Below are 72089 nucleotides of genomic sequence, written 5' to 3' on the forward strand. Positions count from 1 at the left end.
CTGCAAGAGAAGTACTATTATTGTTCGAGAACTTGATGAGCCATGCATTGGGCTTCTTACTGGGGGCATCAATGGAGTTATCTTCAGGTCATATACACAACACATTCCTTGGCATCGAGTCTACCATTACCACCCTCATGGATCAGCAAAGTTTGCTTGGGTCTGTGATATATTACATGGAGCAGGTGCAATCGTCAGTTTGATGCCCCAATCAACATGGGCATTCAGTGTCAAACTTGTGGAGTTTCTAGTGCGAGACTATTACTGCATTTTAATTCTTAGCACTGATAGTACCAAATTTTCACTAGCGGGGCTGATGTGGTGATGGTTATATTTTGTGTATGCCGCCTGATGTAGAGTGTTTGTTATGGTAAACTTAACCATGTCAACTGATCGAGTTAGATCATGTTACTTTGTGTGTTCGTGCTGCCATACATGTTTAGCAATCTTCACCTTTCCTATATACTACAAATATGCTTCGGTGGATGGTTTTCACCCAGTGGTGAGAATCTGAGGAACTTTGTGTCATGAATTTGGATCTAACGGATGCATCCAATCAGAAGCCCGATCCGGTGAGCAGATCGCTGCCTGAAGCTCGCTTCCAAGATGGAGGTGGAGGACGTTTGATGTCGTGTCCTTCCGTAAGGGCATCAACAACAGCGCAGGCGCATGGCCAAAAATTCGTAGGAGTTGCAATAAAACCACCATCGTAGCGCCGTGCCGTTATTAGAACCAACCAAACGGTGGACAACGCCAGATGCACACTGAACATGAGCGTGATGCCAAATAACACGTTCTTCTGCGGATAAGAGCATCTCCACCCGTCTCCCCAGGAAGGCCTTCAAGAACACTTTTCCAGCGCCGGCGGTCAAAAAAGTTTCCACTCGCGCCCCTAGGAGCACAAATATCGCCGGATTTGGCCAAAACTACGGTCGGCGCTCTCATCCCATTCCCAGGATCCCGGGGGGCAGCTGGGGGAGGAGAGAGACTACTTTAGTTGCTTTGGGCCCATTGTCAGCCTCCCACTCCCTCTCTCTCCTCGCTTTTCCTTCGGGCCCACCCACGTGATCTCTTTTCTCTTTCTCTCCCCCACCAACTCCCGCCCGCACAGAACGCCTCGCCGACGACGTCCAGCTGCGCTGGACCCGCCGAGCTTGCCACCCCGCATCCTCCCCGCGCTTGGCCCTCGCTGCCGCCGCCGCTGTCCCCGCGCGGGCGCGGGGGGCCGCCGCCGCCGTGGAAAAATTTCCATTCCTTCATGGTGTCCCAGCACCTCGAGGCTCACGCGCACGCCGTCCAGGCACCGGAGCCCCCGCGCCCGCCGCACGCCGATCCCGAAGTGCTCCGCCAGGGCTGCCGCCGCCGCCTCCTCGTCCTCCTCCTGGCCGTCGTCCCCGGCGGCGGCCGGCCCGAAGCACCCCTGCGCGCCCTGCGCGAGGAGCACGTCGAGCGAGTCGACGACGCCCACGGGCTCCGACGCGCCCAGGCCGAAGGCGGCGAAGGCCTCGCGCATGCGCGGGCAGCCGGTGCGCCGGATGCCGTGGCCCGCCCACACGCGGCCGTCCAGCAGCTCGAAGATGTCCGGGAAGACGTCCTCGAACGAGGGTGCGCCGGAGGAGGCGGAGAGGACGCCACCATCGGCGCCGGCGTCGTCCGGGCGGATGAGGGTGGAGTAGCTGGAGACCTCGACGAGGCGGCACGGGCAGACGAGGATGGCGGCGAACTCCAGCAGGCTGCACTCGCCGGGCAGCGACAGGGACTGCGCAGCCTCCACGTCGAAGAACACCATCTCCCTCTTCTTGGTGGTCGCCATTGGTTCCGGCAAGCAACTCGGTGGTGGTTTCTTGGCGATGGAGCTTTGTTTGTTTGTTTCTTACTTGAAGGAATGGAGGAGAGGAGGGATGGGAGAATGGATGATCCCTATCTTGTCGGAGGAGCCTGTCGATGGAGTTCTGGGGGCGCAACGAGTGGAAAAAATTCCACCCCCAGGCCGAAGTTTTCGCCGGCAGCCCCCCAGGAGGCGAAAAAAATGCCTCCTGGGGAGGCCAGCGGCTGGAGATGCTCTAAGCTGATCGCACTGATGAAGGAGCCATGCAAGCACAACTCATCAAATGGGCTCAAGTGGTGCATCACGGCTGCTCCGCGAAACCATCAAGGGTAGTATAAGGCACAGCCGAGATACGGTGTACCACCCGTCTTGCCAACTGTTGACATTTTCCTCCCCCTCCAAAACGAGCACTTGTCGACGGGATTGTATCCTCACACCGAAATTAACCACGCGCCCGCTGCCCTCCCCTGCGCCCTCGGATCAACAAAAAAAAACAAGAGCCCGCTCCCCTCCCCTGCGCCGGCGGCTACTCCGGCCCCGGCGCCCACCAAACCCCGCTGGTGCTCCCCTCCGGACCCGGCGTCCACCATGGCCTCCAGGGTGTCCCTGTCCGCGGCCTCGTCTGGCTCCCCTTTCCCCTCCCCTCCCTCGCCGACAGGACCGGCGCTCCGCTCCATTGTCCTCGTGCCAGATGTGGTCGGCACGGTGAGGGGGCCCATCGTCCGTGGTGGCAACTCCGGTCCCCAAAGGCCGGTGGCTGAAACCTAGCAGACCCAGGGCGGGCGGCGTGGCGCCCATGTCCTTCCCACCTCCAGGCTGATACGTCTCCAACGTATCTATAATTTTTTATTGTTCCATGCTATTATATTATCTGTTTTGGATGTTTAATGGGCTTTATTATACACTTTTATATTTTTTGGGGGACTAACCTACTAACCCAAGGCCCAGTGCAAATTGCTGTTTTTTTGCCTATTTCAGTGTTTCACAGAAAAGGAATATCAAACGGAGTCCAAACGGAATGAAACCTTCGGGAGAGTGATTTTTGGAACAAACGTGATCCAGAGGACTTGAAGTGGACGTCAAGAAACAATCGAGGAGGCCACGAGGCAAGGAGGCGCGCCTGCCCCCCTGGGCGCGCCCCCCACCCTCGTGGGCCCCTCGCAGCTCCACCGACCTACTTCTTACTCCTATATATACCCATATACCCCGAAACCAACCAGGAGCACCACGAAACCCTATTTCCACCGCCGCAACCTTTTGTACCCGTGAGATCCCATCTTGGGGCCTTTTTCGGCGCTCCGCCGGAGGGGGGATCGATCACGGAGGGCTTCTACATCAACACCATAGCCTCTCCGATGATGTGTGAGTAGTTTACCACAGACCTTCGGGTCCATAGTTATTAGCTAGATGGCTTCTTCTCTCTCTTGGATCTCAATACAAAGTTCTCCTCGATCTTCTTGGAGATCTATTCGATGTAACTCTTTTTTGCGGTGTGTTTGTCGAGATCCGATGAATTTTGGGTTTATGATCAAGATTATCTATGAACAATATTTGAATCTCCTCTGAATTCTTTTATGTATGATTTGTTATCTTTGCAAGTCTCTTTGAATTATCAGTTTGGTTTGGCCTACTAGATTGATCTTTCTTGCAATGGGAGAAGTGCTTAGCTTTGGGTTCAATCTTGTGTTGCTCGATCCCAGTGACAGAAGGGGAAATGACACGTATTGTATTGTTGCCATCGAGGATAAAAAGATGGGGTTTATATCATATTGCTTGAGTTTATCCCTCTACATCATGTCATCTTGCCTAATGCGTTACTCTGTTCTTATGAACTTAATACTCTAGATGCATGCTGGATAGCGGTCGATGTGTGGAGTAATAGTAGTAGATGCAGAATCGTTTCGGTCTACTTTATCGCGGACGTGATGCCTATATACATGACCATGCCTAGATATTCTCATAATTATGCACTTTTCTATCAATTGCTCGACAGTAATTTGTTCACCTACCGTAATACTTATGCTATCTTGAGAGAAGCCACTAGTGAAATCTATGGCCCGTGGGTCTATTATCCATCATATTAATCTTCCGTCAACTAGTTATTTCTTTCGTTGTTTATTTTGCAATCTTTACTTTTAATCTTTATCATAAAAATACCAAAAATATTATCTTATCATCTCTACCAGATCTCACTTTTGCAAGTGGCCGTGAAGGGATTGACAACCCCTTTATCACGTTGGTTGCAAGGTTCTTATTTGTTTGTGTAGGTACGAGGGACTTGCGTGTGGCCTCCTACTGGATTGATACCTTGGTTCTCAAAAACTGAGGGAAATATACGCTACTTTGCTGCATCACCCTTTCCTCTTCAAGGGAAAACTAACGCATGCTCAAGAGGTAGCAAGAAGGATTTCTGGCGCCGTTGCCGGGGAGTCTACGCACAAGTCAAGACATACCAAGTACCCATCACAAACTCTTATCCCTCGCATTACATTATTTGCTATTTGCCTCTCGTTTTCCTCTCCCACACTTCACCTTTGCCTTTTCTTCGCCCTGCTTCCCGTATGTCTTTTTGTTTGTGTTTCCACGTGCCTTCTATTTGGTTGCATCTTTGCTTGCTAAAAATCTATTGATATGGATCCACTTAAAGTGTTCTACTTGGATCATCTTCGATCCTTATGCACTCGTGCTGAAACCCCAACTAGCCTAGTTGATGGGAAATATTTAGATGAGCATGCTCATTTTGTGCGTCACCGTTTGTCTGAAAAAGGGAGACTCTTATGGGATCAAACAAACAGATTGCTGTGTTATGCTTGGAATCTTTGTGAAATTTATGATTTTACTTGTTGCACTAAGAACCCTAAAAAACACCTTCCCTACCTATGTGAGTTTAATGAAAATGAAATCTTATCTTCTTATGCAAAAGGTGTTTATAGTTACTATGATATTGAACAAATTGAAGAATTTGTTGCTTTTAAGGGTGCTTATTAAGTTGCTTCTTTGATTGAAAAGTATGATATTACTCTCTACGAATCTGAAAATTTTGACATACTTAAATATTGCTATGAAAACTATGCTCATAATGTCCATGTCAAAGAATTTACTAAGAGAATGATTGTTGCTTTGGAAGAAAATAATGATATGCATGAATCTATATATAATGATGATTCCGATGATTTGATTGAAATTTCCCTTGATGAACATGATGCTTGCTATTCTTGTGGCCATGATGCCAATATTTATGAAGATGAATTTGCTATAGTTCCTTATGTTAAACATGAGATCGTTGCTATTTCACCCATACTTGATAATTCCTTCGATGAAAAGCATGATTGCAATGATTTTACTATAAATTCTCTTGATGTCAATTGTGCTAATAATATGCAAAACCCTAAGCTTGGCGATGCTAGTTTTGCTATGTCTACTACTTGTTGCAATGATCAAGATTGGGGTGATTCTTCTTATGATCTTGAGAATTTATTTAAGCCCCATGATGAATATGAGATTGATAATAGTGTTTGCAATAATATTGAAAGTGGGATTGGAAGAGTGTCAACTTTAGATCCCACATATTTGGAGAATATTCAATCTTATGGTATTTTTGATAAAAGTGGGTTTGGAGAGGTCATGACTTTAGTTAATGATATTCCCACTATTTTGGAAGAGTGTCAACTTTGCATGCATGTGGATCATGTAGAGAAAATTTTATGTAATAGTTATATTCACTAGTAGAAAAAGGGTCAAACGTGAAGCACATTAGTGCCGGTTTGAATTTGAGCCGGCTCTAATTGTACCATTAGTGCCGGTTCGAACGGCTATGCATTAATGCCGGTTCGTGTTGAACCTTTAGTGCCGGTTCGTGCCACGAACCAGTACTAAAGGGGTGATGGCAGGCTGGCGTCAGGCCGGGGCCCCATGATCACCTTTAGTACCGGTTCGTGTCACAAACCGGTACTAAAGGGCTAACCTTTAGTACCGGTTTGTGCCACGAACCGGTACTAAAGGGGTCTGACCTATAGTACCGGTTTGTGACACAAACCGGCACTATAGGGCAATTTTCAAACTCTACCCCCCCCCCCCCCCCCTGTGTCGCCATTTCAGTTCTGAAAAAATCAAAAGAAAATGATAAAAACTTCAAAAAATAAAATCCTTCGAGAGGTAGTTATATTACTACATCTACTAGTTAGGAAAATTTGAAAACTTAAATTTGGACATGTTTTGCAAAAAGTGCAGGGAAAATGTAAAACGGCTATAACTTTTGCATACGATGTCGGAAAAAACGTATAATATATCAAAAAATTCAGCACAAAAATCCGCATTCGATGGAGACGGCCTATGGCCTGTTTGGAATTTTTTAGAATCCTCAAATTCCAAAAGGAAAAAAATATATGGTCAAATTTCAGTTTTTTTAAAAAAATTTGGTTAAATCTGGTCAAACTACTTATTCAAGAAGTATTAATGTTACTACATAATTATTCAAGAATATTAGTGTTACTAAATAATTATTTCAATTTTTTGAATTTTGGTCAAATCTGGTCAAACTATGGTCAAACTGTGGTCAAACTATGGTCAAACTTATTCAAGAAATATTAGCGTTACTAAATAATTACTGTTTTTTAGAATAATAGTTTCAAACTCAAACGGTGAAATATGTGACTTCATGCTCAAGCTAAACTCCTGAGGGTTAATAGGATTAACATCTTACTATTGTCAGGAAAACAACAAGTGCAGACTTGGAAACGAAGGAGAATAGAACCCGAAAGTTAAGCATGCTCGGGCTGGAGTAGTGAGAGGGATGGGTGACCGGTCGGGAAGTTAGATGATTTGGAATGAGTGATCCACACTTGAGCAGTTAAGAGAGGTGATTAGAGACTAAATCATCAAATAATTCAGAAAAATTAAAAATAAAAAAAATCAATTTTTTTCCAAAATTTTCAAAAAAAACCTTTAGTACGGGTTGGTAACACCAACCGGTACTAAAGGTCCCCCATACCAGGGCGTGAGCTCACGCCACGTGGTGGCACTTTAGCGCTGGTTCGTGCCGAACCGGTACTAAAGGGGGGGCCTTTCGATGCGACTATATCTCCCACGTGTCGAAGCACGACTTAGAGGCATAACCGCATTGAAAGCAATGTCGCAAGTGAGGTAATCTTCACACAACCCATGTAATATACATAAGGGAAAAGAATTACATAGTTGGCTTACAATCGCCACTTCACACAAATACATGAATAAAACATTACATCAACCAGATACAATTAAGGTCCGACTATGAAACCCAAAATAAAAGAAGACTACCCCAAATGCTACACAGATCCCCGATCGACCCCAACTGGGCTCCACTACTGACCAACTGGATATGGAACAACACAAGGAACAAGATCTTCATCGAGCTCCTCCTTGAGCTTGGTTGCGTCATCTGCACGATTCAACGGCACCTGCAAGCTGGTTTTGGAAGTATCTGTGAGTCACGGGGACTCGGCAATCTCACACCCTCGTGATCAAGACTATTTAAGCTTATGGGTAAGGTAAAAGGTATGAGGTGGAGCTGCAGCAAGCGACTAGCATATATGGTGGCTAACATACGCAAATGAGAGCGAGAAGAGAAGGCAAAAGCACGGTCGAGAATCTATGATCAAGAAGTGATCCTAGAACAACCTACGTCAAGCATTACTCCAACACCGTGTTCACTTCCCGGACTCCGCCGAGAAGAGACCATCACGGTTACACACGCGGTTGATGCATTTTAATAACGTCAACTTCAGGTTTTCTACAACCGGACATTAACAAATTCCCATCTGCCCATAACTGCGGGCACGGCTTTCGAAAGTTCAAATCCCTGCAGGGGTGTCCCAACTTATCCCATCACAAGCTCTCACGGTCAATGAAGGATATTCCTTCTCCCAAGACATTCCGATCAGACTCGGCATCCAGGTTACAAGACATTTCGACAATGGTAAAACAAGTCCAGCAACACCGCCCGAATGTGCCGACAAATCCCGATAGGAGCTGCACATATCTCGTTCTCAGGGCGCACCGAATGAGCCAGACGTCGGGTGGGCCAGCCCAGAGTTGCCCCTGGTAGCTCCGGACATCGCTCAGTTGGACCAACACTTAGAGAAGCACTGGCCCGGGGGGTTAAAATAAAGATGACCCTTGAGTCTGCAGAACCCAAGGGAAAGAAAAGGCTAGGTGGCGAATGGTAAAACCAATGTTGGGCATTGCTGGAGGAGTTTTATTCAAGGCGAACTGTCAAGGGGTTCCCATTATAACCCAACCGCGTAAGGAACGCAAAATCCGGGAACATAACACCGATATGACGGAAACTAGGGCAGCAAGAGTGCAACAAAACACCAGGCATAAGGCCGAGCCTTCCACCCTTTACCAAGTATATAGATGCATTAATTAAATAAGCGATATTGTGATATCCCAACAAGTAAACATGTTCCAACAAGGAACAACATCTACATGTTCCAACAAGGAACAAACTTCAATCTTCACCTGCAACTAACAACACTATAAGAGGGGCTGAGCAAAGCGGTAACATAGCCAAACAACGGTTTGCTAGGACAAGGTGGGTTAGAGGCTTGGTTCAACAATATGGGAGGCATGATAAGCAAGTGGTAGGTATGGCAGCATAGGCATAGCAAAAGAGCGAGCATCTAGCAAGCAAAGATAGAAGTGATTTCGAGGGTATGGTCATCTTGCCTGAGATCCCACAAGGAAGAAGAACGAGTCCATGAAGAAGATAAACGGACGTTGTCGAACGAAACCTCACAACACGACATTACCGGATTACCGAGACGAAGTACACCGGAAAGAAAGCAAACAACATAGTAAACAACCACCACATAAGCATGGCACGATGCGCAAACAAGTATGATGCATGTCCGGTTTAATGAGGCATGGCAAGGCAAAAGAGCACAAGCAAACTTACAAATTAAGTGGAGCTCAATATGCAACGAGTTGCATATTGACGAAACACCACGTGACTTATTTAGTTCTCTCTTGTTTAGGTATTCAACAAAATTAAATGTTGTTTAACATGGCAAGGGGTGAAGCAAAGTTAAACTAACTATCTAGTCAAGTTTAAATGAGGCCGGAAACAACGAACAACAATTCCGGTAAATCCCCATATGCATATTTAGGTTTGGTACTGTTCTGCCCTAAACCATATTTTAGAGTTTTTAAACATGCAAAGTAAGGTCACCATGTTAAACTAGGCATTTTTCCACCCCATTTACATATAAAGTTTATTAAAATCCGAGCTACGGTTGATTAGTTATGAATTAAAGCATTTTAGCATGTTAATAGAGCAAAATAAAGCAACCATCATTTTAAACATGTCAAACATGATTGAAAGTTGGATATTGTTAAACTAGATGAAAATCTAGTCGTGATACATATATGACATGTTTTATTTGGATGCATGGTTCAAAAGTTATTAGCAGTTTAACATAGGGGCAGTTCTGTAAATATGCAGTGCACTTGTTAAATAGAAAAAAAACGTACAGCGAAAAAAACGTGTCTCGGGCCGAATCTGTCTAGCCCAAACAGCAATAAAAAAAAAGGAGGCGCTGGGGAGGCCTCACCCATGGGCTTTGGCCCGGTTCAGTGGAAGAAGGCTAGCTGGGTGAGGAGGGGTGCACTGGGCCGGCAAAGAAGCAGGCTGGGCCTGGCGCTTGCCTCGCTTGGTCAACGCGAGCCGACCTGCTCGTTGCTGCTACTCGATGCAGCCGGCGGTGACGGGGATGGAAGCAGAGGCGTGTTACAGGGGCTGGGACCAGTGGGCGCGGCGGATTCGGGCAGTACGAGGGTCGGGGCGCTGGTTCCCGGCGACGAGAAACTCCGGCGATGGCACTGCTTGAAGAAGAAGGCAATGCCATGTGCGGTAGCGGTTCCCTGTGGAAGAAAAACAGGGAGGAGACATTCAGAGAAGAAGATAGCAGAGAAGGAGAAACAATCCGGGCACGGCCTTGGCGCTGGCATTGGTCGCCGGCGACGGGGTCCTTGCAGGTGCGGGCGGTGGACGGAGAAGCTCCAGCGGTGGCGCTCGCCGGCGTGGTGCCGGAGACGGCAGGGGAGTGAGGTAGCAGGCCGGCGTGGAGGAACTCCGACGGCCATGGCGTCCGGACTTGGCGGGGCGACGAAGAGGAGCAGCAGTGGACAGGCGCGGCTCCTGCAAAGGGACTTGGCGCGGCGATGGAGCAGCTTCCGACGGAGCCGCGAGGGAATTGGAGCTTCGAGTGGTTCGGGCGCCATGGGTCTCCTGTTGACGACAGAGACAAAGGGAGCGATGAAGAGAGAGGGGAAAGAACGGGGAAGGAGGAAGGGGCGCAGGTGAGGACACAGAGGAGCTCCACTCCTCTGGATCGAAGAGGGAGGAGGAGGCTCTCGATCGAGGCGGCGGGGTTCTCTGGTGGCTTCGAATCGAAGAGCTCGGGCTCGAACTCTGGTTGGTGGGAGGAGGAATGGGAGGATCCCGATGGGGGATTTGGTCAGGTGGCGGCGGCAATGGGACAAACTCCTAGGTTTTAGGGTTGGTATGTATATATAGCAGACGGGGGAAGTTTTAGGTGCGTCCGATCATCATCGGACGGCTCTGGGTCAATTGGATAGTCAAAAGAAGAAACGAAAGAAGTATTGTGGTATTTCAGGGTTGATCCGGACTCAACTGTTACGACTGAGGGGGTCGGGTTAGGGGGTATCCCGTCCCTCCGATCAAAATCGGGCGGTCAGGAAAAAAATAGGCTAGGGAGTCCAAATAAGAAAACGGTGATGTTCTGTAGATGTTTGGGGATGATCCGGACACAACGGTGACGACTGCCCGGGTTGGGGCCGAGACAGCTTTCGGACGCGCGCGCGAGGAGGTCCGCGGGCTGACGAGAGAGGTTAGGTTAGGCCTGGCGGTAGGTGGAGGGCTGTGCGGAAGTCCTCAGGCTGAGAGAAGAGAAGAGAGAGGCCCGGCGACCGTTTCAGGAGACCGAAAACGTCCGACGTTTGACCGACTATATTGTCGCTATAGTTAAACGTTTGGGCTATCAAACAAACTCCGAATGCGATGAAACTTGGCAGGCGGTCTATCTACACTATAATAAGACCACACGCTAACTTTCAACCCATTCCGAGAACATTTTCCGGCCACTTATAAAATACTATTTCGGACATGCCGCGGGCGCGTGCGAGTGTGTCTGGGCTCAGAACGGACAACTGAGAGAACGAGGAGACCGGGACGGATGCAAGTTTTGAAAAAAATATGCAGATGCAATGCGGATGATGACATGGCAAGATGCAACACACAAGCGAAAGGCAAGGCAACAACAGCGAATAACTGGAAGACACCTGACGCATCGGTCTCGGGGCGTTACAACACTCCACCACTACGAGAGGATCTCGTCCCGATATCTAGAATGGCACCGGAGGGACAACGGAAGAGGAAGAGGTAAAACAAAGTTGCTTCTTAACAAACGAGTGAAACCAAAGAACCTTGAAAAGTTGAACAAATTGGAAGGAAGAATGCAACGAAGAAGAACAAAGTTGAAAGCACTCCGGTAGGGAAGAGGAACAGGGAAGAACAACTTTGGGCAGCACTCTGGTTGACAAGAAAAGGAATTGAATAAGAACTTGGTAGGATGAGAAGATACTTGATGAAATCACAACATACTGCCTCCGGAACTATTGAATGAATGGAACAAGGGGTAAGAAAGATTTCAGGCGGCACTCCGGTTGAGAAGGGAGGCAAAACTTGATAAGATGAGAGAACTTGATAAGATGGCACGACACTCCGGTTAAATGGATAAGCACGAAAAGAACATGATTTTGGCAAAACAAGATGATAGGACGAAGAGAGCAACATCACCATGCCTCCGGAACAAATGAATGAAAAGCTAGATGGTTGGAAAGAAAAGAAAAACGGAGAAGAAGAATGACAACTCTCACAAATAAAATTGAAAGAGCATGCTTACGAAGAAAAGGTTGAACGGAGTTGTTGGATTATCATCAACGAAAGCATAAGCTTGATATGGTCTTATGGAATACATCTCAAATTATAAGGTGTCAACCTGCCACTCACGGAAAACGATTGGATTGATATTAGCAAGGAGACGAGAAACTTTTTCACCGGGAGGATAAATGAAGAACTTGGGTCATTTATGAGCACCATAAATAGCAGCAACCCTTAGGGAAGGCTTTAGGTGAACCATGACACAAGATAACTCCAACGAAGAGGTTGATGGATTTAAAATACCTCATTCTTAACAACATGTGGATCATGAAACATGAACTCAAATTATCAAGAATGACATAATACCACCTCTGATGATACGGTAGAAAGAATTGCACTCCGGATTGCAAGATGATGAATACTTGAGCTCCTCTGAAAAGAATATTGATGAACACTTCGAGAAGGAATTAAATCCTTTATGAACCAACATGTATAGCCTCCATGAAGAAACTCCGGTAACAAAAGAATAATCACACGAAGGAAAGAGAAGTTGAAAACACAAGGTGAATCCTTGTAACGATTTAGATGAATCTCCGTGCGATATAGTTGAGAGAGCTTGGAACTCCGGTAAAAGAAAAGATGAATAATTGAGATCAAGAATTTTAATGAACCTCCGGAATAAGGAATTAAATTTACTCGATGAAAACAAGAATAAGAATTACGTTATGTGTATCCTTCACCAATTTAGATTGATGACAAGCAATGGATTTGGCATACTACGATTTCCGGATAACACAATTATAGCGTGAACAATAGACAATTATCATGAACGAGGAAATATAATAATAATCATTTTATTATTGCCTCTAGGGCATATTTCCAACAGATTGAACCCAAAGCTAAGCACTTCTCCTATTGCAAGAAAGATCAATCTAGTAGGCCAAACCAAACTGATAATTCGAGGAGACTTGCAAAGATAACCAATCATACATAAAAGAATTCAGAGGAGATTCAAATATTGTTCATAGATAATCTTGATCATAAACCCACAATTCATCGTATCTCGACAAACACACCGCAAAAGAAGATTACATCGAATAGATCTCCAAGAGAAACAAGGAGAACCTTGTATTGAGATCCAAAGAGAGAGAACAAGCCATCTAGCTAATAACTATGGACCCGAAGGTCTGAAGTAAACTACTCACACATCATCGAAGAGGCTATGATGTTGATGTAGAAGCCCTCCGTGATCAATGCCCCCTCCGGCGGAGCACCGGAAAAGGCCCCAAGATGGGATCTCACGGGTACAGAAGGTTGCGGCGGTGGAAATAGGGTTTCGGCTCCGTATCTGATGTTTTCAGGGTATACGGGTATATATAGAAGGAAGAAGTACGTCGGTGGAGCAACATGGGCCCCATGAGGGTGGAGGGCGTGCCCAGGGGGTAGGCATGCCCCCTACCTCGTGCCTTCCTCATTGATTGCTTTACGTAGACTCCAAGTCATCTGGATCATGTTTGTTCCGAAAATCACGTTCCCGAAGGTTTCATTCCGTTTGGACTCCGTTTGATATTCTTTTTCTGCGAAACACTGAAATAGGCAAAAAAAACAACAATTTGGGCTGGGCCTCCGGTTAATAGGTTAGTCCCAAAAATAATATAAAAGTGAATAATAAAGCCCAATAAACATCCAAAACAGAATATAATATAGCATGGAACAATAAAAAATTATAGATACATTGGAGACGTATCACTGGACAACTACAATGGGAGGTAGCTGGACGAGTCAAACGTCTCGTGTCCCCATAACACCTCAGAATGCGCGCACACCATCTACAACCAGCATTCATTCCATTTCACAGAATAAAAAATAAAACAAGAAGCACTCATTGCTACTCTTGCTCTCTCCCGTCTCCTTTATATTTCAATAAGCTCCGACTCCCTCAGCCACATCACAACTCATTTGCCTTCTCCGTCGCCTGCTTCTAGGGTTCGTGCTTCTTCCCCGCACATAATCTGATTTCAAACAAGTTATTGTAGAGTTTTTATTTGGTCTCTCGATTAATTTCTAAGCCGTGCTTCTCTCATAGATTGCTGACCGTGGGTGCTTGCCCTAAGCTTCCCATCACAACCCATTTGCCTTCTCCGTCGCCTGCTTCTAGGGTTCGTGCTTCTTCCCCGCACACAGTCTCATTTCAAACAAGTTATTGTAGAGTTTTTATTGGATCTCTCGATTAACTTCTAAGTCGTGCTTCTCTCGTAGATTTGCTAGCCGTGCGTGCTTGCCCTGAGCTTCCCCTACCCCAATCTCCGTTCGTCGACGCTCGTTCTTCTTCTCTCCCAGTAAAAAGCATATGCGTAAGCAGCATGCTCCGATCCGTATTTACGTTTTACGTTTAGGTTTTTCATCTGATAGTTATTGAAGCATCAGATCCGGTACAACGACTTCATTCTCTAAAGGAATATAAAAACCATTTTAAAATCTAAATAAGTGTTCTAAACTCTGTCATACTGCTTTTCTGGAAGGACTAGATGAGAAGATTTCTGGTAAATTTGTAGTTGTTGTCTGCCTTCGTACGGATATTTTTAATATGGCTAACATACTTGTTCTGAATTATTTAGGTATGATTTGCCCTACCTGCCACCAACCAGGCGGCCTTGCGAACCACACCCTGAAGTTCTCTAGCAGTTTGAGGTTATTCTTGATGAAAATTGCTAGAGCCGCATGGTTAGTTAGCATTACTAACATATTAGTTGCTTACAATACAGTAGAAATCGTCACTGTTACTCATACCCCCTTGCACCTACACTAGGTTCCCCTGTTGTCACTTCTTCGCACCTGTCTTGTGTCTCTTTCATTTTCCATTAGTTTGCCTGTCTATGCCCTGATTACTATAGTGCATCTTCAGTTCTAATTAAAATTAGTCAACATATGCCAAAAATCTGTATCCATTAATTTATAATACCATTATGTTGTTATCTGTAATTCTTATCAAAAATTCATATCCAAATTAAGAAAACTTTTAACATTGATAATACGCGAGTTCAAATTTATACTTACAGGTTGTTATTTTTACTATTTTTTCCAGTATGTACCTTGTAATGTCAGAGCTTTTCTCGCTGAATACATTGACGAGAGGAAGAAAGAAGCAAGAAAATTGTGTAAAGAGCAGGTAGAGCCAGCCCTTCTTACACATGAAGGAAGGTCTTACAATGCTTTGTTTAAGCATAGGCCAAACTACACAAAGTTCTGCGGTGGTGAGTGGAACACCTTTGCGGATGATTATGAACTTTGTGCTGGAGACCACATAGAATTTGAACTACCAGACGAGGGTCTCAATCTCGAAATACAAACATATCGGGATGACAAAAGGATGCTTCCATTACCCCACGTTGGTAGGTATTTAATATTACAAACTTATCTTCTTTCGCTGTATTTTTATATGCATGCATCGAACTGGACAATATTAACCCCGTGTTGCATAAAACTTTATCTAACTTTAAAATCTTGTTCTTTTTCTAGCTCTCGACGATCTTTCTTCTGACGATTTTGACCATGTTCACTGTTGTGTCTACTCTAAGAATATTGAGCTTACCTACGACCAGACACGATTCTTTCTACAACGCCTTTTCGGAGATACTTTCATCCGTTGCCGTCCATTTGTCCATGTCTTGACTCCCACCAACACCAAAGACTGCGTCATGGTTGGTTACGACTGTATTTGTTAAAATACCAAACATATTTTGCTCATATGTAATATAAACAATATTGACGTAATCTTGCTTATATGTAAAATTATAAAGAACCTATTTATTCAAACCTAAAACAACAAAACTTTTGTTGTTCTCTTAACATGTTGTTTTATCTATTTACACACAAACCTGAACATGTCAGCAATTATATTACTTTCAATATGGAATTTCTTAATGTTTGCACACTCACCGTATTCAGCCATTCTTTTATTTATTGTCAAAGTGGCAAATCAACGGTTTTAATTTCTATTTAATTTCGATTTCTTCTAGAAAATTCCGAGGAGCGTTGTCTCGACACTGAAGAGATGGGTGGACATGCCAACCAATGGCAGGGTGACGCTTGAAGCTCCTGATGAACCTACCCATGTCATCACTCCTTCGTCGTACTACATATGCAAAAACGACGGCAGGATGGTAATAGAAAAGTCTTCTTTCAGAGACTTCATATCAGCTACATCCTTTGTTGAAAAGAACGTTGTTCTAATCACTTTCAAAGAGCGCCATGACCGTTCTGTGTCCATCATCATTCAGCGCATTCTGTAGATTCCGTCGGAACCAACATCTAAAATGGAAGCAAACAGTGTATCTCCTAGGATGTTCAGCGCTCGTTTCATGATGATGCCTCCCGGGAGCAAAACACTGGTTACTATAAGTTCGCTAGTTAGGATGGTAGAGTAATGTAACTATTATGGACCATGTGCTTGCTTGAACTATCGGAATGATCTTTTGGATCTTATGTAGCTCTTACGGACCCTCAACTCGCTGTTTCAACCATCGGAATGATCCTTTGCAACAAATGTTGTTTGAACTATCGGAATAATTCATTGGAAAAAATGTAGTTCTAATCCTTTGAAAAGGTCACAATTCAAAAAAACCAAAAAACAGAAAGAATCATTTTCAAAAATCAAACGAAACAAGAATCAATTTTTGATTCAAAACCTATAGCAATGCCATGTTATCAAACTTATTCAAACCATCTACTGAAACATATCTCGATTAAAAACCAAACAGGACTCCATTTTCAAGTGCAAACTATGTTTACTTCACAAACTTTTCATAAACACACGGTTGTGCACCGAATAACATAACAACAGTGCCTCCCTCACCAAGGAAGATCGTTAAACAAAAAAAAAACGTTTTCACAACAAAGGCATGACCATGCATCTGCTGATGTTCTACCATTTACACGACTACTTTCACAGCCAAAGATGGAATACGCACATATGGATCACGCACGCAGCATGCAACAAATTAAAAAAATCAATGAACAAGATAAGTGAAAATCTAAAAAAAACAGATAAAACAAACGCCTGTTTCCGAAAATCTACGCCTGGAACCACCGGATGACTACCAACTGCTCTTTGGCGGTTTCCTTTTTTGCACGACAAAGGAAAGATCCCTTTCACTTTTCTGACTCCATTTGCATCCTCTTCCTCGAAAGTTTCTCGCCGACCGCAGTTCACCACCGCACACCTCCAGCCATGGACGACGGGAAACTAACAACACTCACCGAACACATCACTACCCATGGTACAACCGTGCTGGAGGTGGTGTACACCAACGACCCAAGGACCATGGAGCGGATCATCAAAAAGTGCGAGGAATGGCTAAAGGAGGAGAAGAACAAGTTCGTCGGCCTCGACCTCGAGTACACACGTAAGAGCAGTTACATACGACAAGGGATCGTCGTCGTCCAACTTGCCATGCGCGAGCATGTCCTTGTATACCACTACTACAGGTCCGAGCGCTCCCAGGCGTTAGTTGACTTCCTGCAACGAAAAGCGGTAACTTTCACTAGCGTCGACACCAGGAACGACAAGACCATGCTTGCCCGTGCATGTATCAAAATTCCGGACGAGCACCACGTCGACATCCAAAGGCTATTCTGCATCAAGGGTGGTGGAGAAAGGGACTCCATGGGTGACCTTGCAGCGGCCATCATCGACCCCTCATACAAGAACATGAAGAAATCATTTCCAAAGGAGAAGCACTAGTTCTGGGAGTGGAAGCCGCTTTCCCCGATACACCTTGAGTACGCAGCAAAGGACGGGTATGTTAGCTACGAGTTGTACCGTAGAATCCTAATCATCAAGAACGGGCTACGTCACCTCCACCAACAACCAATGAAAGAAAGACTCCGCCCACGTAAGAACAAAGACGAGGGATCTTCCAGCGGCTGGAAACGCCGGAAGGGAAACAGTGGTTGGTAAATTGCGAGAAAATGGATGTCTACATTAAACTAGTAGGATCGTGCCGTGATTGATTGATCTGCCGTGATCGAGGGATCGGGTGCGTGGCACTACTATTATAATAATTTAGATTGAATGAACCCATGTTGTAAATATGTTTGTTGTTGCTCAAAGATGTCTGTATTGTATTACTATTTTACGTTTGAACTTTGAACACAGTGGTGTGCATGTCTAAATGCAATTAGTAAGTTATGTCCCAGTATTGAGCAAGCATATATTGTATCCATGATTATAGAACGAGAGATATGTCGCACGATATTGTATTATAATTTTCATACTCAACCTTTACAAGATGCATCATGCATTTACAAGAATATGTGATGGTATCGTTGTAAATTTTCAGTACAATGCTTATTCAACATTGGCGTGAATAATTCATAAATATTGCAGAAGAACATTTGGCACACAAACGCAAGCGACAAGAACTTTGTTACTTTAACCACATTGAAAAAAATTAAAATCACACAACACAACCATTTCACATCAAACACCGCTTCGTCCATTCAGAACATCCTTGCTATTGCAAACAAGTTCCTCTCTGTACACCAGTTCTGCACGATGCCACAAAATTACACTACCGTGTGCAACTGACCTATGTACAACCTTGGCTCTCTAAGTGTCTACTCAACCCATGCCTTGTGGTGCCACGCACCCGTGACCCTAGAGACTTCACACCTGTGCATCCACAACCGAGCCTCTCTAACCAAATATTCGGACCGATGCCTCTGCTGCCATACGTCCATGCCTCTATAAACTTGACATCAGCAAGAGGGTTCAAACCCGTGCATCCAGACAATCGTGCTTGTACTGACTTCACTTCCATGCCTCCGTTTACTCGATCGACGTGCCTCACATGAAACTAACAGTAACTCTACGTGCTCCGCACACGTGATCGCCTGTGCAACTCAACTTTGGTGCTGCACACACGCTCCTCTCAGTATACCAGTGCCTCCACACAACCATGCCTGTACTGACTACAATTCCGTGCCTCCGTTTGGTCAACCCACGTGCCACACATAAAACCAACAGTAACTCTACCTATTACACACACGTGCCTCTCGCATGAAACCCATAGTATCTCTACGTGTTCGGCACGCGTGATCGCCCGTATAACTTTTGTGCTACACACACGTTCCTCTCAGTATACCCGTGCCTCCACACAACCGTGCCTGTACTGACTACAATTTCGTGCCTCCATTTGCTGAATCGACGTGCCTCGCATGAAACCCACAATAACTCTACGTGCTCCGCACGCGTCATCACCCGTGCAACTTTGGTGTTGCACACACGCTCCTCTCAGTATACACGTGCCTCCACACAACCATGCCTGTACTGACTTCAATCCACGTGCCTCACATAAAAAAGATGCACAGCCATGCCTCAGAGTAAACAACACGTGCCTCTACTGTATTTATAACCATGACCCCAATTAAATAACATCCGTCCAAAAAAACATATTTAAAAGAGATGCATAGCCACACCTCTTCTACAAACGAACAAAAGCAATGAACAGTTAGGTTCATATCGTTTCATATATTTAAATAACATTAAACCATAGCATAGATTTTTAAACAAAATCCATTATGTTCAAAGGCTATAGCTAACATCACTGCGGCAAAAGATTGAAGATAACAACAAGCCTCCCATCACACTCTTTGAAAGTTATCAGCACCAAGCTGTTTACTTCAATAGACGATGCCTGGAGAAAATCACTGAAACCTTCATGTTTGAACACCGTTCTATTACCCAAGCCAATGAAGTAGGAGCAAGGAGTCAAAAAAGATCAAAATATATTACAAAACATTAAAAGTATAAGGACTAAAGTGAAAAAAGGAAAACCACAAAGGGAAACCGGAAATCACGGGAGAAGCCGTGCGCGCGACAAGTGTCGTGCGCGGAGCGCCTCAGAAAAGTCTCTCGAGCGCTCCGCGCGTGACACTTGGCGCGCGGGGAGCGCTCCTCAATTAGTGATTTCAAATAAATTAGGAGTAGAAGATATTTTAAAAAAAGGGGGGGCTGTGGTGTGCCCGCACGCGGGCCTGGCCTCGCAGCCTAGTCACAGCCCAAGGTGTGTCATGTGCCGGGCCGGCAACGCGGCCCGCGGCCCACTTGGACAGGTTTGTTCCCACCCGACAACCCGAGTCCCGACGTACCAGCCCGATCGTGAACCACAAAAAGAGACCGATCGTGAACCACCCCGTGCCCTACAACCTCCGCCCCCGTCCCCGTCCCCGCGTGCCTTACACAACTCCTCCTCCGCCTCTGCCGCGCCGCGCGTGGCCTCCGTCGCCGTCCCAGGGGTTCGAGGTATTATATCTTAGTTTTCATCTAGCGATTAGATTTGTTAAAATTCCCCTGGCCTCCGCGGTTAGTTAGATCCGCCCCTGCCGCTGTCTCCGCAGGCGAGCAGCTTCTTTGCAAACCCTAGATCTGGAGTGGCTAGGTTGTCAAGACTTCGTAGGTAATCTTGGTTGAGTCGACCGGCTTGATTTGATTTAGGGAACAGTTAGCGCCTTTCTTGATCTCGATGTGCCCACTTTTTCATGCTATGGTGCCTCTGCTAGTACAGAATCGCCATGTGCTGCTGCATCTTTTTTTATACTGATAAAAGGGCTTAGACAATTTCTGCTGGCTCTTCTGCGGGCTCCATGGGTGGCAGTGATGGACTTCCCTCTTGGTTGTGTGGGCGGTTAGAGGTGGAGCGGCGGGTTCCGGGTGAAAACCTTTGTCCGTGTGGACTTGGCAGCGGCGATGCATAGCGCCGTTCTCCCGCTTGGGGCGTTGTCCGTGGAGCTTAGGTGTTATAGGGTGTTAGCATGGCGTTGTTTTCAGTTCTTCCTGTTCTCTCTCTTGGTAGCGTAGTCGTGTGTGGCTTGCGTGATCTGATTATCCTAGTATAGGCACTGTGTGAAGGGCTACTTGATCACCTTGTATCGTTCGCCCGTGTACTTTGTTTGGTTGTTGATTTATATATAATAAAGCGGGCGAAAACCTCTTCCGAGAAGACAATTTCTGTTGCTGCAACCTGCACTATAACAAAACCCGACATTCTCTCTTCTGCACCAGTGCTACTGTTAGCCATAACTTGCCTTTACCTGCTTTCATTTGCATTGCTTTCGTCGTGCTCTAGGATGCAACAGCCTACAGGCGAGATGGAGATGAAGAAGGCGCCTCTGCCAGCGCCTGCTTTCCACAAAGAGTACACTCTTCCTAGAGCACAAGAATACCTTGATCGACACTATTCACAACGCCCTCCTCTCTCCAAGGATGATTACTCCAAAAAGGTGAGACAAGCCCTGCATATTTCTTAACCTGAATCCATGGATACAATTGTTGCCCTTTCTGTTTGAACTGGCACTCGGCAATATATTATGGATAATCACTTGCATCTGGATGGGTCTAGTTTGCATCTGAACAATATGTTCCTTGGTTCTCAAGACCCTTTTGTTGCTAATAGAGGTCTATGTATCTTCTCATTTTAATTTGTCTAGCTAGGTGTAACCAACTACAACGTAACTGGGTTGGTCAACTGTTCCTGAAAATATTTTTCTTGGAACTAAACACATGCTGTAGGGTTTCAGATGGTCCATTGCATTGCTGTTTTTTAGGCTGCAACATATATTATGGACTCCTCTGGACTGTATCATGGCTAAATCGTGATGATACAAGCAGGGCTTATTGCTGCATATCATTAGGCATGCAGCACAGGGAGTAAAGAAGAAGCACACACGTATGTAATGCATATTTTTGTAAACCAAAATCCGCTTCCGTAGTTCGGCGAGCAGTAGCATTTTTTCGTGGGTTTTTTGGTTTTAACTTCTCTGTGTTTACTTTGTGATGCAAATAGCATCAAATACTACTAGTACAGCATTGCCATGTGCTGCTGCATTTTTGTTTACTGATATAAACAGGCTTGCCAATTTCTTTTGCTGCAACCTATACTTTGATAAAAAATTGCCTCTTCTGCAGCAGTGCTATGGATAATTACATACTGTCTGTTTCTGTAGCCGATACCTACCTTTAACCCGCTTTCATCACTTTGTTTTTGTCTGTGCTCTAGGATCCTACAGGCGAGATGGAGAAGAAGAAGAAGGCGCCGCTGCCAACACCTCATTTCCACAAAGAGCGGCCTCTTCCTAGAGCAGAGCGGTCCCCCGATCGACGCTACTCGCCTTACCCTCCTCCGTCCATGGATGGTTGCTCTGGAAAGGTGAGACAATCCCCACACACTTTTTAATGCGAACACCTTAAATCCTTAATCCATGGATACAAATGTTACATTTTCCCTTTTTAATGTGAACACCCTAAATCCTTAAATCCTTAATCCATGGATAAAAATTGTAATGTTCTCATTGCAGAATGCTGGATCTTGGCCCCTTCACCTGACTTACTATGGGCCTCCATCTGACCTTCATGTCGACTGGCGCAATAAAGACGGGGTTGTGGACATGGAGCATTACAGCACAGAGCTGTTTGCAGCGATGGACAAAGTGAGCATTGCGTAATACTCCCTCTGTAAACTAATATAAGAGCGTTTAGATTATTAAAGTAGTAATCTAAACACTCTTATATTAGTTTACGGAGGGAGTATAATATTCCATGCGAAATATCTCTCTCCCTTTATAAATCCCGTTCATTTTTAGATATTAGAGGAGAACCCCCCCTCCGCCCGCCCATGCATCCAAAGATCGATGCGGTCAATTGTTTAATTAGTACAAAGTAATTTATTGATCATAGTCAAAATAAATGGAGTATAAAAGAGCAACAAGGTACATGCATAAAACTGAAAAGTAGATCTCGATTACATAGCCTATATATAGGGTAAAATATGTTTCTTTCTTGTAATCTCACTGCCAAAGAAATCCTTGTTATTTCAAACACTGTTGAATTAAGGTAAAATGTGACAGAGCTGTTTTGTTCGGTTTGCAGCATAGTTTTTGGTCGATGCACACTTGTACACGCCCACAGTTTGGACCAAACGTCAGCGCTGAGTATGTGCTTGATCCTGTGTTTAAGGATACGTTCCTTGCCAATCCCCGTTTTAGCTACCTGCTTCCCTTGATCGGCCACAAAGTAGCTTCTGCAGCTGAGGCTCCCAATTCAACCACGCAGGCAAGACTTCTACTCAAACTCCTGACATTTTTATGCCAAGCTAGCTGCTACGGTTATCGATTTTTAGGCCTCTTTGGATTGTAGGAACTAGAAAATATAAGGTTATGTACAAACAAGAGGCATGCATGCTTTTAAGTGCAACATGATTGCAATTTTGTGAAAATCCCGAAGGAAACAAAGGGACACCACTTGGCGGCTTCAACCGACAGAGTGGAGAGAACACATATAGTATCAAATCATTACTACTTCCCTTTTTGACTGGCAATCAAATGGTTACTTTGACCACATATGTCTTCTAGTGTTGCTGGTACTGTACCAGCAAACTGATTGCTATGCACGGAGATTATTTTGATTATGTTAATTTACAGTCTTGTTATTGATGCATATTTCTTTCTATGCCACCGATTGTATCTCTCACATCCATCGTTCCATGTGATGACCGATTTCCAATTTTCATCACATTGTTCCATTTAAATACTCACGTTACCAAATGTTCAGTACAGACTAAATGTTCTGAAGTCAAGTTTATGAACTGCCATCTCGGATGTTACTGTATTGATCATCTCTTGTTTGTTGTTGGCAACATTATCTCTCTTTTACCTTGGCAGGTTGGCACAACTACTGGATACGGGCAGCGTGATGGTTCTATAGAAGTCCCTGTCCGCGAAGGTGTGTGCCCATGTATCCATATTTCGGGACAACTAATTTTGGAAGCATTTGTTCAGTATATATATAGTATATACCCAATGTCTTTTTAAGAAGAACTATATCAATTGACTTAAACACAGTAAAACAGTAACAAAGCTAAGATATATTTTTTACTCGTTGATTAATTCAGATATCATTGATTGGTAATTTAACATGGCATGTTGGTTATGTTTGTTACATAATCATGGCTTCCTTCTCTGTTAGTGAGAAATTTTACCTTAATTTTTGGCCTCTAGTTTGACAACCGGTGTGATGCAAAAAGAGCAAATGAAGAAGTTTCAATGTTGCTCATACTTTTTTCCTTTTACTTCTGTTGCTGACACTCTGTTTTGCTTGTATGATGACAGTTGCTGCTTTGAAGATTTCTGACAACTAGCCACTAATGTGCCCAACCAAGTTGCTCCCAGAAGACGAAAATCAAGATTTTCATGGAGGACCCTGAGTTTCATATTGAGATTACGAACCCGTTAGCAGTAACTATATGTATTAGCTACATCTACCCTATGTGTGGGCCGCATCTTCAAGATCAATGCGTGCAGGATATATTAATTTTAACTTGGTGTCTGCGCTGCGCCGCATCTATCTATCCATCTATCTATATAGTGCAAGATATTTATAAGCTTGGTTCAGGTTGTGTCTGAGAAAGAGTGGCAATCTGTCACAGATGATGGCATATGAACTGGAAAACTTTATCTGCGGTGGTGACTATTTCACAATGCTTCTTCGATCATCTGCGGAATTTACCTCTTTTGGGGTCCTGGTCTTCTAACCCTGCATGCACGTTGCACGTTACTGTCTGAAATAGATCTAAGAGCTTGATGATTGCCTGTAGGCAGGGATCAGAGTGTACATATGAGGGTCGTTTTCATTTGTGTTCTGTTCCATTTATTGTTTTATCGATGTAAAGCCATTGACAAATTGTCCTCTCCTTTGGGAGATATACTGGCTGCAGCCCACCCAAAGTGACTTTGCATTTTGTTCCTTTTTATCTTCTTCTAATAACTTGGGGTTTTCAGCAGCCTGACAAGAGACGCAGAGGATGGGCAAAGTGATGACGACGAGAAACTAGTTTATTTGTTTGGGCACTGACATTTATTTTCAAACTAGCACGGTGTCCCGTCTAACCGTCTTTAATCTTCTATGGTTCTTGGAGCTTGTGGTCAGATATCCACAATGTGCTCGCATAGTCGCATTCCACTAACATATATATGTGGCATAGTCACATTCTTCTACTCCCTCCGTTCCGAATTACTTGTCTTGGATTTGTCTAGATACAGATGTATTTAGACTCATTTTAGTGCTAGATACCTCCATATCTGGATAAATCCAAGACAAGTAATTTGGAGCGGAGAGAGTATGTTTTATGGGAACACACACTAAGATAGAAATGTCCCGGTTAATGTACTTTGCCAAAAATCAAAAATAAATAAATAAGGAGGGGGTAATGTTCGCCTATACCACTGAAACAGCTGGTACATACGTACTACTCGATCAACCTGCAACTTTTGCTCATTGTGAAGAGTAATTAACACACACTAGGAGATATTGTAATCAAGGACGGTGAAACGCTGGGATCGCTTCCGCTAGCAGGCTGCTAAGCACATGCATTAGCCTCTTTTCCTTGAAGACTAGGTCGCGTCCTGGCAAACGCGTAACCTTTGCCGCTTCAAGCGAGCGGCAACTTACATCCCGGCTAAGATAGATAGGCCGGCGCCGTTGACGAGCACCACGTACCAAGTGAGCTACATAGGTATCCATGCTCTCGATCGATGGCCTATAAAGTCCATGAGAACCATGCATACAAACGCACCCGTCTCAGATAATCAACAGAACGAAAGACACTACCAAGACCATACTATAAGCCAGGAGCAACACCGTGAGTGCTTTCGCAATGGCGAGGCGCCTGGGAGTCGTGCTGGTTGTGGCGGCGGTCGTTCTTCTCCTTGTCACCGCCACGGCCGCCCGGTCCGACAAGCCGGAGGCGCACAAGGAAGACAAGCCGAAGGGGCCTGCTGAGAGACCGCCCAAGGCCCAGGGGCCCAAGCTGAAGGAGCCCAAGGAAGACAAGCCGAAGGGGCCTGCTGAGAGGCCGCCCAAGGCCCAAGGGCCAAAGTCGAAGACAAAGCCGATGCACGTTAAGTGCAGCGAGAACTGCAAGAAGGACCTCAAAATCGCTAGTTAATGCTAATCCTTGGAGAAGTCATATCCCACCAACGCACTACATGTGCGTCACTTGTTGCAACCTTTGAGTTTGTTCTTTTTTCGTATATTTGTTTTTTCAATAAGGTTCATCTTTTGAACTGTGTATCCAAATTCTGAACTATTTTAATCATTTGATTTTCCGTGTTGAGATCTTTGAAATTAGATCACATTTTAATAGGTTTCTACAATCTTTTTCAAAAAAATTCGAAAGAAAAACCAAGAAGAAAAAACTGAAACCGAAAAGAAAACTAAAAAACAAATGCAAAAAAATGAAATCTGAGAAAAGGAAAATTGAAAGAAAAAAATTGAAGGCCAGCAGCACAATTGCGTTTTCATTCTTTTTGGAAGCACATGTTGTGCTTTTCTTGCATAAGAAAAGTTGTGCTTCTTGAGAAAGCACATGCTGTGTTTTTTACTTTTTCAGTAGAAGGGTAGTGGTGCTTCCCAAAAAAACATTTTGTTTTCACGAAAACATTTTTTTTATTTAAGTTACATAAGTCGAGGATTGAATATAAGATCTTTTGAATCTGATACTGTATTAGTTTTCATGTATCAACTATTAGAGCCAAATGCCTGAGCTAATGAAGATGATTATAACCCACACATACTTCAACACGTTTAACACCAATGGAGTTACTTCTTTTACAGGGTAACACCGATGGAGTTACTTAATTACTATGTTCTAACGTTGATCGATCATGTTGATTCATGGTTTCCAATTTTCATCATATTGTTTTATTTAAATAGACTTTGATGTTACCAAAAGTTCAATACAAACTAGCTGTTTTGCAGAAAAGTTTGTGAACTACTACCACCCCCTTGGATGTTACTGTATTGATCATCTCTTGTTCGTTGTTGGCAAAGTTGTCTCTCGTTTATCTTGGCAGGTTGACACAACTACTTGACACCGGCAGAGTGATGATTGCGTTGGTTTTCAAGTAGTGATCTACTCTCTCTATCTCTGGAGAACCCAAAACACACACACGGTGAAGGAGAAACAGAGCAGGAACACAGCCACACAGAGAGAGGTTTTTGCGATGCGTAAAGTGTGCATCTTTTCTGTCTATTCCCTTTATTCAGTTGCATAACGAAAACGAGAAACTCGCCATGATTCAGTATATGTGTGCGCCATCCCACAAGCCTAGATCATGCCAAGCCTAAAGCTAACAAACTGAGTTAAAAAAAAGGCAAGGCCGCAGCGAGAACGCAGCTCACTTCTGGCCGATTCAGTTGACGTACAGAACAACTAAACTAAACTTATTTAGCTACTGAAAAAAACAAGCAACGACTGAAACTGCAGATACGTCGAGGTTAACATTGACAGATTGTTCAGAAGTCCTAGTCCGCGAAGGTGTGTGCCCATGTATCCATATTTTGGGACAACTAATTCCGAAGCATTTAGTTGTTCGCATATATACCTATATACCCAATGTCTTTTTGAGAAGAACTATATCGATTGACTTAAATGCGTAAAACAGAATCAAAGCTAGGATAGATTTGTTTACTCGTTGATTAATTCAGATATCATGATTGGTAATTTAACATGCCATGTTGGTTATGTTTGTTACATAATTATGGCTTCCATCCCTAAAAAAAACATAATCATGGCTTCCTTTTCTGTCTGTAATTGAGAATTTTTACCTTGATTTTTCGCCTCTAGTTCACAACCAGTGTGATTGATGTAAAAAGAACAAATGAAGAAGTTTCAATGTTGCTCATACTTTTTCACTTTTACTTCTGTTGCTGACACTCTGTGTTGTACTTGTATGATGACAGTTGCTGCTTTGAAGATTTCCGAGAACTAGCCACGTATGTGCCCAACCAAGTTGCTCCCAGAAGATGAAAATCGAGATGTTATGGAGAATACTGAATTTCATTTGAGATTACGAACCCGTTGCTAGTAACTACTCCCTCCGTTCCTAAATATAATCCTTTTAAAAGGTTTTAAATGGACTACAACATAGGGATGAAAATGGAGTGGAAACTTTCCGTTTTTCCGGAGGAAAAATGAAAACGGAGAGGAAATACGAAAACAGAAACAGAAATTTGCAAAATGGAAGTGGAAGTGGAATTTTTTATGTGGAAACGGAAACAAAAACGGAACGGTGTTTTCCGGTGGAACAGGCGTGGAAACGGAACTTTCCGTTCTCGTGAATATGGAATTTCCTGTTTTACTATGGACCTATGGCTGTTTTGTAGTCCAACCACCAAACAACACACAATTATACAATGAGTAGAATGGATCATTTGAGCCCAACTTCTACTACCACACATGTACTCAACTTGACCCTATACTCAATTGTCCAGTACTACTACAATACTATGCTAAGTTGCTAACATAATGATATTATTTTTTAGCCTTGTTAACAATTCATTAAATTTGTTTGTGTTTTGTGTGTATTTATCTATGATTCAAGGATTTTTTAAGTTCCGGTCAACACACACTTCTGTTTCCGTGTCCGCTTTGTATTCGCTCAGTGTCTGTTTCTGGTACTATCTGTTTCCGTATTCATTTTTGAGGTTTCTGTATTTGTTTCCGCTTCTACAAAAAAATATGAAAACAAATATGGTAGCACCCAGTTCCGTCCGTTTCCGCTCCGTTTTCATCCCTACTACAACATACGGATGTATATAGATATATTTCAAAGTGTAGATTCACTCATTTTGATCTGTATGTAGTCCCTTGTTGAAATCTCTAATAAGACTTATATTTGGGAACGGAGGGAGTATATTTTTTAGAAAAGGAGGATGACCCCCGGGCTCTGCATCTGGAAGATGCATGCGGCCATTTTATTGATTATTCTGGAGGTACAAACTAGTACAAAAATATGCCTGAATCCGCCATCTTGACAACATCTGCCGCTACTCGAATCTATATGATGAAGGGGTGCAAACTGGACCAAATACCTAGACCTCTCACCTAAGCCTAACATCTAAAGTCGGAGGCCCCGACCGAGCCACATACCGGGTCCGGGTCATAAACCGGTCCGACGCACTCACGTCTGTCGTCGCCGCCATCTTCTGAAGGAAATATGCCCTAGAGGCAATAATAAAGTTATTATTTATTTCCTTATTTCATGATAAATGTTTATTATTCATGCTAAAATTGTATTAACCGGAAACATAATACATGTGTGAATACATAGACAAACAGAGTGTCACTAGTATGCCTCTACTTGACTAGCTCGTTAATCAAAGATGATTATGTTTCCTAACCATAGACAAAGAGTTGTTATTTGATTAACGGGATCACATCATTAGGAGAATGATGTGATTGACTTGACCCATTCCGTTAGCTTAGCACTCGATCATTTAGTATGTTGCTATTGCTTTCTTCATGACTTATACATGTTCCTATGACTATGAGATTATGCAACTCCCGTTTACCGGAGAAACACTTTGTGTGCTACCAAACGTCACAACGTAACTGGGTGATTATAAAGGAGCTCTACAGGTGTCTCCAAAGGTACATGTTGGGTTGGCGTATTTCGAGATTAGGATTTGTCACTCCGATTGTCGGGGAGGTTTCTCTGGGCCCTCTCGGTAATGCACGTCACATAAGCCTTGCAAGCATTGCAACTAATGAGTTAGTTGCGAGATGATGTATTACGGAACGAGTAAAGAGACTTGCCGGTAACGAGATTGAACTAGGTATTGAGATACCGACGATCGAATCTCGGGCAAGTAACATACCGATGACAAAGGGAACAACGTATGTTGTTATGCGGTCTGACCGATAAAGATCTTCGTAGAATATGTAGGAGACAATATGAGCATCCAGGTTCCGCTATTGGTTATTGACCGGAAACGTGTCTCGGTCATGTCTACATTGTTCTCGAACCCATAGGGTCCGCACGCTTAAGGTTTCGATGACAGTTATATTATGAGTTTATGAGTTTTGATGTACCGAAGTTTGTTTGGAGTCTCGGATGTGATCACGGACATGACGAGGAGTCTCGAAATGGTCGAGACATAAAGATTGATATATTGGAAGCCTATATTTGGATATCGGAAGTGTTCCGGGATAAAATCAGGATTTTACCGAAGTACCGGGAGGTTACCGGAACCCCCCGGGAGGTATATGGGCCTTAGTGGGCTTTAGTGGAAGAGAGGAGAGGTGGCCAGGGCTGGGCCGCGCGCCCCTCCCCCCTAGTCCGAATAGGACAAGGAGAGGGGGGCGGCGCCCCCCCTTCCTTCTCTCTCTCCTCTTTCCCCCTCCCGAATCCTATTCCAACTAGGAAAGGGGGGAATCCTACTCCCGGTGAGAGTAGGACTCCTCCTGGCGCGCCCTCCTCCTGGCCGGCCGCACCCCCCCCCTTGATCCTTTATATACGGGGGCAGGGGGCACCTCTAGACACACAAGTTGATCCACGTGATCATATTCTTAGCCGTGTGCGGTGCCCCCTTCCACCATAATCCTCGATAATATTGTAGCGGTGCTTAGGCGAAGCCCTGCGACGGTAGTACATCAAGATCGTCACCACGCCGTCGTGCTGACGGAACTCTTCCCCGACACTTTGCTGGATCGGAGTCCGGGGATCGTCATCGAGCTGAACGTGTGCTAGAACTCGGAGGTGCCGTAGTTTCGGTGCTTGATCGGTCAGGCCGTGAAGACGTACGACTACATCAACCGCGTTGTGCTAACGCTTCCGCTGTCGGTCTACAAGGGTACGTAGATCACACTCTCCCCTCTCGTTGCTATGCATCACCATGATCTTGCGTGTGCGTAGGAATTTTTTTTGAAATTACTACGTTCCCCAACATCTTCCACCGGTCCATCTTCACAGCAGATTGAGGTGCCAACCTTGGCAATTACCTCCACCATCGACGCCACCATGACGCCAAACGACGACCTCCACCTACGCGAGTCTATCTCCAAGCAACGGGGCGCAGATCCATGCTAGGATAGGGCCGCACCACCGCCGTCGCCCACCACCCACAAGCGCCACCCATCTCCAAGCAACTGGTTCCCAAAGCGGTGCCTTCAAGAAGGGAACGACGCGTGAGCGCCGTTGCCACCCAACAAAGTTAGGGCTTTCGCCCGGGAGACCTAGGGGAAGGGGAAGTGAGTGGATCAGTCCATACCGACGCCTCCAAGGAGGGTAACGACGCCCTCAGGCGTCGCCGTCGACGCGGCCGGCCATGGCCGACCAGGGATTTTGCCCGAACTAGATCCCCGCCACCAGCAGCGTCTCCTATACAGAACCGGCGACCCAAGGAAGCGCGGCCCGACGAGGATGGCCCGCATGCCGAACAGGGGAGGAGGGGAGGCACCAGATCGCGCGCACCGGCCACCGCAGAAACCGCCGCCGGCCGCCAACGACCACTGGATCCCACCGCCCGCGCGGCCGGGACGCCAGATCCACCGCCTGCACGGCTGCTAGCCGGTCGTGCCTTGCCAATGGAGCCGCCGCTCCAGATCCGGAGTTCCCCACGCAGAGGCAGGGCAACCGAGGCCCCGCCGCCACCATCCTTGGCGCCCCGGGCTTGCCCGGAGGCTGCCTCAGGCGGCGGCGAGGAAGGAAAGAGGAGGAGGGGCGGCTAGGGAGGAGGAGGGAGGAGGAAGGAGGGGCGGCTAGGGTTGGGAGGGAGGAGCCACGGAGGGAGTATGTACTATTAGCTACATCTACCCTATGTGCGTGCTGCATCTTCAAGATCCACGCCGGATATATTAATGTTAACTTGTCTGTGTGTTGCGCCGCATCTGTATCTATATAATGCATGATGTTTGTAAGCTCGGTTCAGGTTGTGTCCCAATCTGTCACCGATGACGTCATTCATCTAATATATGCATAAGAACTGGCAAACTTTATCTATAGTGGCGATTATTTTGAAATGTTGTGTCGATCATCTGCGGAATTTATCTCCTTTTCTGGTCTTCGAACCATGCATGCACGTTACTGTCTGAACAGATTGAAGAGCTTGATTATTGCCTGTAAGCAGGGATCAGAGTGTACGCACGAGGATCGTTTCCATTTGTGTTATGTTCTATTTATTGTTTTATCGATCTAAAACCCTCTGCAAATTATCCTTCCTTTCTTGGAAGATCAGACGGTTTTCCATTTCTGATTATTTTGACAACGTCTTTCTTTTTTGCGTGGGGGCGGGGGAGGGTGGTTATTTCGCAATGTTGCTTCGATCAACTGTGCAATTTATCTCCTTTTGGGTCTTGGTCTTACATACCATGCATGCACATTACTGTCTAAATAAGCAGGGGGTCATTTCCATTTGTGTTCTGCTTCATTTTCTTTATTTTTTATTTTGCGGGGGTGTTCTGTTTCATTTATTGTTTTATCGATGTAAAAGCCCACGAAAAATTATCCTGGGAAAAGGAACCTACATCCTACTCTTTCCTTTCCTAGAATATCAGAAGGATTTGCAGTTGACAAGCTGGCAGTTTTGACCATCTGAACAACAGGGCAGGTGCTTTGATCCAGCAAGCCAAATTGGCGCAAGAGTGCATCCTCCAAGCAGCACAAAATCTGAAATTCCTGATCGTTTTCTTCTCGCACCGTCATGTATAACCGATCGATCCAAACAAAAAGAAGTAGCAATCGCACTGTTTGAGTTGCTTCCATAGTTCCATGCTTATATTACTATTCCTTGCCTTCTCCATTAGTTCAAACATCTCTCAGTTTCTTGCTCGTGAGAAACAGCTGATTCCCAGTTGTTGGCCAACGAAGAAAATACACACAATCTTTTTTTTTTTTGAAATAGAGGCAAAAGCTTTGCCTCATCTATTAATTAAGAATAATTTTACAGAGTTAATGGTCAAGTGAGAGCAAGCATTACATCAAAAGGCGCTGAAAACCCTTGCGGAGTATAATGCTAATAGAGAGGATTGACACCATTTACATGAAAACCCCTTGCGAGGAAAACCACAGAAGATAAGTGAGGGGTCATCCACCATTGAGAAGAAGATAAGTGAGGGAATCTTGTAGTTGAGGTTATGGGATCCCAACTAGATGCTTGATGTAATGAAAATGTTGATGTACTCTTTCTGCTTTTGGAGTATGAAAGCCACGAAACATTTTATGGAAACATGTACTCAAATGAAAATGTCCGGATATAATTTTTGTGGCCTATTACCGATAATTTATTATTCAAAATTTTGATCAAGATTTTGAAACATCTAAAGGGGACCTGTAAACCAAGAACGGAGGAAGTACTGCTCGACCACCTGCAACAGACTTTTGCTTGTGTACAAAGCGTTGCATGCCTTTTCGAAAAAAAAACAAAGCGTTGCATGCCTGCATTGACCTCAGAGTTAATTAATGATAGAACGAAATGTAAGACAAAGCGGATGGAGTAAGTCGCTTCCTCTAGCAGGCAAGTTAAACACACGCATTAGACTAGCCACAATGGGAGTAACTTAACTAGTAACATCACACATCTCAATATGAGATTGTTTATGTGGCAGCTAATTAATGAGAAGAGAGGGGTTTATGGTAACTTAGATAGTTACTATAACATCACACATTTCAAGACATCATGAGTCTATAGCCTAATAAATAAACTCTTTCATGATACCACTCATATGTTACTACCCACTATGAAGGTAATAACATAGACTAGTAACATCGGCAAGTTACTACTCTATGTTACTCCCCACTGTGAGCAGTCTTAGCATTTTTTTCTCGAAGATTACGTCGCATCCTGACAGTAATCCAGCCATATTGAAATTAACATCACGATGAGCATTATTATATTTGCATGTGCATGCATGAGGGCTAAGTTAAAATTACTTTAGCAGGTACTACCTCCGTTCTGGTTTATTAGTTCTCTTTATATTCTGTGCTGAATTTTGACCTTAAAATTAAGGGTGACGCTACGCGTCTGCCGGTGGATTTATTGAAAACATCCGCCGCCTCTAACGCCGCTGGATTGAGCCATAAATAGCCGTCAGATCTTCACAATGAGGCTTGTCGTGAATTGCAACAAGGTAGATGTTGCAGAGCTCGCACTGCAACAACTGCTTTGTTGCGAAACCACCGACTCGTCATTTTTGCCCGAAAAATTGATTTTATCTTCACCTTTTTTGCAACATAGATGATGTTGTGGGAGGACTTTTGCAACAGAGATGGTGTTGTGGAATTATTATTTTTGTCTTTCACCTTTTTTGCAACAGCAATGGTGTTGCAGAATTATTGTTTTTATCTTTCACCTTTTTTGCAACATAGATGATGTTGTGGGAGGACATTTGCAACATGAAGCATGTTGCAGAAAAAGAATTCACTGAAAATGACGATGTCGTCTGCGGTGTACATTGAGGAATTTCTGAAACAAAGGTGATGTTGCGGGAGGATTTTTGCAACAAGGCCTTTGTTGCGGAAAGTATAAAAAAGCATCTCCAACTGAAGCGACGATGGAGGGCGAGAGGGGAGGCCGAAGCGACACAGATGGACCGATGATGGCCGGAGTGGAGCTCGTGCTTGCGCGCTCGAGCGGCGGCCATGGCTGCGAGCATAGGGAGCGCTAGGAGAGGAGAAAGGACGACCAGCGGCGTCCTCCGACGATCACCGGCGGCGGCCTTGCGATGGCGGTCCTGGAGCACGACTGCAGGCGAGAGGGTGAGCGACATTGAGAGGAAGGGAAAAATAACGAATGGATAAGAAGCATGAAGAGTGGATAAGGATAAGGACAGGTGGTAAATGTACGAGACGCGGACGCGGTGCCTGTAATCCACCGGTTGATGGGAAACTTTTCCCTAAAATTAACTAACAAAATGTTAATGCATATCATGAAAAATAATATAATTAAAAACTATGTTTAAATATGAATTTAACGATGCAATTTTTTATGACATGCATTAATATTTTATTAGTTAAATCTCTAGTCAAAATTTGGCATAATATATAAAGAGGACTTATATAAACTAGCACGGATGTGTAGTGGCCAGCATAAAGCACCATATATCGTTCGGGTGAAATAAAGCGCCGTATATCGTTCGGGTGGAGATATACCGGCGTTGACAAGCGAGCGGCGCGTACGATGGGAGCTACCTGGATCTCCATGGGTCGCCTATAAATTACAAAGGAACCATGCATGCAAATGTACCCATTTACATAGATCACCAGCATCAAAGACACTACCAAGGCTACACTGTAGTAACAGCTTGAGGGCCTTGGCAATGGCGAGGCACCTCGGAGTCTTGCTCGCTTTGGCGGCTGCCGTCCTCCTGCTCACCGCCGCCGCCGCGCAGTCCGGGCCATGGCCCCAGCCCAAGGAAGACAAGCCCAAGGGCCCTCCTGAGAGCCCACCCAAGGCCTAGGGCCCTCCAGTGAGCCCGCCTCAGAGCCCTCGCAAGGCCCAGGGTCCACCTGAGAGCCCACCCAAGGCACAAGGGCCTCCTGAGAGCCCGCCTCAGAGCCCACCCAAGGCCAGGGTCCGCCTGAGAGCCCGCCCAAGGCCCGGGGTTCGCCGGAGAGCCCACCCAAGGTGCAGGGGCCGAAGCCAAAACCGAAGCCGATGAGCGTCAAAGTGCACCGAGAGCCGCAAGGAGAACCCCTACTGCTTTAACCGGAACATGGACTGCCCTTCCTACTACCCACAATGGGAGCAACACGTGCAAACCCGTCTGTGATGAGCATTTCCATCTACCAACAACCAATGGAGTCTCTTACGTAATTAGTAAAATATACTCCCTCCGTCTCATAATATAAAAGTATTTCTTTAACACTAAGGGAGTACATTGTAGCATTGACCGACTGTGCTGGTTCATGGCTATATGTGCGTGTGTGCAGTGTGCAACACGCCAGGGGCGTGCGGCGATCCACGGTTCATCGGCGGTGACGGCAACACCTTCTACTTCCACGGCCGCAGGGATGCTGACTTCTGCGTCGTCTTCGACCATGATCTTCACATCAACGCGCACTTCATTGGCAAGAGTGGCCACAACAGCATGTCTCGAGACTTCACCTGGATGCAGGCCATCGCCGTTCTCTTTGACGGTGGCCACCACCTCTATGTCGACGCCAGGAAGACCGTCACCTGGGACGACACTGTCGAGCACCTCGAGATTGTTGGAGAACGTAGTAATTTTAAAAAAATTCCAATGCACACGCAAAATCATGATGATGCATAGCAACGAGAGGGAAGAGTATCGTCCACGTACCCTCGTAGACCATAAGCGGAAGCGTTATGAGAACGCGGTTGAAGTAGTCGAATGTCTTCACGGTCTGACCGATCCAAGTATCAAACGCACGGCACCTCCGAGTTCAGCACACGTTCAGCTCGATGACATCCCACGAACTCCGATCCAGCAGAGCTTCATGGGAGAGTTCCGTCAGCACGATGGCGTGATGACGGTGATGATGTTGCTGGGCTTCGCCTAAGCACCGCTACGATATGATCGAGGTGAATTATGATGGAGGGGGGCACCGCACACGGCTAAGGGATCAATGATCAACTTGTGTGTTCTAGGGTGCCCCCCTGCCCCCATATATAAAGGAGTAAGGGGGGAGGCCGGCCGGCCCCTGTAGGGCGCGCCAGGAGGAGGAGTCCTCCTCCTAGTAGGAGTAGGACTCCCCTTTCCTACTCCTACTAGGAGGAGGAAAGAAGGGGGAAGGGGAGAAGGAAGGAGAGGGAGGAAAGGAGGAAAGGAGGGGCGACCCCTAATCCAATTTGGTTTCGGCTAGGGGGGGGGGGGCGCCCTGCCCCCTCTCTTCCACCACTTGGCCCATGAGGCCCAATACTTCTTTCCTGTATTCCCGTAACTCCCCGGTACTTAAAAAAAACCCGAATCACTCGGAACCTTTCCGATGTCCGAATATAGTCGTCCAATATATCAATCTTTACATCTCGACCATTTCGAGACTCCTCGTCATGTCCCCGATCTCATCCGGGACTCCGAACTACCTTCGGTACATCAAATCACATAAACTTATAATACCGATCGTCACCGAACGTTAAGCGTGCGGACCCTACGGGTTTGAGAACTATGTAGACATGACCGAGACATGTCTCCGGTCAATAACCAATAGCGAAACCTGGATGTTCATATTGGCTCCTACATATTCTACAAAGATCTTTATTGGTCAAACCACATAACAACATACGTTGTTCCCTTTGTCATCGGTATGTTATTTTGCCCGAGATTCGATCGTCGGTATCTCCATACCTAGTTCAATCTCGTTACCGGCAAGTCTCTTTACTCGTTCCGTAATGCACTATCCCGCAACTAACTCATTAGTTGCATTGCTTGTAAGGCTTATAGTGATGTGCATTACCGAGAGGGCCCAGAGATACCTCTCCGACAATTGGAGTGACAAATCCTAATCTCGATCTATGCCAACTCAACAAGTACCATCGGAGACACATGTAGAGCACCTTTATAATCACCCAGTTACGTTGTGACATTTAATAGCACACAAAGTGTTCCTCCGGTAATCGGGAGTTGCATAATCTCATAGTCATAGGAACATGTATAAGTCATGAAGAAAGCAATAACAGTAAACTAAAACGATCAAGTGCTAAGCTAACGGAATGGGTCAAGTCAATCACATCATTCTCCTAATGATGTGATCCCGTTTATCAAATGACAACTCATATCTATGGTTAGGGAACATAACCATCTTTGATTAACGAATTAGTCAAGTAGAGGCATACTAGTGACACTCTGTTTGTCTATGTATTCACACATGTATTACATTTCCGGTTAATACAATTCTAGCATGAATGATAAACATTTATCATGAAATAAGGAAATAAATAATAACTTTATTATTGCCTCTAGGGCATATTTCCTTCAGATATCACCCTGTACGGTGAGCCTGTGCACCTCCCCACCGATGGTGCCAACAAGTGCATGTCCAGCCTCGTCCCCGAGTTGTCTGTCACTCACACAAAGGCGGCCAATGGCGTGTTGATCGCCCTCGACGGAAAGTTTAGCATCAGGGCGAACATCGTGCCCATCACCTAGGAGGACTCGAGGGTGCATCACTACGGCATCACCGCCAATGACTGCATCACGCACCTCGAGCTGACCTTCAAGTTCGAGGCGCTCACGGAGGATGTCCACGGCGTGGTTTGGCAGACCTACCGCTCCGATTACTTGAACCGGTTCAACGTGAAGGCCTCCATGCCCACAATGGGAGGAGATGCCAGCTTCGCAACGTCCAGCATGTTCGCGGCAGACTGCCATGTGGCGCGCTACAGAGTTGCCCATGGAAGACGGACCCCCTCACCCCCACGTCGTCCTCCCTGGGCGACTTGGGGGCGATACCTTAGCCGCCGCACTAGCCCCCACCTCCTGCTCTCCCCTCCCCCACCGCCGGTGGCCGTCGTAGGCGGCGGCGGGGCTCCCCCTCGCGCCATCTTGGCTGGATAGGCCCTGTCACTCCCTAGTCGCCGTCTGGGCCACCTTCGATCCCCTTTCTGTGGCGACGCTCGCCCATGACTCGGGACCATGGTGGTTCCCATCGGCCGCACCTGGCACCGCTCCGCCCTCCGGATCCGGTACTGGCGGTGGGTCTGGTGGTAGCGGGCAGCCCGATCAAGCTGCCTGGCCTAGGGCCAAGGTTGTGGCCGTACACCTGCTCGGGCCTGCCACCATCAACCACCATGATTGCATACTCCGATGCCGACTAGGCCGGCTGTCCTGACACTCATCGCTCCACCTTCGGCTACTGTGTCTACCTCGGGCCCTCGCTCATATCGTGGTCGCCTAAACGATAACCTGTTGTGCCACGCTCTAGTCTTGAGGCGGAGTACAGGGCCATGGCCAACGCTGTCACCGAGTGCTCATGCCTACGCCAGCTTCTTCAGGAGTTGCATCTTGATGTGCCCAAGACTATACCGTTGTGTGCCGTGACAACGTCTCCGCCAACCCCATTCATCATTATCGCACGAAGCACATCGAGCTCGACATACACTTCGTGCATGAGCAGGTGGCTCTCGGGCGCATCCGTGTCCTGCATGTCCCTACCGCTCAGCAGTTTGCCAATGTTATGACCAAGGGGTTACGTACCAGCGCCCACCTTCGAGGAGTTTCGGTCCAGTCTATGCGTCACCGGTGACATACTGACTGTGGGGTGGCGTTGAGTATATGTATGTTGCATATACATTAGGCATGTTAGGATCTGTTCATATTCTTCCTAGCACGCCATATCTCTCGACCCCTTCCTTGTACTGAGGATACGGTTGAGATATTGGATGCCTCGTGTACTGTATATATGCTGCGGCATACTCCCTCCTTCCATCTATATAGGGTCTAATGCGTTTTTCAAGACCGCTTTTGACTATTGATAAAATTAATAGTACATGACATGCATAATGTGAAAATTATATCATTGAAAGCTTCTTTCACATACGAATTTGATGATGTGCTTTGTGTAAGTTGCATGTCATATATTATTGCTCTAACATTTGGTCAAAGTTAGTCTCGAAAAACACATTAGGCCCTATATAAATGGAAGGAGGAAGTACGATCAATCAAATTATGTGTTGCACAATTCTCTTTCTCTCTCCCAACACCAAGGACTGCTCTGTACTTTGAGGTTTTCTTGCCTGGCTCCTCCGGGGCCCCTTCTCTGCTAAAACAAATAAAGAAATACGCGGCACAGCCCCTCGCGTGACCTCCACCGGGCCTGTTTGGGGAGTGGTGGTTTGGTTTGCAGGCGGGCCATGTGTTTTCCGTGTGCATGCCGCGTGCGAGAGTAGCTACAGTGCCGGTTCGGTGAAGTAGCCTGGGAGTTGCTGCTGCGCCTGCTCGTGCCTCCCTCCCCATTTCATCGGCTAAACTAAACAACATGAGTCTTATATTAGTGGAGTATGAGTATTCTTTTCGATGCCGGTCAGGCGCTCCCAACCGTAGTAGGTTAGGCACTGTACATCTTATCCATTAGGTAACGCTGCACTCTCTCTCATTGGAGTGCAGTGCACGCAGTTTACTATACGAGGGGAGCCAACGGTCGTGCACGAGGAAGAGAAGCAAGCGCGAAGAAGCCCGCCCGGCCGGTAATAACGCGTACGTGTAGTAACTTTGCTGCTACTAGCTTACGTACTTAACCAACCTTATAAGAGCCTGCTTTCAATCACCACGTCGTATCACCACCCTACGTGCTCTCAGCCTCTCACCATGCGCATCGCCATGGCTTCCCGTGCAGCACTACCTGCTAGCGTTACATCAACGAGCGTCTTCCACCAGCTCCTCTTCCTCCTGCTCCTCGTCGGTCACTGCGCCGCTGCTGCCGCGGCGGTGGCAACGACTGGAACGGCACCGGCGCCGGCGCCGGTAGTGACGACCGTTCCGTTGGACGTCGGGGTGATACTGGACCTGGCGACTGGGCTGGGGAAGAAGAGCCTCCTCAGCATGGAGATGGCGGTGCACGACTTCTATGCCGCGCACCCCGGATACACTACCAGGGTGAAGCTCCACGTCAGGGACTCCAACCGCAGCGTCGTCGCCGCCGCATCCGCAGGTACGTACTCGTACTTTATCAAAGCATCAATTACAATCCACTATTCCACTTGATTCGAGGATAAACAACATGCAAGGCTCACCCGCAAAGAAAAGAAAAAACCTTGCAAGGCTGATTTTATATCCTGCCGCTACTTTGTTGCCATGTTGTGGGGTTGGGGAACAAAAAACTTAAAGTCAGACATAAACATCACATGCTTCCAGACGATGGCCACGCGAGGATGAGGATAGAGCCAGGGGCAGATCTAGAATTTTGGGCAATGGTGGGTCAATAGTTAATTTTTAATATGAATTATGGGCCTGGTCTTATTTTTTACTCCCTCCGTCCCAAAATATAAGAACGTTTTTAACACTAGCATAGTGTCAAAAACGTTCTTATATTCTGGGACAGAGGGAGTAGTTTCCTGCTTTTTTTAGAGAAGGCCATCATGGCTAGCTTTATTAAAAATTCAAACATCATGGCTAGTTTTATTAAAGTGAGACATAAACCTTGAACAATCCAAACTAACCACCTTGACATATTTCTGGATCAATATTATTGATTTTAAATCATGAAAAACAACAATTGCTAGAGATAGTATATGAAGAGACAATCTATTATAGAGCATGTTTTGGATTATCTAGATGACATATAATGCATATGAAAAATACCGGCTTATCTACCATTGTGCTGCTCTTAGGCCCATTGAGTTGGACCGATGTGTTGAACTTCGGAACTGCAACTAGGGACAAAGGCGCTAGTATTTTAAAATCACATGTTAAGCAAAATATAGTTTCAATCAACACAAGAAAGAAACAAAAAAGGCAAAATATAGTTAAAGGAAAAATGTAGTTAGAAGATTAATATTTTGACTAGATAATGACCCGTGAAATATAACGGTTGAATTAATAATTTGTTGGCAATCATTGTAATCTACTAGTCATTGCTTACCCAAAATGGTAATTGGATAGTACTCATTGACTTATAAAAAACATGATTTTATTTTTATAAGTGAATAAGATGTTGACCACTTGAAGCGGACTAAAAAAAATAGGTGGGAAAATCTACAAAAACAGAAAACAGAGAAGATAGGGTGCGAAGAGAGGACGTAAGAAATTACGGGCAACAAAACCTCATGTAATTTTTAAATAGGAGAGAAGATTCTGTTTGAACTACATTTTAACACGAATCGAATGGTGCGATTTTTGGTGACATACGCAAGTTTTTGTGTTCAAATATTATGGGCAAAGGTGAACGTCGAAATAAGTGAGCCATGTAAACCCAGAAAGGGCAATTTGGTCAGTACTTATTAACTTAAAGAGATGGGCCGTTTGAGGCGTTTCTAAAGGAAAACCGGCAATTTATTTTGAAAAAACCAAAAAAAGAAGTGGGGGCGGGTGGGGAGAGAGAGGTCAGATGATGAATGTCTCTTGTACCCAAAAAATAACTAAGGTTTTTGTGGATTTATCTCACGGATTTGCTTTAAAACCTCCACAACTACCCCACATTATTGGTTAACCAAATAAAATCATGTTTTCCTGATAATTAAATAAGTACCGATTTGATTGACAGCTATGGTCAACTTTTGTACATAATTACCTCAATAATAATAAAATTAAAGGAAAATCTAATACTTCTCGGTCTTATAAGGTAATATGTTTTAAAGGCAAAAAAACGTCTTACATTATAGGACGGAGGGAGTAGTTATGAAAGATTATAAATATTACTCCCTCTGTTCCTAAATATTTGTTTTTTTAACATTCCAAATGAAGTATCATATACATATGTATATAAACATATTTTAAAGTATAGATTCACTCATTTTGCTGTGTATGTAGTCACTTGTTAAAATCTCTATAGATACAAATATTTAGAAACGAGATGGAGTATAAGAAAAGAAATATCAGCTTTACCAAAGCACATCTAGTATCCCACGCCGTTTTGGGCAGAAGCGCACCAGCCCCCATGGGCCATGGCCGCCACCGCTCGGACAGGCGGGGCGTTCCTGAGACCTCCCTCCGGCTGCCAGCCCGCACCGCTCGCTTGCCGTACTCGGCTGCTCCGCCGCGCGCCCGTAGTACCCTAACGCTGCTCGCTTGCCGTGCTCGGCCTCCTACCTGGGGCGGCCCGCGCCACTGTGCCGGGCGGTGCGGCAGCTCCCCGCCGCCGGAGGCCACCTGTGCCGGCCTCTTCCCCTCGCGCCACCGCAGCAGCAGAATCCCAGCCGAATAGGCGATAAGGCGTGTCAGTGGCGGCCGGTCACGATGACGGCGGAGGCGTCGGAGTGTCTGCGCGCGGCGCGAGGTGGGTGGTGCGCGAGCGCGGCCACGTCGGTGAAGCCCCGTCTGCTCAACGTCTGCCTCAACGACCTCCGCTTCCGCTTCCTCGGTCCTCGCTGCCAGGTGCCTCGTCATAAGCTTTCTCAGGTTAGGTTCCACATTTCGTCGAGCATGTTCCGTGCGTCCCGGCAAGCAGTCTCCCCCGTTTGTTCCTCTTTGCGTGGCCGCACGCTCAGCCCAGGCTGGTGCATTACATACAGATTACAGATACAGGGCAAAGGGCCAGACTATTGCACAAATTTATTCATGACGAACCAGTTTAATCGCAGTTCTTAGCAGGGTATATTATAAATTTATAAAGAGATGTCCCCTGATCTTTCATGGCATTTCTTCTAAGGGAATGCTGCAGAACCAATGTTCACTAGCAGAAAAACAAGTACTACTAAAGCTGGAAAATTATACCGGTCTATGTTCTTCTAAGGGACTCTTAATTTCTAGCGTACGAGAAGCCATGTAGAATCAAACATCTAGAAAACACATGCTGTTATTAACTCTTAATTTCGCATGCTATTTTTAAGTGCATGCTTTCACTTTACTTTTACCAAATAAGCCAGATGTGATGAATTCTTTTCTGAACTGAGTTGATCATCATTTTGTCTTGCAGCACTAGATCTCATCAATAACAAAAAGGTTGGGATTGTCATCGGTCCGCAGAATACTTTACAAGCAGAATTCCTGACCTACCTAGCAAATACTACCAAGGTTCCCGTCATCACTTCCTCTGCAACAGGTGATACAGTTACTCAATATCATGTCCCATACTTCCTTCGTGCTTGTGTCAAGGGCTCCTTCCAAGCAGCTTCGATTGCTGCCTTTGTCAAGTCCTATGGCTGGAAAAATGTTGTTCTTGTCTATGAGGACAACAACTACGGTGCTGGCATTCTCCCTTCCATTACCGACGCCCTTGAAGCCGTTGATGTCCATGTCATTAACCGTTCTGCCATCCCTACTTCTTGCCCCGGTGACCGCATTGATGCGGAACTATACAAGCTCATGACCATGCAGACACGTGTCTTCATCGTCCATATGTTGCCAGCCGACGCTGCCCGCCTATTTGCTCGGGCCTCAGCAATCGGTATGCTGACTGAAGGGTATGTCTGGATGGTCACGGATGACATCGGCATTGCCCTTGATGTGCTCCCCCAACATACCACTGAAACCATGCTGGGTGTTGTTGGTTTCCGTCCATATGTAGCAAAGTCTACAAGGATTACTGGTTTCATGGATCGTTTTTTCACTCGATACAGAGCCAAATACCATCAAGATCCTGATGTTAGGGTGGCAAAACCGACCATGTTCCAGTATTGGGCATATGATGTGGTATGGGCAATTGCATCTGCAACAGAGAAATCCAAGAGGCCCAGATCCTTAAATCTAGGATCTACCACAGGTTATATGGGCAAGTTAGTAGATGATCTGCAACCATCTCCTGCTGGCTCAGAACTCCTAGCTTCCATAATAGGTGGGGAGTTTTATGGATTGGCTGGGAGATTCAGGTTTGTTGATAGGCATTTGCCGGTTCCACCATATGAGATCGTCAATGTGATTGAAGACAAGATTAGACGCATTGGGTTTTGGAGCCCTGGTTATGGACTCTCAGCTTTTCTCAACTCTAGCACTAGACCAGGCCAAGCTAGACGTAGGGCAAAAGCTGGTCAAGTCCTGAGAGCTGTCATTTGGCCAGGTGATTCAATTACAGTGCCTAGAGGTTGGGACTTCCCAGCAAATGGCAAGATACTGCAGATTGCTGTGCCCGTGAGACGGGATTTTAAGGTTTTTGTCAAAGTTGAGAATCCTAACTCTAGTATGCAAAGTGTCACTGGCTACTGCATTGATGTCTTTGAGGCTGCTGTGAAGAAACTACCATATGCACTACCCTTCAAGTACATGCCCTACGACTGTGCAAATTCATATGATAAACTGGTATCACAGGTTTACTTCAAGGTTGGCGCTAATTATTTTATAACTAATTTCCTTGCCATTGAATTCCAATCATTATTTATTTTATTCACTAATTTATTTTGTTTTCATTGTTTGGTGGTAGACATATGATGGAGCAGTGGGTGATGTGACAATTATTGCCAATCGGACTAGGTATGTAGACTTCACAGTGCCATACACAGAGTCCGGTGTGTCGATGCTTGTCCTAGCTAGGAAAGATGAGGATGAACCAACGATGTGGATCTTCTTAAAGCCATTGACGACTGACCTTTGGATTGCTATGGTAGTGTTTATTGTATTCACTGGCCTAGTTGTATGCACGATTGAAAAGCCTGTAAATGATCAAGTCCAGGGTTCCAAATGGAAACAGCTCAACACTTATTTTTACTTTGCATTCTCCACTGGGACTTCTACGCATGGTATGTCCTTACAGTCAACCTTATTCTATGCAAAATCATGAACCCTGCATAGATTTGTAGTATAGTTCACTGACAACATCATTTCTTTCACTGTAATTGATAATTCCATGACAGATCAAAAGTTCAAAAGCCTTCAGTCAAAAGTTATTATGGTGTCCTGGTGCTTTGTACTGCTAGTTATAGTGCAGAGCTACACAGCAAGCTTGTCGTCAATGTTAACTGCAAAGAGGCTCCAACCTTTGGTGACTGACCCAATGCAACTTTTGCACAAAGGTGACTATGTTGGATACCAGAACGGATCATTTGTGCACTCGATGCTGAGGAGGCTCCATTTTAAGGACCGCCAGATGATGTCTTTTAGCACTCGGGAGGAATATGCAGACGCATTGAGGAAGGGATCTAAGGAAGGAGGGGTATCCGCCATCTTTGATGAGACACCATACATAAATTCTTTCCTCTTGCTGTACGGAAAAGATTTCCAGAAGGTTGGCCCCATTGACAGGACGGTCGGTTTTGGTTTTGTAAGTTCCTTGAAACTTATGCTCAAGTTTTGGAGCGCCCTAACTTGGCTTCACCTAATAATATGTTGTACTCTTTTGGTCAGGCTTTTCCTAAAGGCTCTCCATTGGTGGAGGATCTTTCCAAGGCCATGCTCAATTTAATAGAAGGGTCTGAAGGTTCTGATATTGAGAGGAAATGGTTTGGGGATCGGATTTTGTCACTGGATTATGGCAGTCCAGACACTAGCTTCTCACGACTCAGTTCACGAAGCTTCAAAGGTCTATTCATCATCAATGGATGCATTTTAGGTTTGATGTTTCTCATAAACTGCTCGAGGTACGCATATGCAAAATTCACTGCCAAAAGAAAAGCTGCTGCTGCTAGTGATGGTGAGGCACAACCTTCGACGAATGGTAACGACATACCTGCTGTCTAGTCCCCCTAGAGCATTGGAGTGTTGCGGATTATGAGTTTCCGTTATTTATGGGTTTCGTTAAGCTGCCTTTTGCTGCCCACCAGCTGTGTGCCATAATGTTGTAATACTATGCTATTATTATGGTGGGATGCCACTTGTATTTGTACTTATATAAGTCGTGTTGAAACTCGGATTTGATGATATTTGTAGCACTTCTGTTCGTCTATTGTACGGGTGACTGAAAACACAAATAGATTCCAGTCACTTCTGATCTGTGTGTTGGATTTTGATCATGTGCCTGTGTTCATTTCTTTCTATTTTATGTTATTCCTGCAAACAGAAGTCACTGAAACTTATGGAAGTTCCAGTCATGTGGATATCGCTGAAGGAAGCTCAATGCGTGTTTGGATTTTTTAGGAGTGGTTGTCTGGATCTATTAATCGGATGTAAGATCTGATGAATGTTCTTCTTTCTCCTTCTAGCATTGAGCCGGCGGTGAAAAAACTTGGTGTTGGCATCACCCTCTTTAAGGTTGGCAAAGATGCACACACTATTTTTTTCTGGCTCTCGAGGACCGTGAACCAATGACCCTTCTTTTAAGTCTTAGCATGAAGGTCCAATGCCTCCTGGGCCATGTCTACTCCAAGAGGAGAGGCGAATGCGGGTTCTTCAGCTTAGAGCATCTCCAGCCGTTGAGCCTTCCAGGAAGCATTTTTTTCGTCGCTTGGGCGGCCGCCGACGGAAATTTTGGTCTGGGGATAAAAAACATTCCAGTTGTGTCCACCCCCAAGCGAGGAAGGAGACAGCGAGCCTGCGCCCTCGCCCGCCGCGCTCGCCCCAGGCCACGGCCAGCCTGGCCTCGCCCCGAGCTCCATGGACGCCGAGCTTGAGCAACTTGAGGGTGGAGACGGCGTCCTTCTCCTTGAGCGCGTCCAGGCCAGGGCCGCCCCGTCCCAGCCCTGGCGAGCACCTCTGCGCCTCTCTTCGCTCCCTGGCCTCGCCGTCTCCTGGCTCCTCCACGGCCGCAGAAGCCGCTACTCCTCCTTCAGACCTTCACTCCCGCGGACGGTCGAAGCTCCTCCTTCACTCGCGCCGCCGCGACGCGCCTCCAGGCCTTGCCCACGCGCCACCCCGCATGCGCCACCCCGGCCATGCACCTCAAGCTCATGTGGCTCAGCCTCGATGGCGGGGGTTGAAGCAGCGCGCAAGCAGGCGACCGCGACGAGCGGCGACCGCGCGGCGGCAGAGGCCCGTAGGCAGCGAGCAGCGAACCGGGGTCCGCGTGCAGCGAGCTCCGGTCCGGCCACACGCCTCCGGACGAGCTCCCGCAGCGTCGGCGACGAGCTGCCGCGGCTCCGGACACGCGCGCGGGCGAGCAGGCACGTAGGGCGGCCCTGGCGGCGAGCACAGAGGCAAGCAGACGGCGAGCGGCGCGGGTGCGTGGTTGTTAGAAGAAAAGACGAGGAGAGAGAAAGAGCTCGTGCGTGTGTCAGGTCAAAAGTGAAAGGAGAGAGGATGTTGCGAGGCTGCATGTGGGCCTTTGCATTCGCCGGCGCCCCCAGATGCCCCCCATGGGGCTGGGCTTGGGGTGGGTTTGCCGGCGCTAAAATTTCACAAATTCGGCGGAAAACAAGATCCTGGGGGCGCGAGTGGGGATTTTTTGTACTGCTGGCGGTGAGAAGTGATCCGGGGGGGGAGGGGGGGGGGTCTTGTGGGGGCTAGTGGAGATGCTCTTATGGTGCAAGACTTGGAATGGTTCAACATGGCCACTGTGCTCAAGCCAAGCCTTGGGGACAAGTTTTGGTGAACCCACGAGGGAGACCCAAACTTTTTCGAACTTGAAGCTCCTAAACCTTCATGGCCCCTTGTCATCGGCGAGCAGGAAAGGACAGTGGTTAGAGGGCGACGACAAAAGCACCAGCATGATCATAAAGAGGGCATCATCCATGATCACTCCTCTACGGTCATGGGGTGAGGCAACGACAGAACAATCGACTTCAATTAGGAGGAGCTTGAACTTGAGACAAATAATTTGGCTTCCCTTGCAGATCCCATTTCTTTGGAGGAAGTGCGAGATGCCATATGCCAAGCGACAAGGCTCCTGGGCCGGACGGGTTGAAATTACCAACAGACAACATACCGACTAATTTATATAGGGTTGTGGTTGGATAACGGTGGAAATCGATTACACGTGAAGATTGTACTTGTGAGAAAAAGACTTCATTTATAGGAAGTTAGTTTTGAGACTTAAATTGATGCAAATTATTACTGTCAAGCCTTTCAAGGGTCCAAGAATACAAGGCTAAGAACAACTAGAATCTCATGTGCAATACCTATATTATTTGGTCGAAATGTACATTTGCATGCCTAATTCTAGTGTTGCGAACAGAAAGCAAGTAAAATTAACATTGTTGGCAGAAATAAGACCCCAAAATGTTCCTGTTTTTTTTTATGCCGGATGGAGCACTGCCTATTTTTTAAACCTCCAAAACGACAATAGACAATTACATGTTCACAGAAGTACATTGTGCCTGAACATCTTCACAAGCAAAATGGTGCGATAATGCATCCTCAAAACAGCACCACCATCCCTTGCTCTGTTAGAGCATCTCCAGCCGCGTCCTCAATATGTCCCCCAGGCCATTTTTCGGCGCCGGCGCCAAAAAAAGCCCCAGTCGCATCCCCAGGACGCCGAAAATCGCCGGTTCGGTCCTTTTTTCCGCCCGGCGGTCACAGGCCGAACCCGGCGCACTAGGGGCAATTGGAGGCTCCGGCGCAAGGGAAAAGCGCGGCTGGCCCACACCGGCAGGGGAAAAGTCAAGGTTTTCTTCCCCGACTCGCCTCCCACCCCCCGCGCCCTCGGCCGCCACTAGCTATATCCCGGCGCCGCCCGCCGCCCTTCACCGCTAGATAGCCATTCCCCGCTAGAAAAATAGCAGAGCTTCGCCGCGGCAGCCCCTCCAACAGCAGCTGGGCGTTTTCGACCGCCGTTTCCGGACGCGGAGGGCAGTTTAGCGGCGGGTACACGCCCACCGGGCGCAAGGTGTTCGGCGATGGACTCGGATGACGAGGAAGCGCTCGCCGCGCTGCTGGAGGAGGAAGCTGAGGCCGACGTCCAAGAAGAAGAGCATCTCATGGTGCTCGCCGCCCTCGTCCAGCTGATGGCGATCAATGAAAAGCCGCAGCGAGGTGGCTCGGCGCCGGGGCGGGTGAAAGCAAAGAACTGGCATCGTCTAGAAGGCTACTGCATGCTCTACTCCGACTACTTCGCCGATGCTCCACTTCACGGCGAGAAAACATTTCGGCGCCGTTATCGGATGAGCCAAAAGCTCTTCCTCAGGATTGTGAATTCCATCTGGGAGTTCGACAACTACTTCAAGTGCAAGATGGATTGCACCGGCGCCCTTGGATTCACCTCCATCCAAAAGTGCACGACAGCGATGAGGATGCTTGCATACGGAGCTCCTGGTGATTCACTCGACGACTATGGCGCATGGCCGAGTCCACCAGCATAGAGTGTTTCTACAAGTTCTGTCGGGCAGTGGTGGCCGTGTTTGGACCGCAATACTTGAGAACACCCAATGTGGAAAACACTGCTCGGATCCTAGCACAGAATGCAACAAGAGGATTTCCTGGGATGCTTGGAAGCATCGACTGCATGCATTGGAAATGGAAGAATGCTATCTCTTGAGCACAGCGTTGGTTTTCCCCGAAGAGGAAGGGATGATGCAGCAAAGTAGCGTAAGTATTTCCCTCAGTTTTTGAGAACCAAGGTATCAATCCAGTAGGAGGCTACGCGCGAGTCCCTCATACCTGCACAAAACAAATAAATCCTCGCAACCAACGCGAATAGGGGTTGTCAATCCCTGATAGATATGATAAGATAATATTTTGGTATTTTGTGATAAAGATGCAAAATAAAATAAAGGCAAAGTAAAAGGCAAAGGAAATAACTAAGTAGTAGGAGTTAATATGATAAAGATAGACCCCGGGGCCATAGGTTTCACTAGTGGCTTCTCTCGAGAGCATAAGTATTCTACGGTGGGTGAACAAATTACTGTTGAGCAATTGACAGAATTGAGCATAGTTTATGAGAATATCTAGGTATGATCATGTATATACGAATCACGTCCGAGACAAGTAGACCGACTCCTACCTGCATCTACTACTATTACTCCACTCATCGACCGCTATCCAATGCATCTAGAGTATTAAGTTAAAAAACAGAGTAACGCCTTAAGCAAGATGACATGATGTAGAGGGAATAGACTCATGCAATATGATGAAAACCCCATCTTGTTATCCTCGATGGCAACAATACAATACGTGCCTTGCTGCCCCTACTGTCACTGGGAAAGGACACCGCAAGATTGAACCCAAAGCTAAGCACTTCTCCCATTGCAAGAAAGATCAATCTAGTAGGCCAAACCAAACTGATAATTTGAAGAGACTTGCAAAGATAACCAATCATACATAAAAGAATTCAGAGAAGATTCAAATATTATTCATAGATAGACTTGATCATAAACCCACAATTCATCGGTCTCAACAAACACACTGCAAAAAGAAGATTACATCGAATAGTTCTCCACAAGAGAGGGGGAGAACATTGTATTGAGATCCAAAAAGAGAGAAGAAGCCATCTAGCTAATAACTATGGACCCGTAGGTCTGAGGTAAACTACTCACACTTCATCGGAGAGGGCTATGGTGTTGATGTAGAAGCCCTCTGTGATCGATGCCCCCTCCGGCAGAGCTCCCGAACAGGCCTCAAGATGGGATCTTGTGGATACAGAAAGTTGCGGCGGTGGAATTAGGTTTTTGGCTCCGTATCTGATCGTTTGGGGGTACGTAGGTATATATAGGAGGAAGGAGTACGTCGGTGGAGCAACAGGGGGCCCACGAGAGTGGAGGGCGCGCCTGGGGGGTAGGCGCACCCCCTTACCTCGTGGCCTCCTCTTTTGGGTCTTGACGTAGGGTCCAAGTCTCCTGAGTCTTGTTCGTTGAGAAAATCACGTTCCCGAAGGTTTCATTCCGTTTGGACTCCGTTTGATATTCCTTTTCTTCGAAACTCTAAAACAGGCAAAAAACATCAATTCTGGGCTGGGCCTCCAGTTAATAGGTTAGTCCCAAAAATAATATAAAAGTGAATAATAAAGCCCAAATAATGTCCAAAACAGTAGATAATATAGCATAGAGCAATAAAAAATTATAGATACGTTGGAGACGTATCAAGCATCCCCAAGCTTAATTCTTGTTCGTCCTCGAGTAGGTAAATAATAAAAACAGAATTTTTGATGCGGAGTGATACTTGGCATAGTTTTAATGTAATTCTTCTTAATTGTGGTATGAATATTCAGATCTGAAAGATTCAAGACAAAAGTTTAATATTGACATAAAAATAATAATACTTCAAGCATACTAACAAAGCAATTATGTCTTCTCAAAATAACATGGCCAAAGAAAGTTATCCCTACAAAATCATATAGTCTGGCTATGCTCCATCTTCACCACACAAAATATTTAAATCATGCACAACCCCGATGACAAGCCAAGCAATTGTTTCATACTTTTGACATTCTCAAAACCTTTTCAATTTTCACGCAATACATGAGCGTGAGCCATGGACATATCACTATAGGTGGAATAGAACGGTGGTTGTGGAGAAGACAAAAAGGGGAAGATAGTCTCACATCAACTAGGCGTATCAACGGGCTATGGAGATGCCCATCAATAGATATCAATGTGAGTGAGTAGGGATTGCCATGCAACGGATGCACTAGAGCTATAAGTATATGAAAGCTCAAAAAGAAACTAAGTGGGTGTGTGATACGTCATTTTGCATCATGCTTTTATATCGATATTTATTGCATTATGGATTGTTATTTCACTTTATATCAAAATACTTATGGCTATTCTCTCTTATTTTACAAGGTTTACATAAGGAGGGAGAATGCCGGGAGCTGGAATTCTGGGCTGGAAAAGGAGCAAATATTAGATACCTATTCTGCGCAACTCCAAAATTCATGAAACTCCATGGAACGTCTAAAATAAAATAAAGAAAAATCCTCGCAAAGGATGAAGGCCAGGGGGCCCACACCCTACTCACGAGGGTGCCCCCCCCTAGGGCACGCCCCCCTACCTCGTGGGCCCCCTTGTGGCTCTCCGTCCATCTTCTCCTATATGAGGTCTTTCGATGAGCAAAAAAGAAGAAGGGAACTTTTCGGGACGAGACTCCGCCGCCACGAGGCGGAACCTTGGCGGATCCAATCTAGAGCTCCGGCAGAGCTGTTCTGCCGGGGAAACTTCCCTCCCGAAGGGGGAAATCATCACATCTTCATCACCAACGCTCCTCTCATCGGGAGAGGGCAATCTCCATCAACATCTTCACCAGCACCATCTCATCTTCAAACCCTAGTTCATCTCTTGTATCCAATTCTTGTCTCAAACTCCGGGATTGGTGCTAGTAGGTTGCTAGTAGTGTTGATTACTCCTTGTAGTTGATGCTAGTTGGTTTATTTGGTGGAAGATCATATGTTCAGATCCTATATGCATATTATTACCCCTCTGATTATGAACATGAATATGCTTTGTGAGTAATTACGTTTGTTCCTGAGGACAAGGGAGAAGTCTTGCTATTAGTAGTCATGTGAATTTGGTATTCGTTTGATATTTTGATAAGATGTATGTTGTCTAGCCTCTAGTGGTGTTATGTGAACGTCGACTACATAACACTTCACCATTATTTGGGCCTAGAGGAAGGCATTGGGAAGTAATAAGTAGATGATGGGTTGCTAGAGTGACAAAAGCTTAAACCCTAGTTTATGCGTTGCTTCGTAAGGGGCTGATTTGGATCCATAATGTTTCATGCTATGGTTAGGTTTACCTTAATACTTTTGTTGTAGTTGCGGATGCTTGCAATAGAGGTTAATCATAAGTGGGATGCTTGTTCAAGTAAGAACAGCACCCAAGCACCGGTCCACCCACATATCAAATTATCAAAGTATCGAACGCGAATCATATGAACGTGATGAAAACTAGCTTGACGATATTCCCATGTGTCCTCGGGAGCGCTTTTCCTATTATAAGAGTTTGTTCTGCTTGTCCTTTGCTACAAAAAGGATTGGGCCACCTTGCTGCACTTTACTTACTTTTGTTACTTGTTACTCGTTACAATTTATCTTGTCACAAACTATCTGTTACCACTTATTTCAGTACTTGCAGAGAATACCTTGCTGAAAACCGCTTATCATTTCCTTCTGCTCCTCGTTGGGTTCGACACTCTTACTTATCGAAAGGACTACGATAGATCCCCTATACTTGTGGGTCATCAAGACTCTTTTCTGGCGCCGTTGCCGGGGAGTGTAGCGCCTTTGGTAGGTGGAATTTGGTAAGGAAAAATTTATATAGTGTGCTGAAATTTACTGTCACTTGTTACTATGAAAAGTAATTCTCTGAGGGGCTTGTTCGGGGTATCTTCACCCCGTCCAGTAGAGCAAAGAGTTGCTCCTCAACCTACTGAACCTATTGAAAATGAAACTCTTTTTGAATTTCCTTCGGGTATGATGGAAAAACTGCTAGCTAACCCTTTTACAGGAGATGGAACAAAGCATCCCGATGAGCACTTAATATATGTGGATGAAGTTTGTGGATTATTTAAGCTTGCAGGTATACCCGATGATGTTGCTAAGAAGAAGGTCTTCCCTTTATCTTTGAAGGGAGACACATTGATATGGTATAGGCTATGTGATGATATGAGATCATGGGACTATAAAAGATTGAAATTGGAATTTCATCAAAAGTATTACCCTATGCATCTTGTTCATTGTGATCGCAATTATATATATAATTTTTGGCCTCGCGAAGGAGAAAACATCGCTCAAGCTTGGGGGAGGCTTAAATCAATGTTATATTCATACCCCAATCATGAGCTCTCAAGAGAAATGATTATTCAAAATTTATATGCTCGGCTTTCTGATAACAATTGCACCATGCTCGATACTTCTTGTGCTGGCTCTTTTATGATGAAGACTACTGAATTCAGATGGAATTTTATTGGATAGAATTAAATGCAACTCTGAAGATTGGGACCTCGACGAAGGTAAAGAGTCAGGTATGACACCTAAGTTTGATTGTGTTAAATCTTTTATGGACACCGACATTTTCCGTAAGTTTAGCACTAAATATGGACTTGACTCTGAGATAGTAGCTTCTTTCTGTGAATCTTTTGCTACTTATGTTAATCTCCCTAAGGAGAAGTGGTTTAAATATCATCCTCCCATAGAAGTAAAAGTAGCTGCACCTATTAAAGTTGAAGAAAAGACTGTCACTTATAATGATCCTATTGTTCCTACTTCTTATGTTGAGAGACCACCTTTCCCTGTTAGGATAAAGGATCATGCTAAAGCTTCAACTGTGGTTCGTAAAAGCAATATTAGAACATATACACCTCCTAAGCAAGTTAAAGTTGAACCTAATATTGCTATTGTTAAAGATCTCTTGTCTGATAATATAGATGGGCATGTTATTTATTTCTATGATGAAACTGCTAGAATTGCTAAACCCCATGATACAGATAAACCTAGACCTGTGGTAGGTATGCCTGTTATTTCTGTTAAAATAGGAGATCATTGTTATCATGGCTTATGTGGTATGGGTGCTAGTGCTAGTGCAATACCTATTAACTTATACAACGAAATTATGAATGACATTGCACCTATTGAGTTAGAAGATATTGATGTCACAATTAAACTTGCCAATAGAGATACTATTTCACCAATTGGAATTGTTAGAGATGTTGAAGTCTTGTGTGGGAAAACTAAATATCCTGCTGATTTTCTTGTTCTTGGTTCCCCACAAGATAGCTTTTGTCCCATTATATTTGGTAGACCCTTCTTAAATACTGTTAATGCTAAGATAGACTGCGAAAAGAATGTTGTTACTATTGGCTTGGATGATATGGTTCATGAGTTTAATTTCTCTAAATTCAGTAAACAACATCGTGAGGAAGAATTACCTAGTAAGGATGAGATTATTGGTCTTGCTTCTATTGCCGTACCTCCTAGTGATCCTTTAGAACACTATTTGCTAGACCATGAAAATGATATGTTCATGAATGAAAAAAAGGGAAATAGATGAAGTATTCTTTAAACAGGAACCTATTCTGCAACACAACTTGCCTGTTGAAATTTTAGGGGATCCTCCTCCACCCAAGGGTGATCCCATGTTTGAGCTTAAACCTTTGCCTGATAATCTTAAATATGCTTATCTTGATGAAAAGAAGATATATCCTGTTATTATTAGTGCTAACCTTTCAGAGCATGAAGAAGAAAGATTATTGAAAACTCTGAAGAAGCATCGTGCTGCTATTGGATATACTCTTGATGATCTTAAGGGCATTAGTCCCACTCTATGTCAACATAAAATAAATTTGGAAGCAGATGCCAAACCAGTTCGTGATCCTCAACGACGTCTGAACCCTAAAATGAAATAAGTGGTAAGAAAAGAAATACTCAAGCTTCTGGAGGCAGGTATAATTTATCCCGTTGCTGATAGTCAGTGGGTAAGTCATGTCCATTGTGTCCCTAAGAAGGGAGGTATTACTGTTGTTCCTAATGATAAAGATGAATTGATTCCACAAAGAATTATCATAGGTTATAGGATGGTAATTGATTTCCGCAAATTAAATAAGGCTACTAAGAAAGATCATTACCCCTTACCTTTTATTGATCAAATGCTAGAAAGTTTATGCAAACATACACACTATTGCTTTCTAGATGGTTATTCTGGTTTCTCTCAAATACCTGTGTCGGCTAAAGATCAATCAAAAACTACTTTCACATGCCCTTTTGGTACTTTTGCTTATAGACGTATGCCTTTTGGTTTATGTAATGCACCTGCTACCTTTCAAAGATGCATGATGGCTATATTCTCTGACTTTTGTGAAAAGATTTGTGAGGTTTTCATGGACGACTTTTCCATCTATGGTTCCTCTTTTGATGATTGCTTGAGCAATCTTGATCGAGTTTTGCAGAGATGTGAAGGAACTAATCTTGTCTTGAATCGGGAAAAGTGCCACTTTATGGTTAATGAAGGTATTGTCTTGGGTCACAAAGTTTCTGAAAGAGGTATTGAAGTTGATAAAGCCAAGGTTGATGCTATTGAAAAGATGCCATGTCCCAAGGACATCAAAGGTATAAGAAGTTTCCTTGGTCATGCCGGTTTTTACAGGAGGTTCATTAAGGACTTCTCAAAAATCTCTCGGCCTCTGACTAATTTATTACAAAAAGATATACCATTTGTGTTTGATGATGATTGTGTAGAAGCATTTGAAACACTTAAAAAAGCATTAGTCTCTGCACCTATTGTTCAGCCACCTGATTGGAATTTACCCTTTGAAATTATGTGTGATGCTAGTGATTATGCTGTAGGTGTTGTTCTAGGGCAAAGAGATGATAAGAAATTAAATGTTATTCAATATGCTAGTAAGACTCTAGATAATGCTCAAAGAAATTATGCTACTACTGAAAAAGAGCTTTTAGCAGTTGTATTTGCTTGTGATAAGTTCAGACCTTATATTGTTGATTCTAAAGTAACTATTCACACTGATCATGCTGCTATTAAATACCTTATGGAAAAGAAAGATGCTAAACCTAGACTTATTAGAGGGGTTCTCTTGCTACAAGAATTTGATTTGCACATTGTTGATAAAAAGGGAGCTGAGAACCCCATTGCAGACAACTTGTCTAGGTTAGAGAATGTTCTTGATGACCCACTACCTATTAATGATAACTTTCCTGATGAACAATTAAATGTTATAAGTACTTCTCGTAGTACTCCATGGTATGCTGATTATGCTAATTATATTGTTGCTAAGTTTATACCACCTAGCTTCACATACCAGCAAAAGAAAAAGTTTTTCTATCACTTGAGACATAACTTTTGGGATGACCCACATCTTTATAAAGAAGGAGTAGATGGTGTTATTAGACGTTGTGTACCTGAGCATGAACAGGAATAGATCCTACGTAAGTGTCATTCCGAGACTTATGGAGGACACCACGCTGGAGATAGAACTGCACATAAGGTATTGCAATCTGGTTTTTATTGGCCTACTCTCTTCAAGGATGCCCGTAAGTTTGTCTTGTCTTGTGATGAATGTCAAAGAATTGGTAATATTAGTAGACGTCAATAAATGCCTATGAATTATTCTCTTGTTATTGAACCATTTGATGTTTGGGGCTTTGATTATATGGGACCTTTTCCTGCCTCTAATGGATACACACATATTCTAGTTGTTGTTGATTACGTCACTAAGTGGGTAGAAGCAATTCCAACTAGTAGTGCTGATCATAACACTTCTATTAAAATGCTTAAGGAAGTTATTTTCCCAAGGTTTGGAGTTCCTAGATATTTAATGACTGATGGTGGTTCACACTTTATTCATGGTGCTTTCCGTAAAATGCTTACTAAATATGATGTTAATCATAGAATTGCATCTCCTTATCACCCTCAGTCTAGTGGTCAAGTAGAGTTGAGCAATAGAGAGCTCAAATTAATTTTGCAAAAGACTGTTAATAGGTCTAGAAAGAATTGGTCCAAGAAACTTGATGATGCATTATGGGCTTATAGAACTGCATACAAAAATCCTATGGGTATGTCTCCGTATAAAATGGTTTACGGAAAAGCATGTCACTTACCTCTCGAACTAGAACATAAGGCATATTGGGCTATTAAAGAACTCAACTATGATTTTCAACTTGTCGGTGAGAAGAGGTTATTTGATATTAACTCACTTGATGAATGGAGAACCCAGGCTTATGAAAATGCCAAGTTGTTTAAAGAAAAAGTTAAAAGATGGCATGACAAAAGGATACAAAAGCGTGAGGTCCACCTTCCCATAATGTAGGTGATTATGTATTGCTATACAACTCTCGTTTAAGATTTTTTGCAGGAAAAATTCTCTCTAAATGGGAAGGCCCCTACGTTATCGAAGAGGTCTATCGTTCCGGTGCCATAAAAATCAACAACTTCGAGGGCACAAATCCGAAGGTGGTAAACGGTCAAAGAATCAAACACTATATCTCAGGTAATCCCATAAATGTTGAAAACAATATTATTGAAGCCGTAACCCCGAAGAAATACATAAGGGACACTTTCTGAAATGTTTCAAACTCCGAAAAGGAATAGGTATGTGGTACGGTAAGTAAACCGACTCCAAAACAATTTTTAAGGCAATATTTCTCCGTTTTGGAATATTTAGAAAAATATAAAAATAACTAGCAGTCCGGGAAGGACACGAGGGCCCCACAAGGGTGGTGGGCGCGCCCCCTACCTCGTGAGCACCTCGTGTGCCTTCCGGACTCCGTTTTCTTGCACGTTACGTATTTTGGTCGGTAAAAATTCATTATATATTCTCCCGAAGGTTTTGACTCCCGTATCACGCAAACCTCCTCTGTTCTTGTTTCGAGCTGTTTTCTGTCAAGGTTTTCCAGGCTAGGCATCATGTCGTCTCCCTCCTCCAACAATGGTGACAATGATGCTTGGCTAATGAAGATAGATCTGAAGAGGGAAGAACCCACGAAGGATCAAGCTCCGGCAGCAAAAGACATCCTTCAACTTGATCATAACCTTCTTACCCCAACTGAGATCGAAGCTTTCAAGATGATTGAGTTAGCTCGTATACAAAATAAGTATCCCACACAAGAAAATATTTTGTTGAAGGAGCATATTGTCGCACTCAAGGGCATTATTCACAAGCTGGAGGACCTCTTACGCTCGATGTGCGATTATCCGTCACCTCCACCTTCTTCACCGACAAAGGAGACATAATCACATGGGTATGGGCACTCCCCTTGGCAACTGCCAAGCTTGGGGGAGGTGCCCCGGTGTCGTATCACAATCACAACTCCTACCCTTATCGTTTTTCTTAGTTCGATCCTATTAGAAGTATCTTGATCTAGTAGAATAAAGTTTATGGCATGATCTAGTTTTGAGTTTTCCTTTATGATCTCTATTTGTAATTGAGTCCATGAGCTATATATAATAGAGATTAGTGCTGAGTTAAGGGCTTGATTATTTTGCCATGATCTTGGGTGAATAAAAGAAAAGAAGAAAAAGAATAAAAAGAAACAAAAAGTTCATATTGATCTTATTGAGAGTAATGACTTCACATAGAAAGAGTATGATGATTAAAAATTGTTGGGAGTTGGCAGACATAGATTTGGTCATTGTTGCAATTAATAGGAAGTAATAAGGAAAGAGAGGTTTTCACATATAGATATATTATCATTGACATCTTTTATGATTGGGAGCACTCATTAAAATATGACATGCTAAAGAGTTGATGTTGGACAAGGAAGACAACGTAATGAGTTATGTCTTTCTTATATCTGAGATAAAGTATGTTGTCATGAATCCTCTAACTTGTTGAGCTTGCCTTTCCCCCTCACGCTAGCCAAATTCTCAGCACCAAGTAGAAATACTACTTGTGCTTCCAAATACCCTTAAACCAGTTTTGCCATGAGAGTCCACCATATCTACCTATGGATTGAGTAAGATCCTTCAAGTAAGTTGTCATCAGTGCAAAGCAATAAAAAAATTGCTCTAAATATGTATGATTGATTGGTGTGGGAGAAATAAGCTTTATACGATCTTGTGATGTGGAAGTAATAAAAGCGATGGACTGCATAATAAAGGTTCATATCACAAGGGGCAATATAAAGTGACGTTCTTTCGCATTGAGATTTTATGCATCCAACCATAAAAGCGCATGGCAACCTCTGCTTCCCTCTGCGAAGGGCCTATCTTTTATTATTATCCTCTACCCTATGCAAGAGTCATGGTGATCTTCACCTTTTCTTTTTCATTTTATCCTTTGGCAAGCTTAGCATGTTGGAAAGAACATGATATATATATATATATATATATATATATATATATATATATCTAATTGGATGTAGGGGAGCATGAACCATTATTGTTGACATTACCCTTGAGGTAAAAGGTTGTGGGGCAAAACTATAAGCCCCTATATTTCTCTGTGTCCAATTAAAACTCCGTAACCACAAGTATTGCATGAGTGTTAGCAATTATGGAGGACTAAATGATAGTTGAGTATGTGGACTTGCTTTTTAGCTCTGACATAGACTCTTTCCGATGTTATGATAAATTGCAATTGCTTCAATGACTGAGATTATAGTTTGTCGGAGCCCAATAAGGTTTATGATTTATACTTTTGCATTGTGAATAGATCATCACTTGAACATAAGTAATCATATGACAAAATCTATATATGTTGCTGTTATGAGAATAATCATGATGCCTTCATGTCCGTATTTTAATTTTATCGACGCATCTACCTCTAAACATGAGGACATATTTATTGTTATCGGCTTTTCGCTTGAGGACAAGCAAGGTCTAAGCTTGGGGGAGTTGATACGTCCATTTTGCATCATGCTTTTATATCGATATTTATTGCATTATGGGCTGTTATTTCACTTTATGTCACAATACTTATGGCTATTCTCTCTTATTTTACAAGGTTTACATAAGGAGGGAGAATGCCGGCAGCTGGAATTCTGGGCTGGAAAAGGAGCAAATATTAGAGACCTATTATGCGCAACTCCAAAAGTCCTGAAACTCCACGGAACGTCTTAAAATAAATAAAGAAAAATCCTCGCCAAAGATGAAGGCCAGGGGGCCCACACCCTGCTCACGAGGGTGGGGGGCGCGCCCCCTACCTCGTGGGCCCCCTGGTGGCTCTCCAATGTCCATCTTTTCCTATATGAAGTCTTTCGATGAGAAAAAAAAGAAGAAGGAACCTTTCGGGACGAGACTCCACCGCCACGAGGCGGAACCTTGGCGTATCCAATCTAGAGCTCTGGCAGAGCTGTTCTGCCGGGGATACTTCCCTCCCGGAGGGGGAAATCATCACCATCGTCATCACCAACGCTCCTCTCATCGGGAGAGGGCAATCTCCATCAACATCTTCACCAGCACCATCTCATCTCCAAATCCTAGTTCATCTCTTGTATCCAATTCTTGTCTCAAACTCCGGGATTGGTGCTAGTAGGTTGCTAGTAGTGTTGATTACTCCTTGTAGTTGATGCTAGTTGGTTTATTTGGTGGAAGATCATATGTTCAGATCCTATATGCATATTATTACCCCTCTGATTATGAACACGAATATGCTTTGTGAGTAATTACGTTTGTTCCTGAGGACAAGGGAGAAGTCTTGCTATTAGTAGTCATGTGAATTTGGTATTCGTTTGATATTTTGATAAGATGTATGTTGTCTAGCCTCTAGTGGTGTTATGTGAACGTCGACTACATAAAACTTCACCATTATTTGGGCCTAGAGGAAGGCATTGGGAAGTAATAAGTAGATGATGGGTTGCTAGAGTGACAGAAGCTTAAACCCTAGTTTATGCATTGCTTCGTAAGGGGCTGATTTGGATCCATATGTTTCATGCTATGGTTAGGTTTACCTTAATACTTTTGTTGTAGTTGCGGATGCTTGCAATAGAGGTTAATCATAAGTGGGATGCTTGTTCAAGTAAGAACAGCACCCAAGCACCGGTCCACCCACACATCAAATTATCAAAGTATCGAACGCGAATCATATGGATGTGATGAAAACTAGCTTGACGATATTCCCATGTGTCCTCGGGAGCGCTTTTCCTATTATAGGAGTTTGTTCCGGCTTGTCCTTTGCTACAAAAAGGATTGGGCCACCTTGCTGCACTTTGCTTACTTTTGTTACTTGTTGCTCGTTACAATTTATCTTGTCACAAAACTATCTGTTACCACTTATTTCAGTACTTGGAGAGAATACCTTGCTGAAAACCGCTTATCATTTCCTTCTGCTCCTCGTTGGGTTCGACACTCTTACTTATCGAAAGGACTAGATAGATCCCCTATACTTGTGGGTCATCAGTGTGCATCCAACTTGCTTGCTCATGAAGACCTAGGGCAATTTGAGGAAGCCCATCATTGGAATATACAAGCCAAGTTCTATAATGAAAAATTCCCACTAGTATATGAAAGTGACAAAACAAGAGACTCTCTATCATGAAGATTATGGTGCTACTTTGAAGCACAAGTGTGGTAAAAGGATAGTAACATTGTCCCTTCTATCTTTTTCTCTCATTTTTTTATTTGGGACTTTTCTCTTTTTTTATGGCCTCTTTTCTTTCTCTTTTTTTTATTTTTCGTCCGGAGTCTCATCCCGACTTGTAGGGGAATCATAGTCTCCATCATCCTTTCCTCACTGGGACAATGCTCTAAGAATGATGATCATCACACTTTTATTTTCTTACAACTCAACAATTACAACTCGATACTTGGAACAAAATATGACTCTATATGAATGCCTCCGGCGGTGTACCAGGATATGCAATGACTCATGAGTGACATGTATGAAAGAATTATGAACGGTGGCTTTGCCACAAATACGATGCCAACTAGATGATCATGCTAAGCAATATGACAATGATGGAGTGTGTCATAATAAACGGAACGGTGGAAAGTTGCATGGCAATATATCTCGGAATGGCTATGGAAATGCCATAATAGGTAGGTATGGTGGCTGTTCTGAGGAAGGTATATGGTGGTGTATGATACCGGCAAAAGGTGCGCGGTATTAGAGAGGCTAGCAAAGGTGGAAGGGTGAGAGAAGTGCGTATAATCCATGGACTCAACATTAGTCATAAAGAACTCATATACTTATTGCAAAAATCTACAAGTTATCAAAGCAAAGTATTACGCGCATGCTCCTAGGGGGATAGATTGGTAGGAAAAGACCATCGCTCGTCCCCGACCACCACTCATAAGAAAGACAATCAAAAAATAAATCATGCTCCGACTTCATCACATAACGGTTCACCATATGTGCATGCTACGGGAATCACAAACTTTAACGCAAGTATTCTTCAAATTCACAACTACTCAACTAGCACAACTTTAATATCACCATCTTCATATCTCAAAACAATCATCAAGCATCGAACTTCTCTTAGTATTCAACACACTCATAAGAAAGTTCTATTATTAATCTTGTATACCAAGCATATATATTAGGATTTTAAGAAAATTACCATGCTAGTTAAAGCTATCAAAATAGTCTAAGTGAAGCATGAGAGATCAATAGGTTCTATAAAACAAATCCACCACCGTGCTCTAAAAGATATAAGTGAAGTACTAGAGCAAAACTATATAACTCAAACGGTATAAGCGAAGCACATAGAGTATTCTAACAAATTCCAAATCAAGTATGGCTCTCTCAAAAGGTGTGTACAGCAAGGATGATTGTGGTAAACTAACAAATAAAGACTCAAATCATACAAGACGCTCCAAGCAAAACACATATCATGTGGCGAATAAAAATATAGCTCCAAGTAAAGTTACCGGTAGAAGTAGACGAAAGAGGGGATGCCTTCCGGGGCATCCCCAAGCTTTGGCTTTTAGGTGTCCTTAGATTATCTTGGGGGTGCCATGGGCATCCCCAAGCTTAGGCTCTTGCCACTCCTTGTTCCATAATCCATCAAATCTTTACCCAAAACTTGAAAACTTCACAACACAAAACTTAAAGTAGAAAATCTCATGAGCTCCGTTAGCGAAAGAAAACAAAAGGCCACTTCAAGGTACTGTAATGAACTCATTCTTTATTTATATTGGTGTTATACCTACTGTATTCCAACTTCTCTATGGTTTATAAACTATTTTACTAGCCATAGATTCATCAAAATAAGCAAACAACACAAGAAAAACAGAATCTGTCAAAAACAGAATAGTCTGTAGTAATCTGTAGCTAGAGCAAGATCTGGAACCCCAAAAATTCTAAAATAAATTGCTGGACGTGAGGAATTTATCTATTAATCATCTGCAAAAATAATTAACTAAATAGCACTTTCCAAATAAAAATTACAGCAGTTCTCGTGAGTGCTAAAGTTTCTGTTTTTTTTACAGAAAGTGTAACAAGACTTTACCCAAGTCTTCCCAACGGTTCTACTTGGCACAAACACTAATTAAACACAAAAAACACAACCAAAACAGAGGCTAGATAAATTATTAATTACTAAACATGAGCAAAAAGCAAGGAATAAAAATAAAATTGGGTTGCCTCCCAACAAGCGCTATCGTTTAACGCCCCTAGCGCTAGGCATAACAAGCAAGGATAGATCTAGGTATTGCCATCTTTGGTAGGCAATCCATAAGTGGCTCTCATAATAGATTCATAAGGTAATTTAATTTTCTTTCTAGGAAAGTGTTCCATGCCTTTCCTTAATGGAAATTGGAATATAATATTTCCTTCCTTCATATCAATAATTGCATCAATCGTTCTAAGGAAAGGTCTACCAAGAATAATAGGACATGAAGGATTGCACTCTATGTCAAGAACAATAAAATCTACGGGCACATAATTCCTATTTGCAACAATAAGAACATCATTAATTCTTCCCATAGGTTTCTTAATAGTGAAATCCGCAAGGTGCAAGTGAAGGAAATATGCCCTAGAGGCAATAATAAAGTTATTATCTATTTCCTTATATCATGATAAATGTTTATTATTCATGCTAGAATTGTATTAACCGGAAACATAATACATGTGTGAATACATAGACAAACAGAGTGACACTAGTATGCCTCTACTTGACTAGTTCGTTAATCAAAGATGGTTATGTTTCCTAACCATGGACAAAGAGTTGTTATTTGATTAACGGGATCACATCATTAGGTGAATGATCTGATTGACATGACCCATTCCATTAGCTTAGCACCCGATCGTTTAGTATGTTGCTATTGCTTTCTTCATGACTTATACATGTTCCTATGACTATGAGATTATGCAACTCCCGTTTGCCAGAGGAACACTTTGTGTGCTACCAAACGTCACAACGTAACTGGGTGATTATAAAGGTGCTCTACAGGTGTCTCCAAAGGTACATGTTGGGTTGGCGTATTTCGAGATTAGGATTTGTCACTCCGATTGTCGGAGAGGTATCTCTGGGCCCTCTCGGTAATACACATCACATAAGCCTTGCAAGCATTGCAACTAATGAGTTAGTTGTGGGATGATGTATTACAGAACGAGTAAAGAGACTTGCCGGTAACGAGATTGAACTAGGTATGGGATACCAACGATCGAATCTCGGGAAAGTAACATACCGATGACAAAGGGAACAACGTATGTTGTTATGCGGTCTGACCGATAAAAGATCTTCGTAGAATATGTAGGAGCCAATATGAGCATCCAGGTTCCGCTATTGGTTATTGACCGGAGACGTGTCTCGGTCATGTCTACATTGTTCTCGAACCCGTAGGGTCCGCACGCTTAAGGTTACGATGACAGTTATATTATGAGTTTATGCATTTTGATGTACCGAAGGTTGTTGAGAGTCCCGGATGTGATCATGGACATGACGAGGAGTCTCGAAATGGTGAGACATAAAGATTGATATATTGGAAGCCTATGTTTGGATATCGGAAGTGTTCCGGGTGAAATCGGGATTTTACCGGAGTACCGGGAGGTTACCGGAACCCCCCGGGAGGTATATGGGCCTTAGTGGGCCTTAGTGGAAGAGAGGAGAGGTGGCCAGAGATGGGCCGCGCGCCCCTCCCCCCCTTGGTCCGAATTGGACAAGGAGAGGGGGCCGGCCCCCCTTCCTCCTCTCTCTCCTCTCCCCCCCCTCCACGAATCCTATTCCAACTAGGAAAGGGGGGGGAGTCCTACTCCCAGAGGGAGTAGGACTCCTCCTGGCGCGCCTCTCCTGGCCGGCCGGCCCCTCTCCCTTGAACCTTTATATACGGAGGCAGGGGCACCCCCTATAGACACAAGTTGATCCACGTGATCATATTCTTAGCCGTGTGCGGTGCCCCCTTCCACCATAGTCCTCGATAATATTGTAGCGGTGCTTAGGCGAAGCCCTGCGACGGTAGTACATCAAGATCGTCACCACGCCGTCGTGCTGACGGAACTCTTCCCCGACACTTTGCTGGATCGGAGTCCGGGGATCGTCATCAAGCTGAACGTGTGCTAGAACTCGGAGGTGCCGTAGTTTCGGTGCTTGATTGGTCGGGCCGTGGAGACCGTACGACTACATCAACCAAGTTAACGCTTCCGTTGTCGATCTACAAGGGTACGTAGATCACACTCTCCCCCTCTCGTTGCTATGCATCACCATGATCTTGCGTGTGCGTAGGAATTTTTTTGAAATTACTACGAAACCCAACAGTGGTATCAGAGCCTAGGTTTTATATGTTGATGTTATATGCACGAGTAGAACACAAGTGAGTTGTGGGCGATATAAGTCATACTGCTTACCAGCATGTCATACTTTGGTTCGGCGGTATTGTTGGACGAAGCGGCCCGGACCGACATTACGCGTACGCTTACGCGAGACTGGTTCTCCCGACGTGCTTTGCACATAGGTGGCTTGCGGGTGACAGTTTCTCCAACTTTAGTTGAACCAAGTGTGGCTATGCCCGGTCCTTGTGAAGGTTAAAACAGCACCAACTTGACAAACTATCGTTGTGGTTTTGATGCGTAGGTAAGATTGGTTCTTGCTTAAGCCCGTAGCAGCCACGTAAAACATGCAACAACAAAGTAGAGGACGTCTAACTTGTTTTTGCAGGGCATGTTGTGATGTGATATGGTCAAGACATGATGCTAAATTTTATTGTATGAGATGATCATGTTTTGTAACCGAGTTATCGGCAACTGGCAGGAGCCATATGGTTGTCGCTTTATTGTATGCAATGCAATCGCGCTGTAATGCTTTACTTTATCGCTAAGCGGTAGCGATAGTCGTGGAAGCATAAGATTGGCGAGACGACAACGATGCTATGATGGAGATCAAGGTGTCGCGCCGGTGACGATGGTGATCATGACGGTGCTTCGGAGATGGAGATCACAAGCACAAGATGATGATGGCCATATCATATCACTTATATTGATTGCATGTGATGTTTATCTTTTATGCATCTTATCTTGCTTTGTTTGACGGTAGCATTATAAGATGATCTCTCACTAAATTATCAAGAAGTGTTCTCCCTGAGTATGCACCGTTGCGAAAGTTCTTCGTGCTGAGACACCACGTGATGATCGGGTGTGATAGGCTCTACGTTCAAATACAACGGGTGCAAAACAGTTGCACACGCGGAATACTCAGGTTATACTTGACGAGCCAAGCATATACAGATATGTCCTCGGAACACGGAGACCAAAAGGTCGAGCGTGAATCATATAGTAGATATGATCAACATAGTGATGTTCACCAATGAAACTACTCCATCTCACGTGATGATCGGACATGGTTTAGTTGATTTGGATCACGTAATCACTTAGAGGATTAGAGGGATGTCTATCTAAGTGAGAGTTCTTAAGTAATATGATTAAATTGAACTTAAATTTATCATGAACTTAGTCCTGGTAGTATTTTGCAAATTATGTTATAGATCAATAGCTCGCGTTGTTGCTTCCCTGTGTTTATTTTGATATGTTCCTAGAGAAAATTGTGTTGAAAGATGTTAGTAGCAATGATGCGGATTGGATCCGTGATCTGAGGTTTATCCTCATTTGCTGCATAGAAGAATTATGTCCTTGATGCACCGCTAGGTGACGGACCTATTGCAGGAGCAGATGCAGACGTTATGAACGTTTGGCTAGCTCAATATGATGACTACTTGATAGTTTAGTGCACCATGCTTAATGGCTTAGAATCGGGACTTCAAAGACGTTTTGAACGTCATGGAGCATATGAGATGTTCCAGGAGTTGAAGTTAATATTTCAAGCAAATACCCGAGTTGAGAGATATGAAGTCTCCAACAAGTTCTATAGCTAAAAGATGGAGGAGAATCGCTCAACTAGTGAGCATGTGCCCAGATTGTCTGAGTAATACAATCGCTTGAATCAAGTGGGAGTTAATCTTCCAGATAAGATAGTGATTGACAGAATTCTCTAGTCACCATCACCAAGTTAGTAGAACTTCGTGATGAATTATGATATGCAAGGGATAATGGAAATGATTCCCAAGCTCTTCGTAATGCGGAAATTGACGAAGGTAGAAATCGAGAAAAACATCAAGTGTTGATGGTAGACAAGACCACTAGTTTCAAGAAAAGGGCAGAGGGAAGAAGGGGAACTTCAAGAAGAACAGCAAGCAAGTTGCTGCTCAAGTGAAGAAGCCCAAGTCTGGTCCTAAGCCTGAGACTAAGTGTTTCTACTGCAAAGGGACTGGTCACTGGAAGCAGAACTACCCCAAGTGATTGGCAGATAAGAAGGATGGCAAAGTGAACATAAGTATATACATGTTATTGATGTGTACTTTACTAGTGATTATAGCAACCCCTCAGTATTTGATACTAGTTCAGTTGCTAAGATTAGTAACTCGAAACGGGAGTTGCAGAATAAACAGAGACTAGTTAAGGGTGAAGTGACGATGTGTGTTGGAAGTGGTTCCAAGATTGATATAATCATCATCGCACACTCCCTATACTTTCGGGATTAGTGTTGAACCTGAATAAATGTTATTTGGTGTTTGCGTTAAGCATGAATATGATTTGATCATGTTTATTGTAATACGGTTATTCATTTAAGTAAGAGAATAAATTGTTGTTCTGTTTACATGAATAAAACCTTATATGGTTACACACCCAATGAAAAATAGTTCGTTGGATCTCGATCGTAGTGATACACATAATCATAATATTGAAACCAAAAGATGCAAAGTTAATAATGATAGTGCAACTTATTTGTAGCACTGCCGTTTAGGTCATATTGGTGTAAAGCGCATGAAGAAACTCCATGCTGATGGGATTTTGGAATCACTTGATTATGAATCACTTGATGCTTGCGAACCATGCCTCATGGGCAAGATGACTAAGACTCCGTTCTCCGGAGCAAGCAACTGACTTATTGGAAATAATACATACTGATGTATGCGGTCCGATGAGTGTTAAGGCTCACGGCAAGTATCGTTATTTTCTGAACTTCACAGATGATTTGAGCAGATATGGGTATATCTACTTGATGAAACATAAGTCTGAAACATTTGAAAAGTTCAAAGAATTTCAGAGTGAAGTGAAAAATCATCGTGACAAGAAAATAAAGTTTCTACGACCTGATCGCGGAGACAAGTATTTGAGTTACGAGTTTGGTCTTCAATTAAAACAATGTGGAATAGTTTCACAAACTCATGCCACATGGAACACCACAGCATAATGGTGTGTCCGAATGTCATAACCGTACTTTATTGGATATAGTGCAATCTATGATGTCTCTTACCGATCTACCACTATCGTTTTGGGGTTATGCATTAGAGACAGCTGCATTCACGTTAAAAGGGCACCATCTAAATCTGTTGAGACGACACCGTATGAACTGTGGTTTGGCAAGAAACCAAAGTTGTCATTTCTTAAAGTTTGGGGTTGCAATGCTTATGTGAAAAAGTTTCATCCTGATAAGCTCAAACCCAAATCGGAAAAGTGTGTCTTCATAGGATACCCAAAAAGTTACTGTTGGGTACACCTTCTATCACAGATCCAAAGGCAAGACATTCGTTGCTAAGAATGGATCCTTTCTAGAGAAGGAGGTTCTCTCAAAAGAAGTGAGTGGGAGGAAAGTAGAACTTGATAAGGTAATTGTACCTTCTCCCTTATTGGAAAGTAGTTCATCACAGAAATCTGTTCCTGTGACTACTACACCAATTAGTGAGGAAGCTAATGATGATGATCATGTAACTTCAGATCAAGTTACTACCGAATCTCGTAGGTAAACTAGAGTCAGATCCGCACCAGAGTGGTACGGTAATCCTGTTTTGGAGGTCATGCTACTTGACCATGATGAACCTTCGAACTATGAAGAAGCGATGGTGAGCCCAGATTCCGCAAAATGGCTTGAAGCCATGAAATCTGAGATGGGATCCATGTATGAGAACAAAGTACGGACTTTGGTTGACTTGCCCAATGATCGGCAAACAATTGAGAATAAATGGATCTTCAAGAAGAAGACTGACGCCGACGGTAATATTACTGTCTACAAAGCTCGACTTGTCGCAAAAGGGTTTTGGCAAGTTCAAGGGATTGACTACGATGAGACTTTCTCACCTGTAGCGATGCTTAAGTCTGTCCGAATCATGTTAGCAATTGCCGCATTTTATGATTATGAAATTTGACAGATGGATGTCAAAACTGCATTCCTGAATGGATTTCTGAAAGAAGAGTTGTATATGATGCAACCGGAAGGTTTTGTCGATCCAAAGGGAGCTAACAAAGTGTGCAAGCTCCAACGATCCATCTATGGACTGGTGCAAGCATCTCGGAGTTGGAATAAACGCTTGATAGTATGATCAAAGCATATAGATTTATACAGACTTGCGGTGAAGCCTGTATTTACAAGAAAGTGAGTGGGAGCACTACAAAATTTCTGATAAGTATATGTGAATGACATATTGTTGATCAGAGATAATTATTCTGCAAAGCATAAAGGAGTGTTTGAAAGGAGTTTTTCAAAGAAAGACCTCGATGAAGCTGCTTACATATTGAGCATCAAGATCTATAGAGATAGATCAAGACGCTTGATAAGTTTTTTCAATAAGTACAAACCTTGACAAGATTTTGAAGTAGTTCAAAATGGAGCAGTCAAAGAAAGAGTTTTTGCCTGTGTTACAAGGTGTGAAATTGAGTAAGGCTCAAAGCCCGACCACGGCAGAAGATAGAAAGAGAATGAAAGTCATTCCCTATGCCTCAGCCATAGGTTCTATAAAGTATGCCATGCTATGTACCAGATCTATTGTATACCCTACACTGTGTTAAGCAAGGGAATACGATAGTGATCTAAGAGTAGATCACTGGACAGCGGTCAAAATTATCCTTAGTGGAATAAGGAAATATTTCTCAATTATGGAGGTGACAAAAAGGTTCGTCGTAAAAAGTTACGTCGATGCAAGTATTGACACAGATCTGGATGACTCTAAGTCTCGATCTAGATACATATTGAAAGTGGGAGCAATAAGCTAGAGTAGCTCCGTGCAGAGCATTGTTGACATAGAAATTCGCAAAATACTTACGAATCTGAATGTGACAGACCCGTTGACTAAAATTATCTCACAAGCAAAACATGATCACACCTTAGTACTCTTTGGGTGTTAATCACATAGCGATGTGAACTAGATTACTGACTCTAGTAAACCCTTTGGGTGTTGATCACATATCGATGTGAACTATGGATGTTAATCACATGGTGATGTGAACTATTGCTGTAAAATCACATGGCGATGTGAACTAGATTATTGACTCTAGTGCAAGTGGGAGACTGAAGGAAATATGCCCTAGAGGCAATAATAAAGTTATTATCTATTTCCTTATATCATGATAAATGTTTATTATTCATGCTAGAATTGTATTAACCGGAAACATAATACATGTGTGAATACATAGACAAACAGAGTGACACTAGTATGCCTCTACTTGACTAGTTCGTTAATCAAAGATGGTTATGTTTCCTAACCATGGACAAAGAGTTGTTATTTGATTAATGGGATCACATCATTAGGTGAATGATCTGATTGACATGACCCATTCCATTATCTTAGCACCCGATCGTTTAGTATGTTGCTATTGCTTTCTTCATGACTTATACATGTTCCTATGACTATGAGATTATGTAACTCCCGTTTGCCAGAGGAACACTTTGTGTGCTACCAAACGTCACAACGTAACTGGGTGATTATAAAGGTGCTCTACAGGTGTCTCCAAAGGTACATGTTGGGTTGGCGTATTTCGAGATTAGGATTTGTCACTCCGATTGTCGGAGAGGTATCTCTGGGCCCTCTCGGTAATGCACATCACTTAAGCCTTGCAAGCATTGCAACTAATGAGTTAGTTGCGGGATGATGTATTACAGAACGAGTAAAGAGACTTGCCGGTAACGAGATTGAACTAGGTACGGGATACCGACGATCGAATCTCGGGTAAGTAACATGCCGATGACAAAGGGAACAACGTATGTTGTTATGCGGTCTGACCGATAAAAGATCTTCGTAGAATATGTAGGAGCCAATATGAGCATCCAGGTTCCGCTATTGGTTATTGACCGGAGACGTGTCTCGGTCATGTCTACATTGTTCTCGAACCCGTAGGGTCCGCACGCTTAAGGTTACGATGACAGTTATATTATGAGTTTATGCATTTTGATGTACCGAAGGTTGTTCAGAGTCCCGGATGTGATCACGGACATGACGAGGAGTCTCGAAATGGTCGAGACATAAAGATTGATATATTGGAAGCC

General features: G+C 44.2%; 4 protein-coding genes across 5 annotated transcripts; 3 read left to right on the forward strand and 1 right to left on the reverse strand.

The window, feature by feature from the left end:
• Positions 1–988: 988 nt before the first annotated feature.
• LOC125546459 (protein NEN4-like) lies at positions 989–1813 on the reverse strand. The gene has a single exon (XM_048710715.1). It carries the CDS (start codon positions 1811–1813, stop codon positions 989–991), a length of 825 nt encoding a protein of 274 aa, XP_048566672.1.
• An 18124-nt stretch (positions 1814–19937) lies between these two features.
• Positions 19938–24316, forward strand: LOC125542351. Of its 2 annotated transcripts, none has more exons than XM_048705355.1 (7): positions 19938–20073; positions 20897–21050; positions 21827–21976; positions 22125–22256; positions 22696–22878; positions 23487–23547; positions 23934–24316. In XM_048705355.1, the coding sequence occupies exons 2-7, from the start codon at positions 20898–20900 to the stop codon at positions 23960–23962; spliced, it is 708 nt and encodes a 235-aa protein (XP_048561312.1). In that variant the 5' UTR covers positions 19938–20073; position 20897; the 3' UTR covers positions 23963–24316. The 2 variants fall into 2 exon arrangements, with proteins under 2 accessions (XP_048561312.1, XP_048561313.1); XM_048705356.1 differs by lacking the exon at positions 19938–20073 and adding an exon at positions 20080–20227.
• Positions 24317–34324: 10008 nt separating this feature from the next.
• LOC125546461 lies at positions 34325–38116 on the forward strand. The gene is made up of 4 exons (XM_048710716.1): positions 34325–34358; positions 35532–35819; positions 37539–37621; positions 37709–38116. Exons 1-4 carry the CDS (start codon positions 34325–34327, stop codon positions 38114–38116), a joined length of 813 nt encoding a protein of 270 aa, XP_048566673.1.
• A 4325-nt stretch (positions 38117–42441) lies between these two features.
• On the forward strand, positions 42442–46095 carry LOC125542352 (glutamate receptor 2.6-like). Its single transcript, XM_048705357.1, has 5 exons — positions 42442–42589; positions 43131–44470; positions 44571–44886; positions 45001–45407; positions 45491–46095. The coding sequence occupies exons 2-5, from the start codon at positions 43520–43522 to the stop codon at positions 45821–45823; spliced, it is 2007 nt and encodes a 668-aa protein (XP_048561314.1). The 5' UTR covers positions 42442–42589; positions 43131–43519; the 3' UTR covers positions 45824–46095.
• Positions 46096–72089: the final 25994 nt, after the last annotated feature.

This window comes from Triticum urartu, chromosome 3 (genome assembly GCF_003073215.2).
Source record: "Triticum urartu cultivar G1812 chromosome 3, Tu2.1, whole genome shotgun sequence".
Taxonomy (NCBI): domain Eukaryota; kingdom Viridiplantae; phylum Streptophyta; class Magnoliopsida; order Poales; family Poaceae; genus Triticum; species Triticum urartu.

What these genes read in the sequence shown, in the direction of transcription:
- LOC125546459 (XM_048710715.1), bottom strand. Translation starts at nt 1,813, where the DNA reads ATGGCGACCACCAAGAAGAGGGAGATGGTGTTCTTCGACGTGGAGGCT.
- LOC125542351 (XM_048705355.1), top strand. Translation starts at nt 20,898, where the DNA reads ATGCAACAGCCTACAGGCGAGATGGAGATGAAGAAGGCGCCTCTGCCA. An exon ending in TGGATGGTTGCTCTGGAAAG is followed by an intron (nt 21,977 to 22,124) that starts GTGAGACAATCC and finishes TTCTCATTGCAG; the next exon opens with AATGCTGGATCTTGGCCCCT. An exon ending in AGAAGTCCCTGTCCGCGAAG is followed by an intron (nt 23,548 to 23,933) that starts GTGTGTGCCCAT and finishes GTATGATGACAG; the next exon opens with TTGCTGCTTTGAAGATTTCT.
- LOC125546461 (XM_048710716.1), top strand. Translation starts at nt 34,325, where the DNA reads ATGGCGGTCCTGGAGCACGACTGCAGGCGAGAGG. An exon ending in CCTCGAGATTGTTGGAGAAC is followed by an intron (nt 35,820 to 37,538) that starts GTAGTAATTTTA and finishes TATTTCCTTCAG; the next exon opens with ATATCACCCTGTACGGTGAG. An exon ending in GCCTCGTCCCCGAGTTGTCT is followed by an intron (nt 37,622 to 37,708) that starts GTCACTCACACA and finishes CCCATCACCTAG; the next exon opens with GAGGACTCGAGGGTGCATCA.
- LOC125542352 (XM_048705357.1), top strand. Translation starts at nt 43,520, where the DNA reads ATGACCATGCAGACACGTGTCTTCATCGTCCATATGTTGCCAGCCGAC. An exon ending in CACTGGGACTTCTACGCATG is followed by an intron (nt 44,887 to 45,000) that starts GTATGTCCTTAC and finishes ATTCCATGACAG; the next exon opens with ATCAAAAGTTCAAAAGCCTT. An exon ending in GGACGGTCGGTTTTGGTTTT is followed by an intron (nt 45,408 to 45,490) that starts GTAAGTTCCTTG and finishes TCTTTTGGTCAG; the next exon opens with GCTTTTCCTAAAGGCTCTCC.